The 71901-nt window shown below is 42.3% G+C and overlaps 4 protein-coding genes and 1 non-coding gene across 8 annotated transcripts in view; 3 read left to right on the top strand and 2 right to left on the bottom strand.

Moving 5' to 3' along the window:
• Positions 1-3345, bottom strand: part of snapc2 (small nuclear RNA activating complex, polypeptide 2) — a 5640-nt gene extending 2295 nt beyond the window's left edge. The window contains exons 1-4 of one of the 2 annotated variants that reach the window (XM_062517032.1): positions 3172-3345; positions 2728-2962; positions 2404-2577; positions 1601-2246 (exon numbers count right to left, since the gene is read on the bottom strand). In XM_062517032.1, the coding sequence (XP_062373016.1) occupies positions 1601-2246; positions 2404-2577; positions 2728-2955 (1048 nt within the window). In that variant the 5' untranslated portion in view covers positions 2956-2962; positions 3172-3345. Of the gene's footprint in view, positions 1-1600; positions 2247-2403; positions 2578-2727 lie in introns of both variants that reach the window. The other variant, XM_062517031.1, reaches the window with a different exon arrangement.
• A 182-nt stretch (positions 3346-3527) lies between these two features.
• Positions 3528-3609, bottom strand: trnal-aag (transfer RNA leucine (anticodon AAG)). Its single transcript has one exon. It is a non-coding gene; the product is annotated as a tRNA-Leu (tRNA).
• Positions 3610-17902: 14293 nt separating this feature from the next.
• On the top strand, positions 17903-32223 carry nat16 (N-acetyltransferase 16). The gene is made up of 4 exons (XM_062516832.1): positions 17903-17944; positions 25518-25733; positions 30930-31154; positions 31367-32223. Exons 2-4 carry the CDS (start codon positions 25518-25520, stop codon positions 31937-31939), a joined length of 1014 nt encoding a protein of 337 aa, XP_062372816.1. The 5' UTR covers positions 17903-17944; the 3' UTR covers positions 31940-32223.
• Positions 32224-45642: 13419 nt separating this feature from the next.
• Positions 45643-55014, top strand: si:ch211-196f2.6 (immunoglobulin domain-containing protein). Its single transcript, XM_062516432.1, has 5 exons — positions 45643-45872; positions 51116-51469; positions 53249-53381; positions 53722-53770; positions 54283-55014. The coding sequence occupies exons 1-5, from the start codon at positions 45803-45805 to the stop codon at positions 54412-54414; spliced, it is 738 nt and encodes a 245-aa protein (XP_062372416.1). The 5' UTR covers positions 45643-45802; the 3' UTR covers positions 54415-55014.
• A 321-nt stretch (positions 55015-55335) lies between these two features.
• Positions 55336-59748, top strand: nat16l (N-acetyltransferase 16, like). Of its 3 annotated transcripts, none has more exons than XM_062516889.1 (4): positions 55336-55647; positions 55899-56105; positions 56586-56810; positions 58351-59748. In XM_062516889.1, exons 2-4 carry the CDS (start codon positions 55917-55919, stop codon positions 58915-58917), a joined length of 981 nt encoding a protein of 326 aa, XP_062372873.1. In that variant the 5' UTR covers positions 55336-55647; positions 55899-55916; the 3' UTR covers positions 58918-59748. The 3 variants fall into 3 exon arrangements, with proteins under 3 accessions (XP_062372873.1, XP_062372874.1, XP_062372872.1); XM_062516890.1 differs by having other exon boundaries at positions 55337-55647; positions 55910-56105; XM_062516888.1 differs by lacking the exon at positions 55336-55647 and having other exon boundaries at positions 55659-56105.
• Positions 59749-71901: the final 12153 nt, after the last annotated feature.

Raw genomic sequence — 71901 nt, 5'->3', positions numbered from 1 at the left:
TGCTCACCAATCAGAAGTGAAATCTGAAATATTGGATTGAAGCTTGATTTTCAAAACACAACCAGCAACATCGCAATTACATATTTTATGTATCCCTACCCTACGTCCACACAGCATTCCTGATTGTTTTGGTGTTGTTTTAATGCTAACAAAAGTATTTTCCTTAAAAAACAAGGACATTTGAGCGACCCCAAACTTTTGAGCAGTAGTTTAGATACATTTTAGATCCTATTAAAGTTAAGGAGGTGCCATTATTTCCTCGCTGCACACTCTTAGATGGTCTGCTGCATGTTTTTTTTGGAAGGGCCCCTAAAGTTGAGAAATCATGCCCATTTAGGGCCGCACAGGTTGACATGACAACAATGTGAACTGTGTGTTCACACCAGGACCAGCAGGGGTGTCTAAATTCGTCCTGACAATTGAAGGTCTATGTTTATAGTTATAATTCTTAACAGATGCTTTTGTCCAAAGCGACTTACAATACTTATAACCTAAAGAAAGAAAGTTATTTATTAATAAACTAATAAAATAACTCATTTTGATAACAATAACTCAATAATTTTCCATAAGAGCCAATGATGTTTTGGGCAGCAAGAGCATCAAAATGAAATTGTAGTCTGGTCAACTTTATGGTAATGAGCTACCGGTATACACGACCAACCTGCAGCAACCAATTAAAAATTAGATAAATGTGCTGTTGAGAGGACAAAACCTAGATCAACTTCAGTTCCCACAAAACATTTGTGTTCGGTTTTGCGTTTGAAATAATGAGGGTCGGAGGTTTAGTAAGTGTTTACAGTTATTTAGTATTTTTCTGTAGATACCAAACTAACAGAGACCGGTTGGTTCTTCCCTACAACTACACCATTGCAATGCCAGCATCATAGGCTAGACCTGATCTGCCAACGACTGGAATTTGCCCTGCAGCTTTCTCTCCTGCTTCCATTACAAATATGCCGGGACCAATCACAAACTGGCTAATCCACCTGGTGAACCCAGATGTGGTTGGTCTGATTGGTTGAAGGACTGTCCAAATGCGTACAGTGATTGGAACTATGCCCGTTGATCACGCCTCTTGCACAGTAGAACATACAGAGCAGACTCCCCAGACTAATGTTCAATCTTAAAAGATTGAGCTTGGTCTGGTGATAGCCAGGCTACAATATGGCAGCCTCCACAATAAGAAAGAAATGATATTTCCCGGATCTCTTATCTACATACACTATATTGCCAAAACTCTGGACTCCAGACACCAAACTGTCATCCATGTCTGTATAGACCTTGCTTGGTGCTCTGGTACAATAGTCATGTTGCGTCAGTATACACTCTTAAAATAACATAACAAACCATTTAGACTACATCAATGTGCACCTACACTATATAAAATACAGGCCAGTGAAATGTTCAAATCCTGCCCATGAAATCCATTCATACTGGCCTATTTTGATACCGGGACTTTCACTACATGATGGGTGTGGGAACTACAAAGCAACAGATGTGTCACACTGTAACAATTTTCTTAGAACTTTCACTTAACAAAGACCGACAACAAAGTATGGATATAAAAATTCTGCAACAGATGAGGACAGGCCCAACTTACCCATTGCTGTGAGGGAGCACTCACTGTCCTTAGTGACCGTGCTGAGGAACGTGTGAATCTTTTCAAAGTCTACTGTGTTCTCCACTCCGTCAGACTGAGAAGGGTTGCCTTGGCTGGAATTACCCCCCTGCTTGTTCACTGACTGTTGGCAGAGTCCAGATGATGATGATGATGTTGCGGAGGAGGCAGTCAGATCTAAAGGGACCGAGTTGTCTTGTGTTCTTACTGCCTGGGCACGTTCAATCACTGCAGGAGTCTGGGTATGCTGTGCTGTAGAGGGGGACGGTTTTGCACCAGTGATTGTTGATGAACCACCTGAGACTACTGGCTTGGTGGGCATGCTAGAACTCAAAGGTGACTTGGAGAGCAGGTGGTTGTCCTTGTCCTTGTCCTTGTCCTTGTCCTTGTCCTTGTCCTTGTCCTTGTCCTGACAAGAAACACTGGGATTTGAAACATCAGCAGAACGTGCATCAGTATTGGAACTAATCTTGGAACCAGTTCTCAAGCGGCTACAGATGGTGAAAAACTTTGAAATCGGCTTTGAAATCGGCTGTGCCTTGGTTGTGGCTGGTGATGGGTTTCCAAGATCGCGGGGTGGGTCTGAGTGCTTGAGATTGCAGGGTTCTGTGCCCGCTATTACCAGCATCTGCAATGCAATAAATTTCATTGCATGTCAAGTGTTACCCAGAACAAAACATTAAGCCTATGACACATACACACACACACACACACACACACACACACACACACACACCAAACAGCTGTGATAATCAAATAATGTAGGCTAGGCTATAAATTCATACCCGAGAGAATGCTGAAGAAATTTTGTCTTCGTGATTTCCAGCAATTCTCCCCATCAACTCAGTCCACACTTGGATAGGAGTCCTTAGCTCCTGTTCGTTCTTTCTCTGTTTGGTCACTTGATGGAACACTTTTCTTGCAACAGTCAGCTTCAGAGACGTCAGCAATGATTCCACCTAGATAACAACCCACGTCAGTGAGTGAACGAAGTAAGGTAAACAATGCCTACTAGCAGGTACACATAAGCAAGCTAGACAGCTGAGCTGAAATATCTCTTAGCCGCTATTTAGTCAATCTAATAATTCACTCTCCAGAGTTCTACTTACCTCCTGTACTGAACGTTTAGGCACGCGCTGTTGGAGAGCACACGTGTCGATGTCATCTAGACCAGATTTGTATTGTTGTCGGAGTCCTCTTAAAATGTTGCGAAGTTCTCCGGATTGCCACTTTGCATTTGAATTGGATTTCGTCTTGATCTTTGGTTTCTTTTTTGGTTTCTTCAACCATTGAGCAGCAGACTTCGTGGACCTAGTGGTACGAGTGGGGGGCTTCATCGCTTAACTTATGGGGATAAAGCAAGTTAACACCATAACCACTCCATTCCTTAATGTTCGCTCTGAGGGTTTATAATTATTATCATTTATAGCGAATAATACATAAGTACTCTTCCGGATTTTGCTAACGTTGACTAATGTTTTGAAATACAAGTTTAGAGGATGACTGCGTTCAAACAGCACAATTATACATTACACCGACGGATCTTCACTTACTTAGGTGGGGTTAAGGAGCAAGCATTTGATGCGTTGTTTGAGACTTATCTGAGCCGATAAGACAACTTAATATCGATACAGGAATTATGGTTATACAGATAACATTTTATTCAACTACTTCACTGCTGCTTTCCGTAGTAGCACCAGAGCCCAAGCTAGCACATCTTACGTCACTTTCTCTGACGGATAGTATGTAGGTCCAAACCGTACGGATAGGGCCAAAAGCAAAATGCGTTTCGATTTGTCGACTGTGGCTGGCTAATAGTCAGCGGTTCGCCCATTTCGATTTTCCGAAATGTTGTTTTTCAAGGCATTTTGATATCAATAGTCAATTCTGTATGTTTACTGAAAAGTAATGGCAGCGGTGGGATTCGAACCCACGCCCCCGGAGAGACTGGAGCCTTAATCCAGCGCCTTAGACCGCTCGGCCACGCTACCGTATTACATAGTGTAAAACACGTATTTTTTTTTATCCTCAATCATAGCTGTTGTTCTCTACATAAAATGAATACACTGACTATGACATCGTCACAAATGTGAGTAACGTATTATGCTTGCAACCTCATTGTTGTCCCCATACATTGACAACAATTAGCAACTTTTCTGGAATAAAATTATGGATGGAATGGGAAACCTTTGTGCCCACCTGTCTGTTGGTTTGTTATCTTTTTTTTTCCATCACGATACCATACTACATTTTTGGAAGTTAAACCATAGGCCTGTTTTCTTTATCTGTGGCGCGGAAGTTTGAGATACGGTAATAAGTCGTTTGGTAATCGGGTTTGCTGTAAACTAGCGTCCTTTTTTCATTCCTTCATTTCCCAGTTGCGTTTCCTTGCTCAAAGAGCGCCCTCTAGAGTTTACAGTCACGTATGGCTGTGCGCGCCTTTATGTTATTACATTATTACGACGCAAGAGGGCACTATTAAAACATTAAAGAACTGATTGCAATTGAGCTTTACACCATTGGCCTTTACACAGTAATGGCACAGTGTTTTTCTTATTTTTTTTCTCTTTTCTTTTTTAAACCAAGGCCTATTTCTTGTCGGAATTATTTGAACCATCTGATTTATTTAATTAAAGAGATGCTTCTCGTTAAATAGAGTATGGCTCCCCTTAAATAGTGTCACAGATGTAGGCCTATTTGATCTTATATTCAGTCATTCAGCCTATGTAAATCACCTATGTAACTAGCCTATTCATTGTACAATGTGGTATTGTGTGAACCACACTGAACTTGGACAAGAGACAATAAAGGAGAGTGTTGTCCGATGAGTGTTGTCAGAAAGGAAATTATAAACAAGCATGGTAAACGTAATGGCTCCATCCAAGCATAATGTTCCTGTGGCTAAAACTGCAAATATCATTTAGAGGTTTAATATTCAAGGGACTGTAAACCAACGTCCTTGAGGAAGAGGAAGATTAGAACGAGACAGAACAGAAGGAGTGCAAATTGAAAGACAAAGAGCTTGTTTTTGGAGAACAGTGCACACCATGGAGGACTCCACTGTTAAAAGAAAAACACCAAAAAGCCAAACTAAAACTGGCTAAAATGCATGTTGAGAAGTCACAATCGTCCTGGGAGAAATGTCTGTTGGACTGATGAGATACAGTAGATTAAACTGGAGCTTTTTGCCAAGTCTCATCAGCTCTGTGTTTACAGACGAAAAGATGAAGCTATCAAATAAAAGAACACCATATATTTTGAAATATGGAAGAGGCTTAGATGTTTCTCTGCATCTGGCAAGGGGTACCTTGAATCTGTACAGGGAACAATGAAATATCAACACTAATAGGGCATCATGGAATGATGTAACACAACAGTAACAAAACACAGGAACCAGTTAGTTAGTTAGCAGTTAGCAAAATATTTCCGCGTCCTGTCCTATCCTGTAGGCCCAGCATGACCAGACGTCCCCGGTGTCAGGGGACGGTTCCCAGTTTTTGGTTGCCTGTCCCCGGGAAAATACAGAAAAACTACCTACAGTATGTCTCAGTTTTCTCAGATAGAACTTGCAGTATTTCAATCTGGTTGATAGTCAAACCGAAATATCCCCGTTTTTCCCCACATTTTTTGGATTATGACCCTGGTTTAGGTCTTGGACATCTGGTCACCTTATAGCCCAGCAGCCTTCTTGTGAAAACAAAGGAAGCAAGGTGTAGGCCTGGGGCAGGATGGATAAGCTGAGAGTGACGGGTCAAGATGCTACACACCCTTCTCCCTGAGGAGGATCTCTCTGTCCTCTCAAAGTCCGTCAGCATGTTTCTACGTGCCTCTGAGAACCTTTGAAGGTTCTGAGAACAGGTTCCATTTGAAGGTTCTGAGAATGTTCCAACTGAATGTTCTTTACATCTGCTGCTGACGGAAAAGGAAGCAAGGTGCAAAGCTGGGGCAGAATGAACAAGCTAAGTGTGATGGGTCCAGATGCTACACACCATATGTGAACGCACAACTGTATTAACTCAAGGATACATGGACAGTCAAGTGAACTTTATCTGTTTATTGACGCGTTATAGGCTACATCATCATAGGGACATAATACAAACATGCGCACACTCTGCACTGCTCTTAAATGAGAAGTTTGGTATTTGTCAACCTAGGGTCTGTTATGATTGATTAGTCTAGTTTCTTAATTTGGGATCAAATCAATGTCAATGGTACAGTTTTGAGTTAGGGTACGTTCAAACAAACTTGACTTCTTTTTCTGACAAGAGAAGTTGTGCAGGCCGCTTTTTCAGTTTTTAAACAAATCTGCCATTGTTTTTGTTCCAAAAAGCAACCGGAACCACCTTTTTGTGATAAGCAAAGTATCCGCTTGTGATTGGTCAGCTATCATAAAACATTTACATTTCTCAACTGAATACTCTAAATCCTCTAAATGCCACCTCTGTCAAAAATGAGATAATGATGGTGAGTGAAAGCTTCAAAGACTGCTGAAATACCACTATCTCTTTAAAAGAACAAATGCTCAATTAAAAGAAAAGTGATCAGATGGAATTAAAGGGGTTCTCTGAACTATTCATATTTTTGTTTCTGGGTATGTGTTTTATTGGTAATTGATTCAAACCAGTGCTAATACAGCCTAGGGCACAAGTCCTGGCCTATTTCTAGGGTCAGAATGAAACTAGTGTCTGAAAGTGTTCCATGCCATGACAGTGAACTTCTCTGGGCTGTGATTGGGCCAGTGAGTTTTGGTGTGGCCAATTACCTGAAAATATTCTCTTAATTTAATGCATCTATGAGGTTTATTTTATATATATATATATATATATATACATATATATTGAAAATGTTATTGATATTTTTGCACTGCTGGCATTGTGGAATAGAAACATCACTTTTGGGGCACTCCTATCCCTGTTCTGTCACCATTCTTGCTACCTCCACTGCCATCCATCTTATATTACTGATCTGCTGACACCTTACTCCATGTCTAGGTCACTCAGGTCATCATCTCAACACCTCCTCTGCATTCCCCACACACCTTAAGTTAAAAGGTGACAGCACATTCTCTGTCATAGCCAGGCTCTGGAACAACCTTCCCCTTCAAATCAGGTCCAGCCCCACTATTGTCAGTTTTAAATCCAAGTTAAAGACCCATCTGTTTACTCTTGCTTTTACCCCAAGTTAAGACTACGCCCCCTCTTGCCCTCCTAAGCCCACTCCTTCCTACACTTACTTTTTATTTTATGTATATCTATCTATCTATCTATCTATCTATATCTATCTATCTATCTATCTATCTATCTATATAGGCCTATATATACTGTATATAGATAGATAGATAGAAGTGAGACAATAAAAACACATAACAATAAATAAATTAAAACTAAATAAATGAATGTTGTATATATATACAACATTCATTTATTTAGTTATTCATTTATTTATATTTATGTGCTTTTATTGTCTCACTTCACTTTACTGCTATGTGTTTTACCTCTTTAGCCTTACGGTTTTATTTTATTTTGCTTTTGTTTGTTCGCAAGATTTTGGGAAATTTGGTAGTGATCCGTATCACCATCTGGATCCAGGAGAGGGTTATGTTTTTGCTTGGCGGAGGTCTGCGCCGTAAGAGTGCTTTTCTAGTTTTAACTGTGAGCCTCAATATCTTTGTACTCTGTCCTAATCATTTTCCTGGGAAGCACCTTGGGTCAACTGCTGTTGTTTGTTAAGTGTTCTGTAGAAATAAAAGTGCACTTGACTTGACTTGATCCATCCTATCAGCCTGATTGACTCCAATCAGTAAAGATAGACAGGGATTGGCTCTAACGGTAGAGAAGAGAGAATTACCTCTGAAGTTCGTCTACAACGGCGGTTCCCAAACTTTTTTTCCCCGCGGACCACCACCTACAGGACATCTTCACGTACCCTCACCATCCGATGTATACGAACGTAAGGCATTCTATTGATGCATTCCAGGCATCATGTTTAAGTAGTCCTACATAAATTATAAAAATGTATACCAAAATAAAAATGTGCAACTGGTCTATGAGCTCTCACAATAAAAACAGTGTGGAGAACAACATTATGAATCACTGAGAATAAAGAGCTGGGCTGCCTGCTGGAATGAATGCCATCTACAGACATTGTGTGCTGAGTGATAAACAGCACATATACTGTAGATAGCCGAGTAAAAGTAAACAACAAGTAGCCTAATTGTGTGCCTGCGTGCATATTCTCTCTCCTACTCAAACAGAGGGTGTGTGTGTGGGTGTGGTTGATAACGTGTTCACTAACTTTATAGAAAATTGTAAATAGCCGTCATCATGAAGTTAATGGGATACAGAGCGGGGAAGTTATATATGCCAATTTGGTGTGAATACACACACAAGGGAAATTCTCTCCTGTTACGGCCGTACACTTCCAGGCGAGACTGAAGAGAACATAGGCTTAAGATTTAAAAACAAAACAAAAAAAATACCTTTCCAACATTGGCCCTTTCATCTTGTGTGTCCCCTCTAACTAGACTCAGCTCTTTGATGACATTAATGGCATATCATTGTCAAGATGACAAGGACAGTGACATTAACTCTGGCACTTGCCTCTATCTCTATCTGAGAACATAGCCTTGCACATATGTTATATCTTACAGAGAAAAGCATTCTAATTCAGTGTATTCTGAGTGACCTACAGTACTTACACTATATTGTCAAAAGTATTTGCTCATCTGCCTTGACTCACATTTGAACTTCAGTCACATCCCATTCTTAATCCACAGGGTTTAATATGACGCCTGCCCAGCTATAACAACTCTTCTGGGAAGGCTTTCCACAAGGTTTAGGAGTGTGTTTATGGGAATTTTTGACCATTCTTTCAGAAGCGCATTTGTGAGGCCACTGATGAGTCACTGAGTCACACTGATGTTGGATGAGGCGACTGGCTCTCAGTCCCCGCTTTGATTCATCCCAAAGGTGTTCTATTGGGTTGAGGTCAGGACTCTGAAGGCCAGTCAAGTTCATCCACACCAAACTCTGTCATCCATGTCTTTATGGACCTTGCCTTGTGCACTGGTGCACACTCATGTTGGAACTGGAAGGGGCCAACATGGGGTCAACAAGGGGTCTCCTCGTCCAACGTCAGTGTGTGACCTCACAAATACGCTACAGTACATCGGCCACGGCCTGTTGCCACTCTGGCATGAGTTTCCACAGGATTCTCAGGACTTGGGGGCAATTCTTGAAGAGCTTAAAGGGTATCCCATTTGGCCCTGAAGATGATGCCTTTTTGACAACTGCTCTGACTTCAGCCGAGGGGGAGAGCTGTAAAATGGCTTGGTCAGTGGAGATGGGGGAGGGATGTACCCTCTCAGGTCTCAGGGGAGATTCTCTTCTGGGATCGCTGGACTGGCCCTTGATGTGCTGCTCAATCTCCTCTTTCCTGACCTCCAGCTTTTCCGCTTTTCTTTTCTTCCAGGAGCTCTCTGGCATATCTGAAAGGGTTCCTAACGGCTGGCACCCACCGGACACGTACGCGACGTGATGCGACAAGAAAACAATTTGAACTCCATTGTTTTTAACAGAGCAAAGCCCACTAGAAACGCCTGCCGTGCGGCAGCCACACAAGGATAGAAAACTGTTCTAAAATCCTGCGCGTCAAGCCCACACCGCTGAACACCGTGTCCGCTTCCTAGATCATTCTTTTCCTGCCGCTTGCTAATGCGCTCAGCCCTCCTCAAGCAGGCCAGCCTCATCATTCCACAGCACTTTCAGGCCCTCTCTCTCCCCTCATCTGAAGATTTCCTCCACGCCCTGCGGAGCTGGCGACGTCTCTTCACCGGAGCCTCGGTTTCAGACTCCCTCCTCCCCTTGCCTCTGCCGGGTCTCGGCTGCTCGCTCGTGAATACACCGAACCCGAGGTGCGTTCAAGTTCACCGAACTTAGGCGAACATAGGCGAACGTTTCAAACAGTATTCTGTTAGCCTTGAGTTTTTGGCGAACGTTTGCTAACAATCGCAAACAGTCTGAGGAGGTGGTGCGCCGCGAACATACAGTGAAACTGGACGCGAGTTTGACAAACGCAATAATGCAATTACTGTTAGAATGGAATGTTAACACCAAATCGTTCAAATTTAACTGTTCAAAGAAAACATGTTCTCCACGAACGTTCGCTACTGTTTGCCAAATTTGAACGCACCTCTGGCTTTGCATTCCTCATAGAGGATGTCCCCAAGCATGCTGAGCTTCCTGTCAGCTGGCCTCGCAGGCAGCGAGCGTTGCCCTCATTTGCTCTGGGCCACTTGATGTTTTCTCCTCTGCCTGGCTCCCTCTTCTGTATTTGCTTTGGCTGTGTGGCAGGGGTGCTGCGAGTGCAACCTGCGTTGTGCGGAACCACCACAGTCCAGCCCTGCACACGCCCGGACTCGAACCCACGAAACAGCAGCACCTCGGGATAGGGAGTCGAGTGCGCTAACAATCCAGCTAAAAGCCCAGGCTACTAGCTTTCATGCCAGCAGCACTCTGGAGGCGTCGGGGAGTGAGGTTTCCTAACGTTCGACACGCACAGCTAACTAGTTGGCATCCGTTGCACCATGCTCTCCGTGTGCTCACACTCGAGAGGGACTGTGTTTCCTCCAGTGGCTTCTATCGTTTCCTCCTGCCGCCAATGGTTCCTTTGGCTCTGTGGTTCCCTCCCTGGCGGAGGTTTCCGCTTGTCTGACCTGCTCTTGCAGTGCAAGGTTGCTGACTTCGCTGCACTTCTTCTTCCCCTGATGGATTCGCAGCCCCCTGAATGTGGTCACTTTTCCCCATCCACATTCGCACACTCGGAAGGTCTTTGTCTCGTTGTCTTTTGCCGTTCCAGTCATTTCTGTGTATTCCATCCAGTTGAGCCCATCTTTCACCCCACCTCTTGGAGGGCCCCTGGGTTGTTTATTCATTCTTGTGATCATAGTTTGTGATGGGTGCCTCCTTGCTTGGAGGCTAGTGGGTTAGGTAACTATCCATCCACCTGATGCGGCTAGTTACCTAACCCATTACTATCCTGAGTTAACTTGGTTTCTCACTAAACCATGTACTTGGAATACCCCCAGGTGAGTGGGGTTGAGCAGTGGTAACATGATTGCTGCGGTCTCCATTTGTGAACCTGGCATTGGAATTCCCTGTTACTTTGGACAAGAGCATCTGCTTATAGACCTCTGAAGTTCGCCTACAAAAAAGCTACCATCTTTGCCCAAATAAGGAGATCCGCGGCGATGATGACATTGGAAATGCAGACGTTTTTCGCTACACAGTTTTGTCCACTGCCGTCTAGTGGATACTGTGATCTTCAGTAGGTGAAGACGGCACACTTCGATCTTTGCTACCCCAGAGCTAACTTACAATGCAACTTGCCATAGGCAGTTAGCCTCAATTAACTCCCGGATCTCCTTATATGGGCAAAGATGGCAGCTTTGGATCCTTTTAGTAGGCGAACTTCAGAGGTCTATTCCTCACTCACTATAAGCTATACTCCTATGCACTCAAAGCCATGCACCTTTGTTAACAAAATTCGACAACAACTGGAAAAGCACTCAGAGAGAGCGCAGACCTCCGCCAAGCTAAAAACATACCGCTTCCTGGATCCAGACGGTGATGCGGATCACTCCCAAAATGTAATAATTTCTTCAGACCTCTCCTGAAAATGTCATTGAAAAATCCATTCACTACTTTTGGAGTTATCTTGCGAACAGACAGACAAACAAACAAACAGACAGACAGACAAACAAACAAACAAACAAACAAGCAAACAAACCCCGATGAAAACATAGGCAGATGGCAGAGGCCGATCATGTTTACCAACAAAGCCATGTGCTCACTGCATGTGCTGTAAATCAATCCATCACTCCATGCGTCCTCAATACACATTGTGTAGGTACAGTTACTTGTGTGGGATGTGTAGAGGTTTGGGTGTCAATTCTGCCCGCAGCATGCGTGTCGAATGGCAGGATGCGGTTTTCTTATTCATAATGCATGTGCATACTGAGAAAGCTGATGGGAGTAGTGGGAGATTTGCAAAAATATAGGAGGTAGTGCACTGATGAGTGACTGATAACAATTATATTACAATACAATGACTTCAGACTATCAAATCCCCACAGGAATGAAACAATGTACATAAGACATATCTTGATGTTTTTACTCATTACACGCATATAATATATTTCTCTTCTGTACTGTCTTTGGATGAATGTTCAAACAGGAATTCTTCTCGTCCTGTTCCTCTTTCTATGTGTTGAGTGCGTGCTCCATGTATCACGTGGATCACACACTCAACACAAGGGCAAAGCTACTTCTGTTCCATTTACTCATGAGCATGAGTATAATCAAGAGCCCAACTTTTTTTGTCAGCCTTAAATTATGGATTTAGTTTCCCGTGTGATCTTACATCTGCTACCTGCATGGAGACCTTTACGTTTGGTGCTCTGCTTTTTTTCTTACATTTTTTTTTTGCATTTCACTTCAGTTGCTGCACATTTATTTGTTTTGAGTTCAGTCTGAGGTTTTGAGGTCTACTTTTTATTGTTATGGTTTTATGGTCCTTTGCATATTTACATAATTTTATTTTCTTATCTATTTTATTTTACTTTCTTTCATTCTGGTCTAAATGTATTATCAACATATAACCTTGACTGAAAAGCAAAAAACTAAAAAAAAAAAAAAACCTAAAAGCTCTGCTTTTAGATGTGCTACAAACAAAGTTGACACCTTGACTAGAATATGTTGGTCACTCTTTATTTTACAGACAAAAAGCACAGGCTATTGAAAAGAGCCATTTGGTCCCACACAGGTGTTGGCCTTTACAGACATAAAGGGCCATATGTCCATTCAGTGCTGGTAGGTAACAGAACAGCCTGGAGGTAACAAAAGCAATCGATGCAGATGCATAAATCTGCAGATATTAAAGAGCAGGATGCTGTGAAGAGAGATTCAGTCAGGGCTGAAATAACAGATGCAAGCTCTTAAATGCAAATGACCCCAACTCTCAGTAATTCTTGCACATCAGACCACCCTCCCCTCTACCCGGATATGAGCTATTGTTAACATTGTCTTTCACTTGTCTTGTAACAATATCTTATAATTTGTTGGTATTTCTTGGTACCCGCATACACTGTAGATGTATAATTTAACACCTTGTTCATCTGGAAAGAGACAAAATAGCATGAGATTTTGAGAATAAGTCTGGTGCCCAATGCTACTTAGTGCCAATTGTTTCTGTGTCTCTCTGTGTAATGTTGATATAATAATGACACTGACAATGAACGTTATGTGATCACAACTTTTCAACAACAATTTCTTAAATGCCTTAATTGCAGGATGTTGAGAAGAAAGGATTGTGCAGTGAGAGGCTAGCCTAGAAATCTAGACGCACCCTAGCGGCAAAAATTTTTTTTTTCTAGGGTCGCACTGTTAAGGCCAAGCCTGCATTCGGCACCAAGTCAGCCTGTCCAATCAGAACGCTCTATCTGTGTACAGAGTCCTTGAGCCCGCCTTAGCTCACCTTTGGCTTCCGATATTGATGCCAGGGGGCTTGCCCATGCGTCCTCGTTCGACGTGTTGCAACAACCGTAGAGAACAACGAAAGATGGATGTGGCTAACGAAGCGCACTCGTTTGAATCGGCTTTGGAAGAGTTAGACTTAGACGTGAGCAGAAAGAAGCACTCAAGTCATTCGTTTTAAAGAAGGATGTATTTGCCATTTTGCCGACCGGCTACGATTGGTCACAAGTGCTAGCCTATTACGTGCAGAGTAGTTTGAAAGACACCGGTTCATCCCACCCACAGGCTTCAGCTCTGTGAGTGGTCCGACTCCAGACTATACATTTCTGTATAGTTTGGCTTGCCAGGCTAGTGAGAGGCTAGCCTGGGTGTTCCCATCCTGCCTTGCGCTGTGATTTCATTCACGCTGCTAAGGCAGTCTGGACACTAACACCCACATTTTCGCCAGATGTTGGTGACCAATCACAGAACATCCGAGAAGTTTCCTTTGCCTTCTTGCGTCTACATTCGACGCCAAAGGATTTACACTGATGTCAATGGCAGCCCTTTGCATTGCATATGAACACGCGGGGGCACATTCCGTTTCCGATATTGACGCCAGGGGGCTTGGCATGCGTCCTCGTTCGACGAGTTGGGTGTGAGACCGTGTTGGATGAGCTATGCGCATTTGATAGACATTCGTGGCGCCCAATGAACGGATCATCATAATCTAGGTGCTTGATTTCATACACCTGTGGAAAGGGACCTGATGAAATCCATGAACTGGTTCTACCCAGAGCCATAGAGAGAGAGTTGCGACACTCTTTGATGTTGCCGCCACACGATCAAAAGTTCCAAAAAACCTGCGTTGAATGGCTGAATCGCAGGAGGGTGGGATGTACTTCTGGATGCTGGAAGGTGTAATCAATTAACTCATTGACTACTGACCAAGAGATTGGCAGTATAGTTCCAAAAGTCCCATAACGAGGAAATAGCCTGGAAAAAGCGCTGCCATTTTTTCCTATGGAGGTCTATGGGAGTGTCGCCACTCTGTTTTATCTACCGCTCTGGTTCTACCTATACACTTAGCACAGGTGATCTCATCAATTAGCTGCTCTACCTAGCCGAAGAGTTGTGCTAATTAGAATCAGCTGGTTTAAATTAATGGTTGGCACAAATATGTGGTAGGACTTTTACTCACTGAAACTGGATTTTTCCACCTCCAGTAATTGATCTGTGGAGCACTGCCATAGCAGGTTGAGTCATTTTCTCATGTATATCTGACAAGAAGCAGCCCTGGCTGGACTGGTACACTTGTGGACAACAGAGTGATTTAATAAGACACAATGTTCCCGTCACTGCTTTATTGAAAACATGTGTTTAGGTCTGTCTTGTGCAATATAGCAGGCGAAATAAGTGAACCTGTCAAGAACTGAGGACTGAGGACCACTCGGAGAAAGCCTGGAGGCAATAGGTACAGGCTTGTTGAAAGTTTGTTACACAACTTTTGGACAAGACTGTGAAATACTGAGAGAATGTGGTCTGATCAGATGAGGATAACCAAACCATATCTCTCAATGCCACCTCGTGTTCCAACATGACTGTACACCAGTGCACAAAGAAGGGTCCATAAAGGCAAGGGTGACAGAGTTTGGTGTGGATAAACTTGACTTGCCTGCACAGAGTCCTGACCTCAACCCATAGAACATCTTTGAGGTAAATTAGAATGGATTCTGAGAGACAGTTGCCTCGTCCAACATCAGTGTGTGACCTCACAAATGCGCTTCTGAAAGAATGGTCAAAAGATCATAAACACACTCTTAAACCTTGTGGAAAGTCTTCTCAGAAGATCTGAAGGTGTTATAGCTGCAAAGAGTGGACCAACATCATAATAAACCCTATGGATTAAGGATGGGATGTGACTGAAGTTCATATGTGAGTCAAGAAAGGTGAGCGAATACTTTTGGCAATATAGTGTGTGTGTGTGTGTGTGTGTGTGTGTGTGTGTGTGTGTGTGTGTGTGTGTGTGTGTGTGTGTGTGTGTGCGTGTGTGTATAGTATTTATTGATTTATTTATTTAAAGCAGTTAGGACTTTCTAGTGAGCTACTGCCTGCCTGAATGCATGAATTGGCACCACCCTTTTGGATGTCAAGGAGTGTCTTTTAGAAAATTTGCATTGTGGTGATGGAGGTTTTCCTATCAGGTTACAGGCTGTTACTGAACAGAGCTACATGTATGCCACAGGCATGAGCAGCTGTCCTTCACATGAACTCACACAATCAATGACTAAAGATTACAATATCAATAGCCTACTTATTAATTGCAAAAGCATAGGCTAACTCAAAAAGAGGTAGGCTATTGCAACACCTACTTTAACCCTATGAGCCCTAAGCTGTTTTAAGGGCATTTTCACTACCTCTAGTTAGAAGCATTTATCCTGGTCATTGTAAGTGCCATTCACACATGCTACATATTGTTTTTTTCAGCACAGTCTAGGCTATCCAGATCTGCCACAATATCATGTATAAATACTTGCATTGATTTGATTTAGATTTTTAAATAATAAAAAGTTGAAAAGCGTACTATACAAATTCTTACATTTTGATGTGTATCTCACCACAGCAAGCTCACATCTCGACCAAACTTACATGGTTATGTAGGCCTGGCTGTCCTGAACACGGCAATATAAGAACCATGGTGGAGGTATACTTTGGGGCTGAGCAATTTACAGAAATATGTGGTGTGTGCCTTCCAGAAATAAATGGCAATTTTTATTTAGTGATGAAAAAATGACTTTTTGGCACTTTTTGCACTCCATATTGTGACACTAGCTGATTTTACATGACTTGTTTGCGGTAGCACACATGACGTGCACAGATGATGATTCTCTATAATATTTGTTTTACTGCATTGCAATGAACAAAGTAAAGGCAAAACGTGTTTATTTGTCAAACAAATTTGGATGCAATATGAGTCTTGAATTGGATACCATATAGGAGTGTGCTAGGATCTCAAAACCGTGTTATGAACGTGACTTGTCATAGAGAAACACATGATAACATTGGATTATGAACATAGGCTATTCCACACAAAAACACGAGGTAAGTGGAGCTAAATGAAGTTATTATTTTGCTGTCACTTCGTCTGTTTTATGGCCTAGAAGGTTGTATTTGGTATCTGTGGATAGCTCTAGCTCTCGTCTTTCATCTGACATGCGTGCCAAATCTTTTTGATCGCGATTTCACGAGGAAATCAAACGAGAGTAAAGGTAGCCAAAGATATATGACATTATTATTTGTTTGTAACTTCGTCTGATTTTATCAAACGAAATGATCGATGTATTTGGTATCAATGCAAAGCTCTGCTTCTCCTCTTTCGTTTGATATGCGTGTCATGTCTGTGCGATGCGTGGTCCGCGAGTAATTTAAGCGAGAGTTCTGGATGCGCCAGTGAACGCAGAGCAATATAGACTGTAAATATGATATACTTTGATTTAACTTCCTCATTTTATTTTATTTTCATACTTGATCGTACAGACAAGTGTCTAGTATCGTTGGAAAGCCCCGGTTCTGCTCTTTCCTGCAATATAAGTTTCATCTCGCTGTGACTAATAATAGCGGAGCAATGTAACAAAGAAAATGTGTGCGTTTTTTGACGCACTTTGCGTCCGTCGGGCTCATAGGGTTAAGAAGCATAGTGTGAAGTATTTTACAATGGTGTTAAAATGTAGCCTATAGTCAACAGACTGATATTTGCCTATATTTGCCTGTATATTATTTGCCTTTATACCGATGTTCGTTCTTGTGTCTGAAGAGTCATGTTGAGTCATGACTAAACGCATATCAATCGATTTCCGGTGTTCTGGAACCCGGCAGAGATTGCGTATGGCAGAGAGTTGACCAATCGCACAAATTTGAATGCGGCTCTAAAACGTCTTTTCCGTGCCACCAGGCAAACGTCCAGTACGGGGGCCGTTTTGCGTAGTCATGTATGAACATTAGCCTAATGTGTTCATGACTACGTGTATGTGGATTTGGAATGTTTATAAATATGAACGTTTTATGAATCGCACTTCAGTGGAGCTGTCTACAATGGCAGTGCTGAAACTGGCTAAAAATACGTCGCCTGTTCAAATGACATTTTTGACATCGTATTTTCTAGAAATGATTCGCTTTTTACGTAGGCCTATGCCAGTTTTCTAGCCTAAATGTGTATCCTATACTATAGCTGAGACCTAAAGGAACGGTTAGGATAGACCCTATAAAGTCTGAATCTCCTTAGATAGTCATAGGTCCACATGAATTGACACAAACCAGTTAATGCGTTAAATATTAACCTCTATCATGGAATATTTCATCCCTTGCCTGATATTAGAAGTGAACTAGGCCTACATAGCCTATTCACAGCAAATGCGTCTGACGCTGGTCATTTCATTTTTAACATTCCAATCAGACATATGGACACATATTTTAATAATGTTTCTTTCCTGCACAGAAGGCCTAAAGCCTTCATTAATTTGTTCACTGAGGATGGAGGTCAATTAATCATTTTCAGGTCGCAAAAGGTTGTGTAATGATTATGGGCGGGGATAACAGAGGGAGCGAAGGAGAGAGACAGAAGAGCTTATATTCCACGGGCTCACATAGGCCTACTATTAAGGGGAGGGGTTTCAGGGAGGGGCCAAATGGTAATGTCTTATATTGAGATGCGGAGTCCAAACCGGTACCTGCAATAGCTGAGAGTCATCCTAGACATTTGTGTTTGTGTGAGGCACCTGTCCAAAAATCCCAGCACAAGAGACATCTGTCCTGAAAGGTACGTGCATGAGTTTTCTTACACAAATTCACTATGGTGATAGTATACATAGAATGTATTCTTATGTTTTTGGATATGCAGGAAATTCAGCAATGCCCTGCGGTGGCAAACAATAGAGTAGCCTAAAACGATATGTGCTTGTGTCCCGCTAACATCTTAATGTGAAACGTTAATATTCCCGTATAACGTTGTGCTACTGTAAGTGACGGAATTTTTTTTAATTGTCATTACGTGGGTGAGACTAGATAAGCATTTATTTGATATTCTCAGCCCCCACCCCCACCCATCTTATACGGCCATTTTGTCAAGATTTGGTGCTTCTACATAAATGAATGGACATACAAGCGACTTAAATCATATTTTACATGGTCAATAGCCTATCCGAGGGATCCTGAAGTTGTTCAGAAACACGCATCTGTGTCTTAAATTAAACGTGGTTTGTAGCCTATCTTGGCATTATAGTATTCCATCAAATTGAAATAAGTCTCCTCACCACGATTTATCATTTTGCAAACGATGCTCTGTCATAAAGAAAGTCTATGTTGCTCCACACCTAGGGTTCGTACCTAATTGACGTGACGCTACTACTACGAGTCAGACTTGTGGATGAATGTTGTGTTAAATGCTTTTTAAGAAACTGTAGGTCTGAGAATGGCGAGAACGTTATTTTAGCACAAGGATAATGCGCAGTGGGGGAGGGGGGTGAGAGGGGCGACCGGTCCGGATCTGTTCCGGAGTCAGTTGCTGTCATCTCCAGGTTCCCATAGGCTACAGACCACTACGACGTTGACAACACATTTATTTTGTGCAGTTGTTTTCTATTTATTCATATAGACACAGTTTCAGAAAGATGTAATACAACAGTGGTCAAATTGAAAAGCAATAAAGGCAAGTGCCTGGAAAAACGAAGGCAGCGCTCATTGTTTAAGTTGCTATGGCCAGCTGCACATCCGAAGACATGTGATAGGCTACTGTCTGCGCACGCTCCTGGCGCTTTTGCGGTATGGTACAGCGTGTGCGCTCAAGCTGACGTACATTGCTTAAAAAGTAGGGTATCCTTCAGAAGAAGGACATTCCGCATGGTGACGCAAAAGATGGAGAGCATTGCCCTCTATACGACTTTGACACAAGCTAAATTGCATTTATTTTGCATCGCTTCAGTAAGGCTTTGGATTTTAGGCTGTGGGTGATCGATAGGGATGGGGCTGATAGTGGCTGGTTCTTGGTTAATAGACGAAAGCCCCTCTCAAAGATCATAGGATATAGTCACGCGCTCCATCTGAAAATGCTTTGTCACGTGACTTGAAATGGGACCGTAAACCATAAAAAAACAATCTACCTAAGCTTTAGAAAACAAGGGGCCCGTGATTCAGAGAGGTCACGAAAAACCCGTTGTGCTATCGAAACAGACTCGTCTACTGTGGGTTCCCTGATTGGATTGGTCGCAGCCATGGAGTCGTGTGACAACCAGATACAAAAATAATGTTTGAAGTTGTTGGACCGTAACACTCACGTGTACTGTGTGCATTCAAACCATACACCACACACATCTACAAACTACTGAATTATGTGTGCGTGCGCATGCGTACATACTGACGCACGTTCCAGCGAATAGATACATGTCTGTAGCCCCTGTATAGTGTCGTGACGATGTGACCCATGCATTCTGATTAGGGAAAAGCACGACATTCGGAGCTGACAGTGAAGTTGACCGTTGGTATTCCCTAATGAGCAATGTGCCCCTTTCATTTCTTCTCATAAGCTCATATTTTAACACGCAAATCCATGCTCCCTAACCCCCTTCAAACCTTAACCTATATGAGTAGTATTGTGTGGATCTTATCTGTCAGTGAATGAAATATCACATACAGTAATTAATGGTTGTGTAATTGCTGCATTTATATTTTGTTATTTGAGTAATGTAAAGTCATAGGGTGAGACACTGTGGACTCATCTCATGTCAAAACAGAATCACCTTGCAATGGTCCTTATCATCAATCATGCATGCTGAGGGAATCTACACACATTAAAAAATATATAATTAATAAGGACAATGGATTTACTAAACAACCCGCATCACCAGCACCTCCTATCATATACAGCGAAAGCATGCATTGGTCAAAACTTTGGGACCTTTATTATGCGATTAGCAATACACCGTTCAGCACAGTGTGGCTACAGACATTGTGAGCTTTACTAAACGTGACAGAGATATCACAACAAACAAATGCAAAAGGTGACCCAGGCTAGTGAATGGGACATAAATAACAGGGTGCAGACATAAAGGATCATGAAGGTGAATATAGCCTGGTGTTGATTTCAATAACCTGAGCATTGACCACTGCAGAGGACAAGGTTATGGGCCAATGGGAAAACTGCAAGTAAGCAAAGGAGAAGAACATCAGAGAATAGGCTAGATAAACCAAGTGTGCTTGGGCTTGGGAGTATAATATTCCTTCATTTTAATATCCATTTGAATTAACAATTTTTCAACAAGGATAAGCTTTCGTATGTCATCACTGTATGTAAATACAGTGTAAATACCTTATATTTGGGGAAGCATTATATTTATTTTCAGCCTTCCTCTAAAATTGTATTCAGCCTTCCTCTGAGAGATGCATTCAAGCGGAGCATCAGTAAGGGCCTGTAGGCAATCACTTGTCTAGCCAATCACAATGTCCTTGACTGCCATACTCATCATGTTTATCGTGCTTTCTGGCAAATTAGCTGTGCCTTTCAAGGTAAAGAAATAAGAAACACGTTTATCTGTAAAGCTATCACTGGCAAAGTACCCCTGCTATCTTTCTAGCCTGCTGATCTGGAATCACAATAAGTGCAATGTGCATGCCAATAGCACCCTATACTCGTGTACTGCACACAGCTACAGAATTAGGAAAGATGGCACTCAGCTACTCTGCCCCCTGGTGCTGGGACCTCCTACAAAAAAAAGAATCCAAGCTCTCCATTTGTATTCCACTTGAACATTTTAAACATCAAGAAGATAATGTAGCTCTTTTATTATTTATCCTATTGTTTGTTGTGTCTGGACTTGTCATTCCTGTATTCCATTTTGTTTGTCCTGTTTTGTCATTACTACATACTGTTTCTGCAGTTGTTGTACATGTGCTCTCCTTGAAAAAATAGATTACAATTTCAGTGGGACTCTCTTGGTAAAATAAAGGATACATACATAAATCAAATAAAAATACTATCAAGACATATTTCCTATTTTCAGACAGTTTCAATAAATCGGATTAAAAAACAGTTACTGGAGGCTTTACTGTCATCCCTCCTGAATTCAGTTTAATTTACCTGATAAGCTTGCATTAGCCTGGTATAACCAGAACAGAATTCACTTTGGGTCTGGCCTTGCTCCATCTTGACTGTTTCCATCCAGTGCATCCTAATGGACCTATGCATTAATGCATTAGTTTAATTAAACCATTGGACTAGCATTTAACCAACTGGCATTGACCATTACTGTATCTCCCACGTCAGCACAAATGGTGCAAGCTGATCTGTCAGGCTTTTGCCCCAAACCTCATCAACAGCCAGGCAACAAGGTCCTTGACCTGGGGGGAGGGGCACCACATTTGGGGTTAATTGCCCATGCAGGTTCGATTCTGACTCCCGGCCATTTCCCAATCCACTCCCACCCCATATTTCTGTCACACTCGCCTCTTGCCATTCTTAACGGCCATGCACATAAATGAAAAAGCTTAAGAAACATTATTGAAAAAGGCAGTGTCTTTGGTTTTGGAATAATTAAGCAAATTTGTATTGCATTGTTACTATTGTTTGTCTCAATTTGTCTGTATTTAACACTGTTGCCATTGTTGTAACAAAATTTCAACTGACCCCGACTTCTTTCATTTAATTTTGCAAACATCAGCCCCAGAATAACCCTAGCAAAAATTAAGCATGAGTCACCCCATCTGTTGACATCGCTACAGTTTACAATTTGCATTGGGTCATGTTTATAGGCATTCAGCATCCTGGCAATCTGTGAAATGTTCAAAAACAACAATAAAAATGTCATATTAGCAGTCTTTTCATGCATGCACTTTATCCTGTTAATGGTGTTTTCATTAGGATTAAGAAAGCAGAGTGGTTTTAAGGTTGTGTATGTGATAAACAAAATGCATCAAAGCAATGATAGTAGCTAGTAGGTTTGTCCCCTTTGCTCTTATGCACATCGCATTTCTAAAACAGTTTTGGACTTCTAAACAGTCCTGCGTATATCCACGCCATCCATTACACACATCTGTCATAAAGTCTCCTGAATTATATAAAACGGATCAAAGACTCCATAATCCCTACTTTGACAGAGAGGGATATCCTGTGTTTGGAATTCAGTTCGCTTGCACCCCCCGCACATGGTGTTGATGTATTCTTCTTCTCTGTTTACAAGCATGACTATTGGCCTGCATGAATGTTTGCATTGAAGCACATTACAGCAATGACAACTCTTTAGGGGCCAAATGAGTCCCATTCCATAGTGTTTTGGACACCTTTGTGCGTGTACTGTATGCCATCTGAGCAGCAACATATAGGCTTCATTTAAACATTTATGCACATGTTATAGCAAACATGAATTTTCTTGTTTAGCTGGCTCAGGTTTTTTTTTTAAAAAAACAGAATAAAGGTTCTGAGCCTTAATGGATTATGATCACAAAGCTATATTTCAAATGGATGATAATGCAGTATAATTCAGAAGCGACTATGTATCACACTGTCGACAGTGAATTAATTTAATGTAGATTTTAATATTCCTCTCAATCTAAGCTCATAATGTTCAGATGGGTCTTCTTTGTGCTCTTGCAGGCTGCTGCAGGGAAGCGTGTTGTCATGTTGTATTAAGCATGTTGACCTTTCATGTTATGACGTGATGACACCTACCTTTTCCACATAGAGGATAATACTGGTTACATTTTCTAATAAAACATACAGACATAGCCTTCTATGTAAATGCTGTCTGTCTATTAGGATTCAGTAGAGATACAATCACTTTTCAGTGTATTTCCTCTGAAGTTCTTGATAAAATATGCCATGTCGATAGATTCCTTTGAATGTGTATTTCAATTAAACAGATTCATGTTTCTAAACAAAATACTTTTTATGCTTTTCAACATGGACTAATGCGGTGAAACAACATTTGGGAATTTTGAACCCTTCTTTCTATGGAAGCCATTTTAAATGACAGTAATCACTCATTGTCAGATATCTATTTTCTTTCTCATCAAGATAATCCAGGTAAAGATAGCAACTCAGTGTAGTTTAGCACAACCACAAAAACCATGGACCTACTGTATTAATTTCCATGTATTTCAAAGCTTTCACGCTAATTTAAACATGCAAGTTCACATCGTCGCTACAGCTCTGATGGGAATAATAACTGCAAGATGAAATTTTATATAGCATTTATTTCACTCTGTCTTCCAAGGTACAGTATATATGTATGTGCAGTATGTGTGTTTGTGTGTGTGTACACACACACACACACACACACACACACACACAGTATACAGTATATATATAAACATGTATGTTCTGAATAAGTTCTAATTACAGCTTGACACCTGCTATTCTAAAAAGTCACACGAACACTGCAAGCACTCCAGTTAGCACTGTCATAACAGTAATTTCAAAGTACTTGGGGGAAATGACTCACTGAATGACTTCACACGTGAGCTGTTTCTCTATGACGTGATGGTATTGTAAATCTGCTTTTTAAATTTTCCTTACCTCATATGTCTCTGCTTAAGCACATCTTCCGGGATGTAATTCAGCTTACCCTGACAGTAGAAACAAACTTACATAAGTTACAGTTAATGACCTCAATTTTTGATTTAGTCCTTCTGTCTTTTCAGTCAAGAAGCTTTATTCTTTGTTTAGCACCGTGAATGCACAGAGCCTTTATACCATGTCATTCCAGCTTAGTTTAAGTCTACATGTCACAGATTTGACATCTTGCATTAATATTCAATTATGTAAAACATCTTTCTATATTCGGAATCCCTTTGAGCATGTTTCTGTTCAGTTCAACATGACATTTCAAACATCTTTTTAAATGTTCTGCTCTGAAACATAACTAAATGATTATACTTGATGCTTCAACATTGCTGTTCATCATGCAGTTGGGTGTTTTCTGTAAGAAACGTACAACTACGTGATTTTGAGGAATTTGAGGAATAAACCTGGCGTTCATGTTTAAAAGTAGTAAAAGGTTACCACAGGTCAGACAGAAGTCACAGAGAGCTGGAAAGACAACAGCATCAATTAGCATGGGAAACAGACAGCCATCGATCCCCCCCTCAGTGGAAAGATCATGATTCAGACCTGTTTGGAAGTCTATGCACTAATGGAATCACATCAGAGTAATGAAGAGACCGTCTACATCAGCATCAGTTTCGGTGTCCTAGTTTGAATGAAAACTCAGCTATGGGCTTAAATCTATTTTTGGAGTCGATATAGATCAAAAGTGGAAGTGGGTGCTATTTTGAGAGGGTGATAGATAGTCACGCTGATAGTCAAAAGTGGTGCATTCGGCTTTATTTTATTCCCGGGCCTGCACATGTGTTGTTCTTAGTAAGTTTCCTCATTTCGTAAAAGCTACCCCCTTGCAGATGAGCTGAAAAAGCTTCACAATTTTATTACCCTTCTTACAATACGAAAAACAGGAACAAAACAAAACCTGAACACCTCACTTGCTTTAAAGGAAGTTAATCCACATGAAATGAAAAAAAAAAACAATGTGAATAACAGTATTTGTCAGCTGGTTATATGGTTATGTGCACATGAATGTTATTTGTATTTCCATTGTTATTACGTAAGATATTTCACAAAGCAAAAAAAAAAATGGAGTGTTGTCATACTGAAATGTCTGAGGGGACCCAGTGATGGAAAAGTACCCGGGGACCAGCTATATTTCATGCTCAGAGAGCAGACAGTGTTTTCTCTGTTAAGGCTGGTGGTGTTTCACATAGGACAGATTACGGCATGCGTGCCTGCTCCCATCAGTGATTCACCACCTTTCCAGATCCAGCCCAATACCCCTCGCCCCAACTCACTCATTCTTTTCCCACCAAGGAAAAAATGTGTTTGTTTTCCGAAGGGAAGCCTGTGCGGAGCGGAGCCGAGATGAGGTCGAGTGAGGGGGGTAATTTTCTATAGGGATTAAGGGGTGGCAACAGAAAATTACCCCCCTCAAGCCCACCTCAGCCTGCTCCAACGTTCTGTAGGGATTAGGGGCTGGCACCAGAGCTGGGGGTGGGGGGCGTGGGGGTGCGTTTGGGTGGGTGGGTGGGGTTGGGGGGGGAACACTCCTGCAAGTCACGTCAGGCTGTGCCACATTGTGCCAATCTGCTAGAAGCTTGTAAATAAGCAACTACCATTTCCCATCGCTGGTATTACTAATATCCTGAGTGTCTTGATGACACAGTTGTCTACGCTTCATCTTTGTGTAGATTGAAGGTTATTCTCTTGCTGTAAGATGCTTTTGATAAAAAAAAAAAGTGTTTGCGAAATGAATAAATTCAAATGTACGTGTCCTTATTTCTTTTTCTCTGTAAAGATGAAGATCGAGAACAGCCTTCCACGCACCCAGCTCCCTGAGGCACCACCTCAGACGGAACTCCAGTTCACCGTGGCGACAGAGGATGATTTTGACGATATCATGGCCATGAGTCAGGATATCTATGGTGGGTTGGACTACCTGCCCACCCGCTACCAATCCTGGCTGGCTGACACTAACCGCACTGTCATTCTGGCACGCAAGCAGGGCAAAGTGGTAAGACATCTATCCTCATGGTGAATGCCGTAAATCCTCAAAACAATTTTGAAATCCTTGGGAAATATTTCAAATTACTCTAAACTCTGAATTTGTGAATTTGTAATGGCTGTATCACTTAAAGATATAACGGGCAACATAACATTAGGGTAGCATAAAATAATGGACATACATTCTACTTCGCTTCATCATGAATGCATTACTTTGAATGTGCATAACTTTTTGCTACCTGAATGCTATGTTGCCCGTTATTCCCTTACCTAGAAGGCTATGCTGTGGAAAATCCCTTTCAATAGCAAAGGTGCAGGCAGGCAGGGCTTTCAATTTAGTTCCTTATTCACAAACGGTGGGAAAATCCGTTAATCTGAGAGAAGACCACAGAAAACACCTCGATACAAGCTAGCATTATTGAGAGACTTCCCCAAAACACCCATGACCAAAATGCCTGTTCCATCGGGCTCTGCAGCTATACTTAGGCACATTTTCTGCTGGCTCTACATATGCTGTCTTTAGCCATACTAATGCCCTGTAGGTTTAGAAACGTCTAAGTATGGCCTCCTCAGCAATCCCGTTGATGCAGGCTTTAGGGAAATCAAATCCAAAAGGTCTTGCAATGTATGTCAAAGTGTGCCATGCAGCGTGCCAACCTCCAGACCAGAACATCTTGTGACAACAGACTTCTTCATGTAGCACACGTTCTTGTCACAGGTAGGGGGCGCTAGTGTCACCACCTCTTTCATCATCCACCACTAGGGAGAACATTGCACCCTTCAGTGGTGCCAAGAGTCAGAGGTTCTGCTTTCAAATGAGTTTTTACTTAAATAGGCGTTTAAAATAAGTTTTTGTCCAAAGGGAAGAAGAAAAGGTCCAAAAAGAAGCCCGTTTGTGTGGCTGCCAAGGGCCTTCTTCGGCCTCTCAGGGTTTCACCCTAGCCAGTCTGCCACCAGCCTTGGCGAGGTTCCTCCAGGTTCCCCTGCTGGCCAGAGAGGGAAGCAGCAGTCTAAGCCCCAGTCCACACCCTCTTACTGTGTGTTCACACCGCCGGCGACTTGAGCTTCCAAAGATTCCAGAAGTCATTCATTTTCAATGGAAGCCGGCTTCTCTCAGCTGCCAGCAGCGACCAATCCGTCGGCGTCGCGTTTTGGGCGTCTTGAGCGACTAGAGAAAGTTGAAAATGGTTTAACTTTATGGTAATGAGCTATGACGCGGTTCAGCGACCAAACGACCAGCAACGAACATAGAATGCTACTACGTCAGAGCGGCCAAAGAATCCAAGCTGATCCCAGCTTCCCACAGCGTCCTTTACAGGGCGTCCTGAGCGATTTTGGAAGCTCAAGTCGCCGGCGGTGTGAACACACAGTTACTCTGCCTAGTTGCTGCTGCACCAAACAGGGTGTGACAGAGGTCGTGGAGAAGGTTAAAATGTGGTAGCTTTCGATAGTTCGGCGTATCCAGCCCTCTTACTGTAAGCCCAAATCAACAACCCTAGCCTATTTAACATTATGCATCACGACGGGATAAAACGACAATGCACAGTTTAAAGCATGCTGCATGTTATACCCAGGATACAAAATGGCCCTCCTTCACGGTAGCATATACGCTGCTGGTAGACTGAATGTTAAATTAAACAACTAAAGCAACAACAGCAACAAAAACAAAATCACCAACCAAGCAACCTTTGTGCACACAGAGCAGCAGCACCAACAGAATAGCCTACGTGAGCATTTCATCGGGCTTATCAAGCAAACATTTTCCTTCATCTGTGTTTCATTGAATTAGGCCCCCAACACCTCTGGAAGGTTCAACAGTAGTAACTGCCGTTTCAGACACACACATCTCCACATGCAGCCATGATGGGTTCTCTAACAACAAATTCTTTATGTATACTTTGATCAGCAACATAACCAGACAAATCCTGGGCGTCAAACAACAAATACTGACAATACCAACAAATTCTTCAATCAATCCTCTCTGTTGTTGTGGTCATTAAAGGTGTCTTTTTGCAAGCTTTTTACCTTAATATAACATCTTCAAAGTTATTTTGATGGTTAATGAACTTGTAGCAGAGAGAATTGCACACCTACAGTAGCATAGCTTGCAGTGCCCTGCAATTTGACTATCGCCACCCCGGGGTCATCTCGTGAGACATCTTGTGAGAACTCTTTGGAGATTGTCTTCGTCTGTTACTAGTCCTTTGGCTCCAAAACAAATGCACATGTACCAAAAAGCTCAAGCTGTGAGAAGTATTTTTAACAGCAAGGTAAAATATAAATACTCAACTGCTCTAGAGGAGCCCTGAAACCCAAAGCTGCATTGGATGCCTTTAATGATCCGATCAGTAACATAACCAAACAAAATGTAAGCCCCTTGATGTGGGCACCAACAATTGGCAACAAATACCAACAAATTCTTTAGTCAATCCTCTTAGCTGCTGTGGCTGTTTCTGAGCCGATCAGCAACATAACCGTCAGTAGCTTTATTTAACCGTCTCTGCGCTTCAGTCTGCATCCTTTTTTCAGTGCCGTTAGTTACTCAGCAGGGACTTCCCCTGTAATTCCTAGCTCTGTTGCACATTTTGCTTGTGTCGTGGCTGTTCTCTACAGCTTTGGGGAAACATGGCCACTGCCAGGCTCTCACTTGCTCAGTTGTCCAGATATGAGCAAGTGTGCTTCCGCAGCTGCTGCAAGCTGCACAGAGCGTGGTGCCCCAACCCTCTTCAGCTCCTGCTCCATCAACTTCTACATCAGCTATTTTGGACTCAACTGCTTCACTTTTTTTTTTCCCTCACCGGTCTTCAAGTGTTGAGTCATGGCTTCCATATATGGTTTTTCCTGTCTCAGTGCAGTTTTGTCTCTTGAGCTGGAACAAGACTTAACTGCCTGTTACTCCTTCTCAACCAGGTGTTAAAATCCCACAACTTTGAGGTTACTGAGCCTTTGTGAGTTAATTCTTTGCTTCACTCTTCACTGATAAAGTGGCAGCTATCAGTTTTCAGTTCTTGGACTGCCTAGATCTCCTGGATAAGGGTGCTACCAAGTCTTCAACATGTAGTCCTTCTCTGTCTCTCCTAGCTAAAGACACAACAAGAAACCCAACATGCAGTGGACTTCTCAGCCGAAAACACAATACCTCACAACATCAACATTGCTAGCCGCTAGCCTGCATTGAATTCAAGTTAGTAATGCTTGACCACAAAGGGATTGCTGAGTTTGCTTCAACTCACTTAAATGTTCTCATCAACGCTTGCCACTGCTTTCCGCCAAAGAACATCGTCTGGCACTGCCACCCCTTTTATGACATTTCAGACTATTCTCACTTGTTGTTCCCCATTGGTGGAACGACCTACCTAGTGCTACCAGAGAAGGGGCATCCCTCTCTTTCTTCAAGAAGGTATTGAAGACCCACCTTCTCCGAGAGCACCTCCTCTTTAAACACATCTAACAACCCAATACACCTGACATACACTTAACATGCACTATTATGAACTTACCACGCACTTCCTTTCTTTCCTCCCTCTTCTTCCTTCCTCTCCTTCTACCACTGTCTCCCTCGACTTTACGTTGACTAGTACTTAACCTCCTGCATTCTCATCCTCTGGTAGTAGTATTTATTTTAGTATTATTAATTGTTACCCAAGGTGCAGTGCAGTGTAGCTTGAATTGTATTCCTTCCTCATTTTGTAAGTCACCTTGGATAAAACTGTCCGCTAAATTATGAAATATAGGCTAAATGTAAAAGTTGGAGTGACCCACTTACCTCAATCCAAGTGGAACTACAACATAAAGGAAAGATGTTTACTGTGGTAAGAAAGACCATTTATGTTCTTCTTGTCCTGAGCCAATGGGAGAAGGCCAGCCCAGTTATGCCAATGGAAGGCTGTGATGGGGGCAACCTCTCCTGATCCCCTTTCGTCCTGTCACTCTGAGGCTGGGAGAGCAGCGATGCACTTTCCAGGCTTGGTAGATTCTGGTGCAGTGGATCATTTTATGGACCTTAACTTTGCCCATAGACTACAGTTGTCTCAAACAGCACTTGAGCCACCTCTTTCTGTCACAACTCTCAATGGCTACTCACCGGCCAAAGGTGATTCTAGCCACCTTTCCTCTGCACCAGCAGACAGGGATTCATCAAGAAGAATCTCTTAACTTAGTTCAGCTACCCTCTTCACTTTGACTTGAACAAGAGTGCCACTGTTTCGACCTGCATGAATGCGTACTGCCCCATCTGCATCTGAGAAGGTGATAAGTGGAATACAGTAATCCCATTACCTAAATTACCCTCACATTTTGAAACTGCCAAGCTCCTGTGTTTGAACATGTTATTTGAGTCTTTAGTCTTCTCCTGTCTTCCTCTCGATAGGGCTCCGCAGTTCTCCCATATGAGGCAAGCCTGCAGCCTCATGGGAGCCCCAATCAGTCCCGTGTACAAAGAGGCCAGGAGGTCTGGAGGCCTTGAACGTTTATTTTGGATTCTACTTTCATTGTTTGCGGCTTTTGCCTGGTATAAACTTATTTTCTATAACTGCACAATGCACCATCTCAGCGCTTGAGTCTGCATCCTTCACAGGAAATGCATCACAGGAAACTAGCTTGTCAATCCTGAGACCTGGGTTTGATCCCTGTCCCTGTAATAGGCATATATTATTTCATATAAAACAGTACACAGGAAAAGAGGGTAGATTCAATTCTTGTGCTATTGGTTTGGGGACTTCCCACAGCAGCTGACAACCAGGCCTAATGAATAATGCAACAACAGGAAACAGCAGCCATGCACAATTGGCTGGTGACAATTGCAACACATACCTCATGCTGTACCTGGGGTCTGTGGAGGCTCTCCTTCACAGGAAAACATACGCTGACAGTAGCTAGCTGCTGAAAACATTATATATTACATATTAAAAAGTATATATAACGAAAATTACAGACTTGGAGAATAGTAAAATGACTGCTACTGCACAGAAAATACACACTCTTCACCAAAAAGTATTAGAAGAAAATACAGCTCTAGAAAAAAATGAAGAGACGTTTTTCTAATGTCACCCTACGGTTGCTAAATGACATTCAAATGAGTTGACAGCCACATTCAAAATTAAGAGACCACGCCAAATTTGAATATGACTGTCAACACATTCGAGTACACACACAGCCTGCCACAAATAGTTGTGCACTTCTTTTGACATATCTCATTTTTCGTCAGATCGCTCTGGAGTCAGTGTTTGTTATTGATGATGGGGATACGATGCTAGTGGAAGGTCTCCGAGTGGCCCCTCAGGAGCGAGGGAAGGGTGTGGCAGGGGTGCTGCTTCGATTCTGCTCCCAGATGGTGAAGTCCAAGTACCCTGATATCAAAGTCAGCCGTCTGACCCGTGATGACCAACTGGGCCCAAAAGAATTTCAGAAGTACCGTTTAATCACCAAACAGGTATGGATCGATGATGGCTGAATAAATGCTCACACTCTGTCCGACAACTCGGTCTTATTGCAGTTTCATTGATCGTTTTTTTTTTTTTCCTTTTATTCCTCAGTGATGACTCTAATTACTTTTCAGAGGATGTGTTTGAATGAATTTTATATTTTAGGTTCACTACTAACGTTATTATATTGTTCAAACTGTCCCCTCCTCCACTCCAAAAGGGAATCCTTCTGGTTCGCTTTCGAGCTGAAGACCTCAAGTTGCGCTTGGCTGAAATGGGCCCCGGCGTGGGCATCGCAGCAGATGGCCTCACCCCTCCCCATGCCCCGGTTCGTCTGGACCCATCCGAGGTATGCCAGCTCTTCCTGAGCTCAAGCCTGATGCGTAACGTCCTTCCCAATGCGACCATTGTCCAGGATTGGCAGCCTTTCAAACCATTGCCAAGCAACATGGCCATCCTGCTGAAGAAAGACATCGATTGGATGGTGGATGATGCCAACAGTCCCTCTGTTGCCAGCCTCTGCACCTTCCCCTTCCGGGTGCCCGGACTGACGGCCGACGAATGGTACTACCTTAACATCGACATGTTTGGGAAGGATCTGTCACTGGTTGTGCAGCAATTCGTGAGCCACCTGAGGCGACACACAAGCACCCTGAAAGGCCAGGTCATGTGCCAGGTGTTCCTGGATCCCCCACTGTGGAAGCCAGTGTGTGATTTCTGTCGTGACACGCTTGGTGTTGAGCTGGTGAAAGAGTACACAGAGCAGTGCGTGGTTGAGTCTGATATTATATAAACATAGCAGTATCAGCACCGATAGACACCCCTTATCCCGTGAACCTTAAAGAAACCCCTGCTAACATTGATGACTCCCTTATACCTGAGGCCAAACTGAAGTGTAACCTTTTAAAAAACAACAGCCACAACAGCAATATATAACAAGAACGCGGCCATGAGAAACTTGAACATTGTTTGGGAACTTAATAGTGTTCTTGTCAATCTAGCTTGAAATGCAACAAAGCTCTTGGGAAAGCTAATGTAGGGTACTTAATTTACCTAACCCGTTGTGTACATACCTATAAATATATGTAGTGATATGGTATATGTTTAAATACATATACTGAGTTGCAAACAAATCTGCACAACTCTTACAGCACTTTATGAAAATCATCATGGAATTCTGTGCTCGGTTCTAAAAAAATTTGAGTTGGTTGGCAGAGAGCGACCACTCTAAGATCTATTGCATCGCAGCTGCTACCTTTAAAAGAGGGGAAACATAGTCAAGATATAGACGGCACTCAGACTTGATGAAGAACAGCTGAATCCATGTGCAAATTGTCCCTTTATGGAAAAAGCAAAGATTTAAGCCTAATCTTTATGGGGGGAAAAGTTTGACCAAATTCCTGAAATCTGTGTTGCTTCTAACAAATTCCCATTTGAATTAAGTCATCACCACAGGGGACTATACTGCGAGTGCTTATAATTGATTAACCAATGTATTAATGTCGAATATGCAAAAATGTAATTGGGAATTCTTTTACCTTAAAATGACATTTGCATATATAGACATGAATACTCAGCAGTATCACAATTATGTTATTTGTAATTATTTGAGTTTTAATGCAAGATATATAAATAAGAGATAATATATTTATTGTAGGTATGCACTCATGAAGCTGTATGATGTTTAGTATTAGTGTCCACTCAAAGATTGCTAGCAAGCATTTGAATGAATCCCAAGTGTGTTTAAATATCATTTAGACCTACAGATATTATGTTCTTCATGTTCTTACATAAAATCCATTATTATCATATAATTCTTTTAGAATTGCTGCAAATGAGAAATCCAAATAGCAAACAAACAAACAAAACACACTGATGATGTACATTTAGTGACCAGCAACTCGACATATAAATAGACCACTCAAGTATGCAAGCTTTCCCTTTGAACTGGTCAGTTTATTCCCATTTCAAAATTAGAGCCACACACCTTCTCGAGAATAGTACAGCATTTTCAGTTGCAATGACCAGAGCAACACCAGTGTCTCAACAACACACAAATGACTGGAAAACTGGCTGTTCTTTCTTTCTTTTTCTTTCTTACTCTGCGAAGAGTACATCACGAAGGCAGAAGGAACACTGAAGAATTGTCTTTTTTGTTTGACAAGAACTCAAACTCATCATAGCTCTACATGAGAGACTGAACTGTCCATTCATTCCCACCTACTTAAACTTGAACATGACCAAATCACGTGGGGAATCAAGGGGGATTTTGAATATGCCGGAAATGGAAAATGAGCTTAAACGGCAAAACAAGAAGGATGTAATGACAGAACAAACGATAACACACACACACACAATTTTAATCCCTGGTTTATGTCAAGCCTTGAAGATCCTTGAAAAAAAAGGAAACCCCAGATGAACATTAAATCTTCTTGAGAGGAGTGTCATCAAATTACAAAGTGCCCTCTAGCCCTGACACTCTACTGGATAGACTCACTCAGTCATATATTCCCCCCAAAAAAACGAAGACGCCACAGTCAGTGTGGCTGGATTTTCTTTCTTCCCCAAGAGCAAATGGATTGCACTAGACGAAGAGATGAAGCAACCCACCGAGAAGGCACCTCCTGGCCATCGTCCATCCCTTTATCCCAAGAGTATCCCGAAAGATACCCTCTCTTGTTCTCCTCTTCCTCTTTCCCGACAGACCCACGGCCCCATTCTGCCTTACCCTTCACCTTCTCCAACCTTTGCCATAGAACCTATGCTTCTGAATTCCTAACAAACACAAAAAAAAACACCTCCAAAGTCATGAATCTCCTAAATTGGTCCAAAAATTAAAATAGAAAATCATTACTCTCCTTAAAAAGCACTGTTCTTGGCATCCATTCAGGCCATTTTGCTTTTGTGGTAGCAAGTCATTTGAAATTCATCTGTGTAATGACTTGTTGGGGACCTATGCTACTGTCCGTATTGTCTGGTTTAAAACAGCACCGTTGATCTATTATTAAAGGTGGAAAGATGGGTGTTGCACTGCAGAATGGCCATAATGGATTGCCGTCCTCAAATTGTACTCAAATTGTGCAAATTGTGTGCAGTGGAAGGTCATGTTTGACTTCAAATTGTTTTTAAAAATTTGTGTTCTGTCAGAGATGGTTTATACGTTTCTGTCCAAATCTGTGAATGGATTCTTGTGCTTTTAAAGGTCCCCAATCCCTAGAGCCATACTCCCAAAGCCTACGGATCTACAGTAGAACTGGTTTGTTTCTGTTTTGTTTTCTTTGTCTTTTCAAGTGGTATGCCGTCTCTTACTGTTACTGTTAAAGTCTAACAACCCTGCGGTCCGAACCAAACACTGCTATGGAGATGTGGGAATGACTGAATATTGAATATTAGGTAACCCCCAGCACCTTTCAGATGTTTTATTGTTTGTAGGTGTGGAAAAGAGGCAAACCATTACAGTTGTATTGCATTGCATTGCATGAAATTCCAGTTGGACAATGTCTTCTCTGCCAATTTTCCCATCATGGAATATCTGGTCAGCCGCAGTTGGAACTAGTTTTCTGGTCAGCCACCAGATACATGCATGGAAAAGTTTTTTTTGAAATCTCAATCAGTGTTTGGTCAGAGTCATCTAAATAGTTGAGTTATGTCTGTAAGCCATGTTATAATAATATTAATACGATTAGGGGCTATGATGTGTTGTAAGCATACTACAGCTAACGTTAACAGCTTTAGCCTGGTATATTTGCAATATACCATGTCCCTGGTAATGTAGCTACGACAAAGAGAGTAACGAATATTTGCTTGATGAAGAGGGAAGTTTTGCGGTTAGATTGTTGAAATGAGTGTGTGTGCATGTCCTGAAGGCACTGATGATGCCCTTGTAACAAAATTTAGTGGTGTAAACCATGTTTTGGTTGAATCCTTTAGAATTGTTTTAAAACATCTTGTCTAGGTAGTTTTGTCATGTGTTAGCTAGCTACATTTCCCTGCTTATATACATTCACTTTTTTTTCCTTTTGTATATTGTATGATGCTCACATTGTTCGCATGCCTCCTGCTGTCATCAGCTGACTTGCTAAACAAATAGCAATAGCTCTGAATAGCCTCTCTCATTCCGTGGGTGTTCTCCCACTTATTGGTGACCAGATCAGCTGCAGACATGCGCTGCAAGCCACAGCTAAATCTGACTGATTGAGAGGATGTGTCGAGAGGATATTAATAGTCTTGCTGTGTCGCTCCACAGGCAGGAGGCATCTGTCATTTATGTCACTGCTTTCTTTAGAGAGCTCCTAGAGAGAGAGAGAGAGAGAGAGAGAGAAGGGCCATGGAGGAGGAGGAGAAGGAGGGGGGGGGGGTTTTGAGCTGCTGGTAACTGGAGAGAACTGCCCCCTGATCATGTTTCCACTTTGCTAATGAGAGCACAGTTTGGAGTTACTGTAAATGATTGAGGTCATGCTAAATTAATTGGGCAGTTCAGGCTCTTTTATTGGGAGAGGTGTCTTTAGCACCACCGAGACACTGCAGTAGGCTTCCAGAGAGAGAGTCAGCAAGGACATATTGCGCACACGTGCACACATACTGTATACACACACAGACGCACACACACACACACACACACACACACACACATTACACACACGCACACACACACACACACACACACACACACACACACACACACACACAGATACACACTGGTGTTCACCTCATATGCCAAGGGTTAGTTTCAGTTTCAGATGTTGCAGCTTACAGTAACTATACAGGATCTATTTTATTCAGGACCTATTATCTCCCCCGGACTCAGGTTTCCCAGTCAGTCACCTGTTTGACTGAAACTGTCTCCTCTGGCATGACGATCTAATGCACACTTTACCATACAGAGGATATGGAAACTATAGGCATGTATAGGGGAGGAGCAGGAGGGGGAAAAGGGACCATTGTTCTGTTTTTTTGTTTTTATTGAGTTAAAATGGTTGTATTGTATTGTAAATGTCACACAAAACGAAGTGACAGAGGAAGGAATTGCACATTTGAGAGGTATTCACGTAGCTGTTCCATGCAATCTGACCCATGCCTTTTTTTTGTTATGAGATGACCGACTTAAAACTTAATTTTAATTTCTTTGAAGTTTATTGTCAATGTGTGTTTTGACTAAAATAGTGATGTCAAAGACATATGCTGTTAGCGGAATGCTGACAAAAAAGCACTAATTTGATAACTTTAGTTTACATTATCAAAAAATACGAATGATGATCCTGAACCTAATTCAGTCTACAAATACTGCATTGCAGTGCTGCAACTTTACAATGCTTCCTCTTCAGCATATCTCTGTTTCTTTGAAGAATGGCCTAAATGAGTTATTGTTTTGTTTGTCTCATTAACTCTTTTTGTTAATGCTGGAAAACTTTACATGCTATAGGTTTCTGTGACATGGACCAAAACACAACTGGTAGATAGTAAAAAAAAAATGACATTGCAAACATTATACATGGAGCAGACCCACCTTTTCAAAATAGGTTATGGCCTTATTGGACTGCGAATATGTTTGACTTAATACCTCACTTTGCCCTATTCCAAAATTGTCTCCCAATGTGCTTTCTCAGAGATTTCCATTGTGAGGGCAGTTTTGATAATACAATTCTCCAGTTGTGTTACCCAAAGCACAGATGGTCCCATGAGAAATGCATCATCCTCAAAATGTTGCACAGGACAGTGGTCATCATACCGTGGTTCTTCTACGTACCATACAGTCAGAAGAAAACTCAGGTGATTGTAGAGGTACTCGTTCACTGAGTACTCTCTATATACACAATTTCAACTCTCTAGATAAAATCATGAATAAGTGAAAAAAAGAGTGAAATTTGTTATCTAGATAGCATCGACTGTAACACAGGTATGTTATGGGGTCAATCCTCTCAAGTCATACCAAAGTCTCAGATGCTTTCAAGCCTATTGTCATTTATTTTTTTAACAAAACGCCCTTTTTTATTACTATAAAAAATGGGTTTTTGTTAAGAACTGAACGGTTTGATAAAACGTGCCTGAAACCAATTTTCTTTCTTTAAACTGACTGAAACAGGTGGTGTTAACTCCTGTAGAGAAGCCATTAAGCTTATTCATAGACATGGTCATTACTATACATTTTAGGGTGTAAAAAATCCATTCTCAAGGGTCCAACATAATGACCAAGGTCTGAATGAGCGTTATCTATTGACTGTCCCAGACATGGGTTTTGTGGAAAAAAATAACTTGGATCAGCACATGGGGAGGCCCTTAGTGGCAAGGCCTGGTGTGCCTGAGAAAGGTTAGTGTTTTTCATGGTGCCCATTCCCTTGATGGGGCTGCAGCTGTCAGGTTCTAGTCCTTCTCCTACCACTCAAACATGAACACAGAATATGAGACATAGCTGGTTTTATGTCTCGGCTTTTGTAGATTAATGCATTAAGTAGTCAAATTGTCAGGAGTTAAAACAGTAATTATGTCCACATATGTTCAGACATTCTCTCTGTTAAGGACTTTGAGTAGAACTCACAGCCAAATGCCAATCAAGGGGATGAATACAGTTGCAATGCCATTCAAAGGCATTTTGGTTATTTCAAAATATTGTTTCATTTATTTTTAGATATTTTTATAACCCCATCTGGCCGCTTATTCTCAAGTGGTGATTTGAAGACTGAGTAAAATGTTGTTTTTTATTTATTAATTTTACAGAAATGGTTGTGAAACATAAAAAACTATTTTAAATACACGAATTTTAAAAAAAACTTTCAATCCATGAATGTTGTATGAGATGTGTTCTTTTCTTCACTTTGATGCAATATGCTTTGTGGGTTCGGGATTTGAAGGGGTAAAAATCACACATGTGGTTAGGTTTACATCAAGCAAAATGAACTGTAATTAGTACCTAAATAGGCTCCAACATGCAGGCAGTTCCATCTGTGTGAGTGTGTGTGTGTGCGTGTGTGTGCATGTGTATGTGTGTGTGTGTGTGTGTGAGTGTGTGTGTGTGTGTGAGTGTGTGCCTGTGTGTGTGTGTGTGTGTGTGAGTGTGTGTGTGTGTGTGTGTGTGTGTGTGCGCGAGTGCTTGCGTGCGTGCGTGCATGTGTGCCTGTGTGTGCGTGCGTGCGTGCGTGCGTGCATGCTTGTGTGTGCGTGTGCCTTCCTCAGCAAATGCTGGGGAAGGTACATGTTAGAGATCTTAGAGGGAAAATATTCCAAATGAAGGGATAAGTATTTACTTACTTAGGATAAGTATTTACTTACAAATATACGCATAAATAAAAGAATCATACATTCAACATGAGACCTGATGTAAACCTAGCCACATAGCATTCATGAAACACATTTTGTCTAAAAGCTGTAGGACCTTAGAACCATGGCTGTTTAAAACGTAGATTTAGTGATAATTTCTTTCTTCATTGTTTGTATTGCTTGCATAGTCACGTTGTTATAGTGATGCAATTGTAAAAATCTTAACAAACCTTTGTCTTCAGGCTGACGTTAAACCTCCATACATTTATCTATAAATGTGTGCAAAAATAGACATTGTAAAAAAGCACCAACGTATTAGGCAGACACTGATTTATATGTGTGAAAATTAGTCTAGTATGTGTAAAGATTAGTTTTAGTAGTGTTAGCACAGATCAACAAACTTCAATTTTGCTAATGTGTGTGAACAAAGAGATATTTTTGAACTAGTAAACAGGCTAACAAGACAGCATGAAAATATGCATAAATTGATTTTTAGAGCTTCAGCAGAGTGGACTTTGACAATTTAGGCTTCTTCCTGTGTGAATTGTTTCTTTATTATTCTCTTTTCGTTTCATTTTGTGCTATTTTCCAATGTCCTTATTTTCGCTTTAGCTGATACAAACAGGTGCATGCTTGGGATGTTAGACTATTACTTTAAACCAGGAACTGGCTTTATGCAAGTGGAAGAGAGCTTTCCATGCGTAGAAAGGGAACATTTATTTGAGGTTGCTATGCTTTCCTAAGAAAAACTCAAAATGCAACAAAACATGACGGCATTTTATGTTTTTGGAACTATGGAAATTGTCTTGAAACTTAGCACTTATGTATGTTAAATTTGCTGTGAATGCAACTTCCACATATGTTTAATATGTATACAGAATATATAATGCACAACCTCATTGTATGGTTAACACAGACTCAGAGGCAATCACACATAGTTGCTTTCTGACTGACACACACACACACACACACACAGATACACATGCACACACACAGACACACATACTCATATTACAGCAGAGCAAATCGGTAAGGTCAAAACTCTATGGCACTATAAGAACAAATTGTTAGAGCCGGTTGGGTTGTAGGGTGGATGATTGCTATAGTCAAAGGTCATAAATGCAGATGTGTCGATATTAGCCATCATTGAGGCTTGATATTAATAACAGTAATTTGGAAAGATACTTATGTAAGCCATTGCAAACTGCGAGACGTACCATTTTAAGGACAATTATACTTAAATAACAAAACAAAAAAACAATTGGATACACATGAATCAGAATCTAAACTATTAATTCAAAAACGTACGTAAACCTACACATTTATTTTGATAGTTTTCAGATAGTCACTTCTCAATTTCTATGATGATTATGACATTTTTTGGGGAGTATTTTTTCCCCTTTTCCCCTCGGGGGAACACCTCTGTTAATGGTCTCATTCACTAACATTTGGCAAGGCATTATGATTGTCATGAGACTTATCCACGGTACTATCTTTTTAGAGTCAAAATGTTACAGTCCAACTTTTTTAAATCAATGTATGAAATGCTCACAGCTGTGTTAGTAAATGAGACCGTACATTTGTAGTACTGACATAAGATATAAAGCGACATCTGAAAAGCAGCTCTCCTACAGACACCATTGAAACTGACATATTATGGACAGATATTGTTATTGATAGAGGCCTCAAGATTGAACAAAATGTCATTTAAATGGAGAGAAACATATAAGGACATCTAATGCCTCTGGCTATACATTGATTGCTATGTTCAGCGCTCAAACATGAAAACATAATGCACATAAGTTATCAGTATACTGTAGTTGAAAGTATCCAGCTATCAGCTATATTTTACACTGTTTCGTGTGCCATAATTGAATTTAAAGCAAGTAAATATCTGAATTGGATCTCGACAGTCTGCCACTGTTTTCTCTGACAATTCTGTATAAACAGATAGTTGTTAGCTGGATAGTTGACTGTTTATTGTTGATATTGGCACTAAATCACTTTTCCATTAAAAAAACAAACACACCAAAAAACAAAACAAAAAAGTATGATACATCCACCTCTTACAACCCAGATCTTTAGCAAAGAGGGAGGTTTGTAACTGCAAATATATTTTTCACTATTCATCTGCCTTCACTGGTTGTACTCTGAGGCAAAAGCATGGTTTCTGTATTCATTTTGTATGTTGTGATAAAAGAATGGCTTGGAAGTGTTTGCTAAAAACCCTTGTGGCAGATAAAGAGTTTTCCTGGTAGTTTTAAATGTGTATAGCTAACTAGATCCTTCCATGTATAAATAACTGAATAGAGGTTCTTAAAATGGTGGGAAAAAACACTTAACAAACTAACAAGCTAGTTTCGTAGTAATACAAAAACTTTGTGTGTGTAACCAAATTGTGTATTGTGCTGCGCCACCCAATAATAAATGAGATCAACCCCATTCCATCCCCCCACCCCCAAAAGACAAGAAACTATCTCGAAGAACAAAGGAGGCTGTTTTTTTTATTTTGGAGGTTATAATTCCTTTGGCCATGATAGGGAGTCTTCTGTTTTATTTCCTAGGTGTGATTATGAATCTTTTTTTCACATCTGCGCTGGTGTGTCCACAATATGGTCAATGGACTGCATTGATATTGCACTCTTCTACTCCTCGGAGCACTCAAAAGGACTAGCTAGCTAGCTCGCTATAGGCTATCCTCTGCTAAGCTCAACATACCTTACACCAAACACAACACAAGCAGCTCCATGATGCTGCAAATGCTGTGTGCAAGTCAGTCCAAACCTCAGTGTGAGGAAGGGTATGGTGGTTGAAGAGATCACATGGCAAAACGAGGTAAATGTGCTTCCTGCACTCCGTGATCAATGCATTCTAAATAGATTTCCTGCAAACAGCAGCAGCACGGCATTCCACTTGGATGCCAGTCCCACGTAAGGGCTTTTAATGGATCCCTTCTAATCCATAGAACAGAGATACTAAAAGCCTGTTGTCACAGCAGCACATGGGTTTAAATGTGGGCTGCACAGGAAACCAAATAGCTTTGATGGTTAGCATCAGGCCTGTATTGTGTGGTGTACACCGCACTGGCAGAAGCTGCTACGCTGATGGGAATTTGGGGCCGGAAAGGCCCATCCGACAGCTGCCAATTACAGGAAGTGCTTTTAATCTCACGGACAGCACTGGGGAATTCTTTCGTTAGGTAGGAGGTAAAGGGGTGCACAAAGTACGTACGGCAGGTGGGTGAGGGAGCTTTATTTAGGGATTCATTCACAGTTGACAAGCAGATCCGGTGTCAGAGAGACAGTCACACGCCTCACGTATGGCACCGTCCTTGATTGAGGCTTTCGCTAAAGCAAAATTGGAATTTAAGAAGTCTCTGTGATGTGGGATGGGTAAAGCTTTGGAGCTATTCTCAGTGAATACGGGCCTTCTATGTGTTTTGATTGGGATTAAGGAGGCAACAGTTGTTCATATCCTGGCAAGCAGTCACACTCATTAAGACTGAATATACTAATTGGTCCCTAAAAGACACAGTGAGACGAGACATTGTTCTCAGAAACAGACACTGGACGCATTTAGAGACACACACAGCAGAGGTCTTATGCTGGGGAATGAATGACCGGGCTACCCAGAATTCGTTACGAATATGAGAGACTTCAGAAGTGTCCCCCACAGCTGTGCAGCACTGTGCTGTCTCTGCTTCATTTCAATGGGGTTTTTTCTCAATCTTTTGTGTGGGCTTTTTGCCTAAAGTCTGTTTTGGAAAGAAGAAGAGAGGGTGAGGGTGACTTCACGGTTCAAAAGTAAAGTAGACACATGATGCCAGTCGTGGTCGCACCATTCAGGGCTACCGTTACAAGTCACTCCTAGAATCATTTTACAACCCAGAGTCAAGTTACTGCCTCTTGGATTTCACTGTTGTTGGTATTTTTTTTAACTTTTTTTTGTCTCTCTAAAAATCCTTGAGATGGAACTAAACTTGTGCTCAGCCTTTGCTCAGTTTTTTTCTTTTTTTACACCAATATTTAATGGCCCTTCAGGAGTGTGCTAGAACCCCAACGGAATTTTTCTGTCAATGAATGAAACAGGAGTCTGTTCTCCTTAGCGTACCTAGTGCATCTGCCCTTGCACATAATCAACTGATGCCATTCACTATTCAAGGTTGTGTAATGGCAATGGACTAGACAATGTCCTAGTGGAATTTTCCCAACCTCCTCCCCTCTGACTTGAGAGCAGGGGGGGGGATGGGTGACCAAGTGATGGGTAGAGCGGTAATTGGGAGGTCGAGACCGCAGGGGGAGGGGCGTGGGATGGATTTAGGGAAGAGGGCGCACGGCTAAAGCTGGCATAGAATCGCCAGCTGGCTCGGTACTAGCCCCAGGCTTTCATGCCAAGCACATGCCAATGCATCGGACAGAAAGAGCAGTGAAATGATGGTGGCGGGAGGGGGGGGGGGGGGACGTAGGGGGTGGGGTGTTACATAACTCTCAACCTTTCCCGGGGTTTTTTTTCCCACTTCAGAGAATGAACATAGGTCTTGCATGCACATGCACATGCACATGAACACACGCACACAACACACACACACACACACACACACACACACACACACACACACACACACAAAGACACACACACACGCACACACACAGACCAAGTCACCCAAGATAGCATCACCACAGATTTGTGATTCATGTTGTGTGCCACGGCATCCATAGCGCAAGTGCATCAGCATATAAAAAATCTTTTAAGAGGTCACGAACGAGAGCGCATTTGCTGCATCACCGTGTTCTAAATGCGATTAGAATTTAATGAATCTCCTAGTGCACAAGGATTCTCACTTTAGGGTGTTTGATCTGGGTGCGGTGAAGAGGGTGAGGTGTTCTTGCAATAATTTATGTCACAATTCAACGCTATGGTTTACTGTGTATCTCCATTGTTCTACAAGATGGAAACAACAAAAAGAGGTTTATGAGGTGATGATGGTGGTGAATTTGATTTAAAAATAAAAAAAAATGTATTGTGAAGTCTTACAATACAATGGTCAAAAGTATCACAACAGTCTTACAAAAACACGTTGTTAAAATGTGGCATACCAAAGGGAGTCACGCGATCCAGCCATGGACAAGCACAATCAAGATGCAGAGTTTAATTGGGCTGTATACAGGAGAGAGGCACACACACAAAGCCCAGAATATGTGTCTCTGGCTTGATACAAAATTATCAAGAGTTTAAGTATGCAACAGCAAAGGATAAATAATCATACAGTAACTGTGTCAGGAGACATCTAGGCTACCCTAATCAATGACGCCAGTGGCATTTGACGCAAAACAAACAACAATAAGTGATATCAATCCTGGCGCCTTACATTATCCATGGTTGGGACAGATATCATACAGGGTCATGAAGTAGGAGCATACTTTAGGTGTCAAAGTGACCTAATGAGAAATGCGGAACATTAAACATCTATTCCACTTTGCCCTTTTTCAGCCTTTATGGCTGGAATATTCATCAACTAATGGCACTGGGAAATGTGCTCTTAAACAACAACATTAGACAAGGGAGATTTAAGATGACTTGGAGTAGAAGAAAATAAATGTTCAGTGTGTGTGTAGGTTTGTGTGTGTGTGGGTGTATACACGTGTGTGTGTGTGTGTGTGTGTGTGTATGTGCGTGCATGCATGTGCACATATATAAACACAAGCTGACATGTCCAGTGAGTCAGTACATTTCTGTTCCTCTTTAAGGAAGACATGAATTGAAGGGGAAGGATGAGTTTAGTCATGAACAGAAGGGGCATCATTAACAGTACACGTCTTCAAAAAACCCTTCAAGCAAACAAAACCAGAGAAAATGTTTATATATATATATATGGATATTGGTGAAAATACAGCAACTGACAACAGAAAAGAAATACAAAGAAATTGTATATCCACAATGAGTCAGTATATCTGTGTGTGTGGGGGTGGGAGAGAGAGAGAGAGAGAGAGAGAGAGCGAGAGAGAGAGAATGTGTGCATTCATCTTTAAGGATTTGAAGGGGGGAGGATGAGTTAGATCATCAACTGAAAGGACACGCACAGAGGCAGGGGGCAGGAAGGACAAACTGGGGGGGGGGGGGGGTTAAAGGGGGGAGGGGGTGGGTAATAAAGGGGGAGGGGGGGCAAGGGGTGAAAGGCTTATGACTAGGCAGTAGGTATAAGCCCATGTCATTAGCCAGAGCAAAAGTGAGAAGGTTTTTCAAATGTCCTTGATATTCTGCCCTGGAACCCTCGACAAGGATGTGTGGTATGTGAAAGTGGCAGGGGGCATACAAAAGACATCAGGCACAGGACTTCCCTTGTGAATGGGTCCATATAGTGATTTGCCGTTGGTTGCTGTCAACTTGTGGAAGCTATTTACTGATCTATACTTACAACCACACTGGCAGGCCTTGTGGAAACCCACAACCGCTGGGCTAAGTGGAGCAGTTTATAACAATTCTAAAATGGCTTTCCAGAAGAATTAAAGGGAAAGATTTTAAACTGGGCTGAGACCTAATATTACTCTCTTCCTGTGAAGTTAGATTTTTTTTTTACGTAACCGGATTCGAGTGTGTCACAAATACCAAGAGCCAAAGCAGCCTACATTTAGGAGTCAAACGAGGACAGTATATGAGCACATAGTTGTGCATGTGCACAAGTCCTTTTTTTAAATGACTCGGGGTTTGGCTGTCGGACATCTGCAGGTGTTGCCCTGTCAGTTAGAGATCAAGCACGGTGGGACAATCCTGACAGCCGCAAGCTTCTCTGAAGCAGTGAACATATCTATAAATATCCAATGTTTATTCAACCTGCTCTGACACATCTTGAGATTCAAAATGTCTCAGTGCTGCCCTCTGCTGTGCAAACGATGAACCTCATCCTGTTTTAAAAGCCATAGCCTTCGCTTTTGACTCAGCAAGTCACTTTCTTTATGTAAATGGATAAATGAGCTTTATGCTCAAAGTATCTTTAAGGTTTTTTTGTTTTAAAAATAGACTTATATAACCCATAAGCATGTGCAAGAGAAAGAGAGAGAGAAAGTGTGCGTATGTTTGTGTATGTGTGTATGTGTGTGTATGTGTGTCTGAGAGAGCGAGAGAGTGCATGAGTGTCTGTTTGTGTGGTTAACACGTACAAAGAAAGAGAGGAGGTGGTAGAATGGAAAAAAAGTAGTCTACTTAGCACATCTGTCAGTATGGTTCACTTCCTTTCGGCAGAGACAGCGATCAGAGTAGAACAGGCCTCAAGCACTGAAACTAAGGCAAAGTGAAAGAAAGCTGAATTGATGGAGTAGGCCACCTAAATTCAACACGTCCATTAAAGAAGAACAGGTGGACAGGAAAACAGACCAGTAGACGAGAGGAAGACAAACCAATCAAAATGGCTCACAGATGGACACCCAGACACTCGCTCTTCTGTGTCCTGGTGTTTCTCGTCTTCCCACACACAGGTATGATATGCTCTTGACTCCAGTCCTTAGACAGCAAAACCCGGCTCAAACCTCAGAATGTGGACAGTAGTGAGGAATTGACGGCATGTCATAGAACGGCACGGAGAAGAGTTTGACATGTTTGCTATTGTTTTGATTTTGCAATAACTAATGACATAATCCTAAATAAACACACATCAGGAGAATGGCCTGTTTGCATAAAGATCTGATATTTATACAACTGTATAACAAACGGACAATACTAGGTCATATGGGATATTTTATCACTGTTCTAAATCATGGTCCCTAACCATTCATCAATCAATAAATCAAATAAGAGGGGTCTTTACTGTAGAACATGTTCTTGTAGTAGTACAATCATTCCGGAGTGCGTCGAGGTGCAAAAATGCAAGCTACACAATTTATTTTTTCGATGTGCAGTCTTAACCCTTTGACAACAAACTTTAGATGCACAAAAATAACTTATATTGGTTTCTAAAGTTTAATATCATTTAAATGTTATTTTAGTATTTCACTTAATAGTTCTGATGTAAACAGTTCAACACTCCTTGAGCACATTGGGAAATGTGCCTGTAGTTGATTCTGGCCCCACAATTCTGCAATGTAAGCACTACTCCCTAGTGGACCTTTATAAATCAAAAATATGAACTGTGCTAACTGTCATTATCTTTGATGATGACATCTGTTGCACAATCTATGGTAGCTGGCCAATATTTATGGGATTTATATGTTACATAACGCCATATTTTTACAGAGAATTAATGGAATATGTTGATGAGTCACTCTGCCAGTGTTCCAAAACGGTTATGCGCCTCTCAAGCAAGCACAGGCCTAGAAAAACGAGATGCCGTTTCCTCTTCAATTGAGCTGATTGTAGCGTAAATAACATACTCGCAACCGAATACAAATAAACACTGTCAACGAGCTTCGCACAGAGGCATGCCGGAAAAACAGAATGAGATTTGTATTAGTTAAGGAATGGTATGTGTGAAGTGGCCACCAGACTGCAGATCTTCTGTTCATATTATAGTATAAGAGAAACGGCAGCATAATAATGTGCATCATATATACTAATGAAATATGGTCCGTAATCTAGGGGTGATGTCAATAGCAGCCGTGGCCTACTGGTTAAGGCTTCGAGCTTGTAACCGGAGGGTTGCTGGTTTGATCCCAACCAGTCCATGGCTGAAGTGCCCTTGAGCAAGGCACCTAACCCCTCACTGCTCCCCGAGCGCTGCTGTTGGGCAGGCAGCTCACTGCTCTGGGTTAGTGTGTGCTTCACCCCACTGTGTATTCACTGCATGCCGTGGGTGTTTAATTCACGAATTGGGATAAATGCAAAGCCCGAATTTACCTCACGGGATCAAAAAAGTATATATACTTATACTCAGTAGGACACCTGTCCAGGAAATATGGAATCTTTAATAATGCTCCCTGCACACTTCCTGGATCTTGAGGAGTACTAGTCCTGCAGGGTGAGCTTAGGAGGTCCCAGTGTTTTTCTTTTTCCTGCTGACATTACTACTTGCTGTTGCTGTTGCTGTTGCTCCTCTCTTGTTTCATGACAGTTTACTGTCATAAATATGTGCACAGGACAGAATTAGTGGCAGCAGTGTAGAACTGGATCAGCAGATCAACAGCAAATAGGCAGGGAGGGATCGCCGCATTTTCTCTTTTCACTGACACAAAGCAGGGTGCAATCAAACATGAATAGGTTGCATAATGAGTGGATGTGGCAGTGAAATCATTCTTCATCAGGCAATCACACTGATTTGATCACCTTCACACGTTCCTGCAGAGCTCATTTATATGTGCGGTGAAGTACATTGTGAACAGAGGGGCTTATACCAGACAAAGGTGTGGTAAAAAAAAAATACAGTATTAATCCACACAAAAGACACAAAAAGTGACGCACAAGCAAGCCGACTGTATGGCAGAGTACAAAGCTTTACTCACAACGCCAGGGACAGGTTGCAAACACGCAAGCATCCTAGGCGAACATGAGAGCAACGAGTCTGTCACAAAGTCCTACCATTATTTATAGAGTAAGGAAAGAGCTGTCGTGACAAAGAAAGCTACTTAAAGAAAACTGTTATTCCCTAAGGAGGTTGACCTCAGAGGTCATGGAATAGAGAAATCCAAAATAACCCCTTCCTTGTAATGACCATCCTTGTAATGTCTACATTTTCTTTAAAGTGTAGCCAGTTGAGTTGAACAACAACCACCCGAATAGACACTTGTAACAGCTTGAGTGTTGTCTAGTTACTGGAAATCTCCCCGCAGAGGTTCTTGCAAGACATGCAAAAACATAACCTGACATAAAATATGCCCGCTACGCGTGGGCTTTTTAAATCAGTCCATATAGGACATGTCCTCAATTTAATAAAGACATTTTAACAAAGGAGTGCCTTGGTCTGAGAAAAAACGTTTTTCTCTTTTTTTGACTTCTGGATACTGACCGCATCCGAAGGAAATTGAAAACACTTGGATAAAGAGCACGCCACAAATCAACATACCGACATAAAATAATTTAGAGGTTATATTTGAAAATGTCGCTGCTTTGAAGGAGGTTAATTATACACACATATGACTGTTCTTGGACTTACTTCAGCATGTGTGGACACACATTAGAATTGCTTGTGTCACCAAATTAACAAAATCATTTCGCCAAGTTGTTAAATTAGCTTTTCGCATGTGTTGTTGGCAGTCACATTGCCATTGCCCCAAATAGGCCCAGTATCTAAAGATAGGCCTATTTACAGAATTGCAGCTCAATGACTCTTCAGATATGGGACAAAACATGGCAAATTAAAAATGATGACTTACACACATGCTATGACAAATTAAAGCGCATGTGTGTAAGGGATAATGGAAAAAACAGTGTTCAGGTATCAGAAAGATAACGCACGTTCAAGATGGTAATGCGGCCATGATGCAAAGCAAGGTAAATTATGACTGGAGTGAACAAATTGGACTTTATTTTCACAAAACATTTAGACATTATCTGCAGCCATTTTATTTCATGAGTCATTTTCAAAACCACTATAAAATGACATCGAAATCACTGTGCCAAACTGTGATACTGCAAATCTGTGCTGTTTGGCAACCATTTTTGAACTGAAGAATTATTTCTTGGCGGAAGAACAATTATTTGTCTTCCATTCTTACTTCATTTTTGTTGTTGTGTTTATTTTATGAAACCTTGCTGGGAAGTAAACATTTTTAAACTTACAATTCCCAAGAGGTCATGATTTACAATGATTTTAAAGCAGGCAAGTTGATGCTAAACATGTTGAATTTCATGACTTATGGCTGATTGAACCCTTCTCTGTGTACACATTGTTTTACTGCAAATGCACTTTAGGTGTCACAAATTTGACATAAAATGACCATATTAAATTCAGCAGGATAACTTAAGTACTTTACCGTATTAATCATTTATTAAATATGTGCTAATTGATATTAGCTACTTAATTGTGGATATATTTGAGTCAATTTGTGTAGAATGGCCTTTAAGGCAAAGTCAGTGATTCTAGTACTCTAGTTCTAGTTCTCTTGTAAAATTCACAGTCCTTATAGTATGAAAATGGTATAGTATGATGCAACCATGGCTCTGTAAATAGGGTGCAGATAGAATATTGTGTTAGAAAGAAAGGGTCACATTTTATCTGACTTTAATTTTGTTGTATTTAGTTTCATTTAGTTGCATTAGTCCTTGGGTGGGTAGGCCATCATTTGATCAACAGCAGAAAAACAACCACAAAGCCTTTTGCACAAACTTGGCTCAGAGCGTGGCAAGGTCGACAACATTTTTTGCCCCTCCGTGCAAAATGTAGTGACAATGCAAGCTGGTCAAACCAGCACACACATTCAATACATTTTTAGCTTCCCATTTGACCTTTTTAAACAAAATAGGGTTGTCTCTGGTTTATTTCTTTGAAATGTGTTATTTTAGATAGAACACTTGATCTAAGTCTGTAAAAAAGTAATGACCAAAGGCCATTAGTCTATCTCAATGGGCCAGACACACCCAAAGATAGGCCTACTTATGTAGTTCCCTTGTTCCACTGATCTGTCATAAGTAGATAACAGAACCATTCATTACAATGCAGGCGTAATAAAAGTTAAGAACTACATGCACTCACATGACGTCAACCATCGATGGTACAGAATAACGTGTGTGGTATATATGCAACAAAACTACTGAAAAAATGTCAAAAACAGGGATTCCACTGGAATAAAATGAAAGTGTAGAGGCTCCGAGCACGGCAAGGTTGAAACGGGGGTGGGAGTTGGGGTAACAGGAGGTATTTAGATGCATGACTATTATTGAAAATATTGGCCAATTTTTACCCAATAAAATGTAATTACTTTTAAACCTAATCTGTCAAATAAAATTCTAGTTTGAAAATAATAATGATTTTAATGGCAGTCATTTTACGTACGCCTACTACCAGTGATGGACAGAACTCATAACACAGCAACATCAAAACTAAAAGTCAATAAAGTAACATTCATAATGGTATAAGTCACGGAAAATATTGAAATCAATACAGTCATTTCCTATTAGCCGCATTCTGTAGCCTATAAGCCGTGGGTTTTATGTTTTATGCAAAGAAACAAAACCATATCAATGCCATATTAACAGCCTCAGTAACCATATAGCTGAAGAAATTTTGCTAAATCAATGTATAAGCCGAGGCTAATAGTTGGGAAATTATGGTACAAAGGGTGTGGTCTATGCATCGTATCAAGGCTGATCCCTTTTAGTTTTGTTCAACTCAGCCTGGTCAACAAACACAGATTTGGTCCATATAATTATGTTCATACATTAAATCTGAAAAAAATCATTTAAAAAATCTGTCGATGTCTGATCAAAATATTTGTCTTCCTTTACAAACTATGTGAAAGCCAACCAAAAGAGTGTCAGGAAGTTGTATTCTAAGTGTGACATGCTTGTAAGTAGGTCAGGGCAATGCTTGTGGTCAACACATCAACAACAGCTGACAGGATTGTGTTCTCTGTGCTAAACCACAGAATATGACCTTTACATGTCAAAGAATATCACTTATTATCAACTGATTGATGCCAAGGGTGTTTTCATCATTCCAGTTGTTAATGAGAGTTAATAAGTCATCATTGACTCTCACTAACAGTTAGAGATCCAATCAGTACATGTGCACAAACCGTGTATAAATAAATGCATGTGCATAAACCATTTTTCTAATCCACTTTTTCGACAGGATTATCAAACAAGGGGATATGCATTACTCTTACAAAAGAGGAAGCATCCGTTATCCTGAGCTGTGTCCTATCTAAGAATATTACCGCAGTGGTTCAGACAAGCTGGGAGAAGGGCCTCACCCCAGGCAGAACAAATATTGGGACTTTTCACCCAGAACATGGCCCCCATGTCCCTGAACAGTACATAGACCAGGTGGAGCTCCTAAATGACAAGTCCAACCCCCACGAGACCTCCTTGAGGCTGAAGAACGGAGCGATGAACGACACCAATATCTTCTGCTGTGTGTTCAACACCTTCCCCACGGGGACACTGGACAGCTGCATAGACATCAGCCAAATCAACGACACCCAAGGTACAAAATCGCTCGCTCTTCCCACCTGGTGGTGGCTCTTTTAGTTCATGGGATGGTATTAATTCATTTAAATTGAGGTTTTATTTATTGTTAGCGTCAATAGAGCTTTTCTGGAGGTTTTCTATGCAGAGCCCAGAGCCTGAAATGCCTAAAGCAAAGCACTAAAGCAACAGTGGCAAAGAAAACGCCCCATTAGCAGTGAGAATAGAAAAAAAGAATAGAATATATACTTTTTTGATCCCGTGAGGGAAATTCAGTTCTCTGCATTTAACCCAATTTAACCGAATTAGTGAACACACAGCACACAGTGAACACACAGTGAGGTGAATCACACAACCCAGAGCAGTGAGCTGCCTGCCCAACCAGAGGCGCTCGGTGAGGAAGCTTTAGGAGACTCAAGCCCGTATAAGGGCCAACCCCACTGGCCTGGGACCAGCTATGTGGAGAGTAGAGAGTGGTTAGACTATCAAAGCACTGTGACACTACCGACCCATTGGGGTGTATTTGTTTGTCCAGACATGCTCAACAAACCTGCTATTCCTGGAAGCCTCGCTCAACTCTGGCCCAGTTTTCACTGGTCAACTGTCTCTCATCAGACTGGCATATTTGTTTTCTTGTATCCTGTTGATTGAAGAATAACTTGTTAAAACAATAATATAATTGTGTGGTAGGAGCAGGCTTCACTCAGTTTCTTATGTCTTTTCTAAAGTGCTGGGCCAAACTTATACGTAACATCAAAGAAGAAAAAAAGGCCGCACTTTGCACACAAACATGTTTATAACACGTTTGTATGCAAAGTGCGGCCCTTTTTCTTCTTTGAAAACAATAATCTAAAAATACATCAGCAATCACCGAGGAACAATTTGAGAGTCTTATCTATTTTGAGAAAGCATCCTGTGTGGAAAAAAAGTATTTGAGCTTAGTGGTGCCATACAACGGATGCGGATCAGGACTGCCGTGGGAAAGCAGTGACATGGCCACTTTCAAACCTACACCTTTTTCCCCCAACCTTGGTTATTTAACAGCGTAGCCAAACTAGAGCTAAAAGGGGAAAGGGAAACTGAAAACAAATGGGGAAATTAATCTGACAACTCATCACAGGAGTTTTCCATTTTCAATTTCATTCACTGCCTTACACTATGTCTTAAGAGTAAGATGCATTTTTTAAGATGCAATTTTTTCAAATCAATACTTGATAGTCATTTGCTAGTACCCAAGTTGGTTGTATAACATGTTACATCTTTAATTGTCTGGAACACAGACATGTTATGGGCAGAGCTGTGTCTGGAACACAGACATGTTATGGACAGAGCTGTGTCTGGAACACAGACCTGCTATGGACAGAGCTGTGTCTGGAACACAGACCTGCTATGGACAGAGCTGTGTCTGGAACACAGACATGTTATGGACAATGATAGCTGTAGCTGTAGAATACACTCTTTTTTTAAAAAAAAAAGGGTTCTTGAGGTGCTATATAGAACCATGCAGGCTTTAAAGAACTCTTAGGCCCTACGGCTTAGGGGTTCCTTTGATGGGCCCTTCAAGATGGTTTAAAGAACCATTAAAGGGTGCCATGCCATATATGAAGTATGGTTCTTGGTTCTATATAGCAACTTTTTTTTCTAAGAGTGTAGTGTCTGTGTGCAGCTGTGTTGTTCTGACCTGGAACATGATGACCCTTTTCTTCAGTTCTCAACCAATTGGGCTCCTCTTTAGTGCTTTCATCTCATCTCTCTCTCTCTCTCTCTCTCTCTCCCCCCTCTCTCTCTCTCTCCATAGCGCTGACACAAGAGAAATCTACAGGGGATGACCAAAGGCTTGTGAGGCACGGGGCATTACTGGTTGGAGGCAGCTTTCTCACTCTTCTCATTTTGAGCATGCTCATATTCTTTTGCTGGAGAAAGAACAGAAGGTAGTACTTCATACATACTGTACACACACAGATACACACACGCACATGCACACGCACACGCACACGCACACGCACACGCACACGCACACGCACACGCACACACACACACACGCGCGCGCACACACACACACACACACACACACACACACACACACAAACACACACACATGCATACACACACATACACACACACACACACACACACACACACACACACACACACACACACACACACACACACACACACACACACACAGATGTAATACATATGTATACACAGTGAAAAGCGTTGGGTTGTGTGCAGAAGATGATCAAAGAATGTACTTTTTTTCCCTTCCAGGGCAAACTCGTTTCAGATACAGAGTGCAGAGCCTCGGTCAGAATCCGAGGTAAGAGACCGATGAGGTGCACCTCAAACACTGAGAGAACACGTCTACATTGTATAAAAATATCCTTATCGCGTTTTTTGGTCTGCTGGTTACCTTGGCAGCTGGAAACCACGGCGAGGCTCAAGCTCCTCGTTTCCTGTTTTGTTTCTTTTGTAACGGCAACATGTGGTTAAGTCTAGATTGTCAAGCCCTTTAGATGACGCCTAAATTAAGATGACACCTCAAAAAGTAATCTCATAATTTTCCATTAAGCAAGACATGCGAGTTTGAGTGTGATACCGATCTAAAGCCTACGAGGGAACATTGATTCCGCACCGAAGACACTTTCACAACCTTCACTCACTTGTCATCAGAAAGAATTGCACACTACTAGAAGAGTCAAGTCAAGTCACTCTTATATATAGAGCGCATTTTTGTTTAACAATATAGACCTAGTTTATCCCATTTTGGGTGGCATTGAAATAATACTTCTGTTTTACTGAGTGAATTATATCTTCACACCATTCCTGCAGGCACACACTGAGACTCTTCCTCAGCCAAACCCCCCTCAAGGATTTGATCCATCCAAACTGTACGCCAAAATTAAACAGGATCTGTACTATGGCCGGCTGTGGAAGTCCTACCAGGGGAGACCACAAACCTAGAGCCCAAGACGCCTCCCAACAACCAAGGACGATTTGAAGAACATTCTCCTCCACAGACAAAGGAGGAACCTATAAAGAAACATGACAAAATACACTTCTGTGTGAATGTGGAAACAGACTACAAAGATTTCAATGACTTAGTTGCTTACACACACTTAGAATGCACATGCAAAACAATAATGCACAATGTAAATACATCAATGCAAAATGTAAATGAGACATAGGTCTGTTTACTTTATATTTTTAGATAATTATGCTATGAGCACAAATGAACATCACACATTTGCTTTTACTGTATCCACTTATTGTTGAATAATGAAGACAAAATGAAGATTGCTTTGTATATGACTAAATTGTGTTATCTTTCAACTTTGATAGTGGCAATGACCAGCTACTGATGTGACACATACTTCCACTTGTATATGTAGTTTAGGTGCTATTTAGGCCTATTTCTATTTAATCAAATGTGTCCAGAGGACTCAGTCCAGATATTTTTACATTATGCCACTCTGTTGCTTCTGGATTTCACTTTTACAATATATCACCTATGGCCCGCTACAACTGCATTATGTAGACTAAAGTTTATAAGTGGGCCTCAATAAAAACACTTTTTTTTTCTTACACGGTGTAGTGTACCACATTGTTGGAGGGGGGGGGGGGGGGGGTGCATTTCGTGTTCCTCATCATTTGCCCTCAGTTACATGTACCCTCCGTCAAAAGCATTTTAACTTCTCCACGGGCGAGTTTACGATTTATACGCAAGGTGGCGATACAGTACTGTAGTCCATAACAATGGAGCTACAGCAATGTATGTGGATATGCTTTGAACGCTCAGCATTCCAAAGAAACCGGCGAATGTGCTAAGCTATCAAGTGATGAAACTAAAAAAAAGTGCATAGAGGTTTATTCCAAGTCATCGAGGACTGGAGTGTTCGGCCTACATATGTGGAGGGGTTTTCTGTTATCGTGTGCGTAAATCAATAAGCCCTATAGGTAACGATAATGTCTTCTTTCAATCATTCACACGAGAAACATAGTAGGCCTAACCTGCATTTCGAAAGCCAACCCAAATCCAAGGTTAGTTATGCCAATGCAACTCCCCGTGATCCCCTTGCTGTCGGAACTTCGTCCGGAGCAGCTCAGTCATAAGTTTTCTACCACGTCATGAGGTAGGAACTTACTGTACTGTACCAGTGGACGGACATTCGCGACCATTTGAAATTTGTTTTAGTGGTAAGGAAACTGAAGAACGAAAAACCTTCACCCTTTCAAACCAAATCTTAAAATCTTAATTGGCTAATGATTGCGCTCGACTTTCACTCTCTTTTGCCAAACTTTCTTTCTTATTGTTTGAATGGGCTACATTTTCCAATCACTTCTGTTTTTCCTATTCTTGCAACCAAGTTTCTCTTCTCTAAATGTTTCGGCTAAATGCTCCCCGATTTGTTAACATTTTCCACCACTGCAAAAGCAATTTTCTCAAGTCTCTTCACAGAGAAAACATGAAGCCGGGTTGTGTGGGTGAAAATGACGGTCTGACGTTTTGGCTGGCAAAGCCCGAAGATTATGACGATGTCATGTCCATATCAAAGGACATATACTTGGGGAATGACTACCTACCCCATCGATATCATGAGTGGATGGTGGAACCGGACCGAGTGGTCATACTGGCCAGGAGAGCAGGCAAGCTGGTGAGAGAGGTTGCTCTATGCAACATTACTATGCCTAGGTGATGTGAGGCTGTAGGCTACATTATTGGAAGTATGCTCTTAGAAGTATGAAAGCCTCAAGGAACATTTTAGGGCTCCTCACTATTACTGGCACTTTGTAGGAAACTTCTCAGAGAGGTTCCTCTGAGAAAGTAACGTTCTTCAAGGAACTCCTGAAAGGGGTTCAGGTTTCAATTGCATTATTATTATTTAACTGTATCAGTCATAGTCGTTGTATGTGTAATCTTTTTACAATATCAATAGTAGTAACCATGTGCATAATGTTATGTTGATATGTGATTTGTATTGTTTCTAAACATTTAATTTTTTGTTTTGTTTTGGTTCTGTTTATTCTTTTATGTAAAGCACTTTCTAACTAAGTTTAGATTATATATATTTTATTATTATCATTTTTATTATCATTACACCTACTGTATAACACGTGTATACCCTCATGAACAGGTGGCTCTAGAGTCTGGGATAGTGGTGGATAATGGGCAGACGGTGGTGGTGGAGGGCTTACGTGTCTGTCCCAGTGAGAGAGGTCATGGATTGGCTGGGATCATCCAGGCATTTTGTGATAACTATATGAGGAATCTCTACCCCAGCATCAAGTTGAAGCGTATGACCCGAGGAGACGACCCAGGGCCGGAGAAACTGTCCAAGTTTCGACTGCTGGCCAGGAGGGTGAGTATACCGTCATCATGTACTGTACAGTATGTGTTTCATCTGAGCAAGAAGATGCTAATGTTCAGTGAGGGTGTGTAAAGAATGTGAGTAGTTAAGAGTTGAAAAACTATATAGAGGCGGTGCTAAGATGAGCGGAAATATCCATCACAGACAGTTTGTAATGTTGTTTTGTTTCTAACAGGTATTATTTTCTTATCCTCACTTTTGTAAGTGTTATGCTTTGTGTGAAAAGGTGTTATTTTCATTTCCGTACTTTTGCGGTGCACTGATTTTCACCTCTGTCAGAGGTGTCTCTCCCGTGTGTGAAAGGAGAGGAGAACTTCTCCTTCCGGAGAATGATCACCTGACTGCTACTTTCATTAACATTCATACATGGAACAAAGTGTTCAGTTGTTCATTTACCTAAACATTGGACAGAATGTTCAACTTTTAATTGACTCCATTGGGGCCCCATAGTGCTGTAACTACCTGATGGTTAATAAGTCTCTCTGTGTCTCTTGCTGATGTCCATTGTTTTCATTGATGAAACCTACAAAAGTACAAACAGAGAGGGTTAGTGGAGGATCTTTGGTACAAACAAAATAGTTTTATGCAAACAATATCACACACAAAGGACACATACTCTGTAAAACCACACACAAATCTAGTTGCAAACAACAATGAATACCAGACTATGAATGCAACAGTGCACAATGCAAATAAGATCCATAACAGAATTTCAAATTATTCAGCCAAATTAAAGTTCATTTAGTTCAATACAAAGATACTGTAATATACAGTATAGACCACCATTATCTAAACTTTATGATTGTCACTGACAGTGTTCTTTTAATTATATGTGTACCATTGTAATGTTTATATTTAACAGGCAAACATGCTATTTTTACCATATAGCTATACCTATGTGCCTATGGCATGAATGAATGGAAACTAATTTTATTAGAGACATAATGAAAAGAATAAGAGCTGATCAGACATTCACTGTATATAACGTTTGCATACATTACAGCAGGAAAGCCTTTATTTTAATTAACTTTCTATTTGGGAAAACTAGAAAGCCAACAAAGGCCATTATATACAGTACCATCACTTATTCACATTGTGACAAACACTACAAAGACTCGTAATTATGTTGTCCCCCTCCCCTCTCTTCTCCTTCTTTATATTCCTACTGTGTGTACTCGTTCACACTTTTCCCCCCTCACTCCTGACACTTTCCTACCCTCCATTCAGTGAAATTTGCTCTCACATCACATTCTCCATCCTTTCCTCCCTCCATCCCTCTATCCTCGGCCTCCATGTTCTTCTCCCAGTATTATTACCTTGTTCTTTGTGCCTGACTGATATTCTGTCATCTCTCTCCACCCCCCACCCCACCACACACACACACACACACACATACACACACACACATACACACACACACACACACACACACACACACACACACACACACACACACACACACACACACACACACACACACACACACACACACACACACACACAATTCCTATTCCCCATGTGTTCCCCCCAGAGTGTTCTGTCTTTATCCGGAGAGACGGAGAGTTTTGATGGCTTCATCTCTGCGCTGAAGGCGAAGCCGACGTCAGGTGAAGGAGCGGGCGCCGCACACCTGGCCCTGGAGACGGAGCAGCAGCTCCGCGCCGTCCTGCTGGACCCCGACGTGGCCTCCAGGCTACAGCTGCCCGGCGGCGCCGTCATCCAGGACTGGCAGCCGCTGCAGCCAATGGAGAGCAACCTGGCGGTGCTGAGGAGGCGGAACCTGACGTGGTTCGTGGGCGGCGGGCCGCCCGAGAAGCCGGCGTTCGCGAGCTTCTACACGCCGCCGTACCCCGTGCCGTACAAAGGGGGGGCGCAGCGGCTCAACGTCGACATGTACGGAACGGACGAGGGCCTGGCGCGCGGGGCGCTGCTGGCCAACCTGGAGAAGGTCAGGGCGGAGCTGAGGGGCACGGTGCAGATGCACGTGTACATGCACGGCTCGGTGTACGAGAGCCTCAGGACGTTCTGCCAGAGCGACACAGGGGTGCAGGAGAGCAGGGCCAAGTGGGAGCAGCTGTTTCTGGAAAAGGATCTGTGATGAGAGAGAGGGGGGTGGAGGTAGAAATAGACGAGAATTTTGTGGGGGTGTGTGTCTGTGTGTGTGTGTGTGTACATGCATGTGCGCATGTGCGTGTGTGTACGTGCAAGTCACTGAGTGAGTGTGTGTGTGTGTGTGTGTGTGTGTGTGTGTGTGTATGTGCGTGCATGTGACTGAGCGTGTGTGCATGTGTGTGCGTGTGTGTGTGTGTGTGTGTGTGTGTGTGTGTGTGTGTGTGTGCATGTCTGTGCATGTGTGTGTGTGTGTCTGTGTGTGCCTGTGTGTGTCTGTGTGTATTTGGATTTGCATGTGCATATGCCTTCAAGTGTGATGAAAGGGGAGATCAAAAAAGAGCGTATGACTGTTGATGAAAAGAAAGTAAATACAATCCTAGAATAAACACTAAACCATAAACCATTTTTCCAAATTAGTGGGGTGGAAGGATTTGCAAACAACTGATGTCGATGTGATAGTCTGGAATGAGGACAAAATAATGTTAACATACTATAGTGGCCTTTACTAATTAGGTTTCTGGTGAACCTAATATATGATAAAAATCAGATCATATGCATTATTCTTTATCAGCCAAAGAGTTGTATATTCATTTTTACATTGAATGACAGATCCACAAAGCCAGTCTGTTGAAGATTTTAACGTCACAGTTGGCGGAAATGTCTTTAAATGAGGACCTGGAGTGTATGTGATGTTAAAATGTAATTGGTACCTCATGCATAGCAATGACTCGAGAGCAGAAGGACCATCACTATAGGGCAGAGCTGCTGTGTACTCCTAAATCAAAATGATTGCAATCGAAATAAAGATTCGACGCGTATCCAATGCCGTCTTGTGTTGTGTGTGTGTGTTGTGATTGTTCAGGTAGGAGCAAAGATGGGATAGGTTATGGAAGGTTAATGTCGTGAAATAGAGACGGCGAGACCGCTACCTGTTTTCCGAAGCGCTGTGCTTTAATTGGCTTTCTGAATGGAAACATTGCAGAGGGGCTACCGCCTGAATGGAAAAGGGACGACGAGATCAGTCACTGCAGAATCTGGCCGTCGGCACAAACCAAAAATGGTCCTCAGTGCATATTTCCTCTCCTAGGCCACTCATCTTGTTCAAATGAACCTGTTTTTTATGTTCTTACAGCCATCATCCTATCTGTTCTGTTTATTTCAGCATCTATCTTATCCTTCTTAACCGCCACACACACACACACACACACACACACACACGCACACACACACACACACACTTCATTAGTTTCACATCATTTCTGCTTAGCTCAGTCTCTCTGCTCACCATTACTTCCACTTAGGGAGATGTAGTCTCAGAATGTCAGATGTCTGCTCCCGTCTGATGTCCTTAACAAAAACAGAACTCTGGAAAGGCATACAGCGTACACACACACACACACACACACACGTATATACAGCTCTGGAAAAAATGAAGAGACCTCTGCACATTCTTATGTCATCTTACAGTTGCTGAGTGACATTCAAATAAGTTGATGGTCATATTCAATTTTGCAGTGGTCTCTTAATTTCCATGTCCATCAACTCTGGTTTTTCAATCACAAAGACACAGCAGCATGGACCAAGCACGAAATAAGTCTTCATTTGCACCATATACTCATTGTCTGTGTAATGTCTTTGGGTGATTAGAGTGTATGAGAAGTCAGCAAAACGGAATAATAATGGTCATATGGACAGTATGATGACATATTTAGGCCACATCCTGTCTTCAAAGGCACCAGGGTGCATAGTTTTACACAGCCATGAACATTAGTCTTGGATCTTCAAGAGCTCCATCGAAGTCTACGTTAAAAAACAAACAAACAAACAAACAAAAAACATGTTCACTTGGCCATTAGTCTATGAGTTCTCAGTCTCAAATGTCTCCAGTCTAGTGCTGAGGAAAAGTTGTGGCTGCCTGAAGGGGGATCTTCACACGCACAACATGTTCTAGTGGGCAGTTCCACTGTAGTTCCACTAATAGTTCCACTGTAGTTCCACTATGGTTCCACTGTAGTTCCACAGTTCCACTGTACAGTATTAGTGTTCCTCTTCACTGGTGATTCTAGGGCTGCTGCTCACCTAAGGAGAGTGGGATGCTGAGTTCTCTCTCTCCCTCTCCTTCTCCGCAGCACAACACAGGAGGCCCTCTGACCGCAGACGCCTGCTGTGGTCTTGGCACTGTGTTTTACTGTGGAGTTGGACCCGTTGAACTTGCCTATTGGAACCATCCCAACTTCTCCAGCGTACCGTTGCCTAGTCTGTCTGTTAAGGATTGTAGTCAAGACCCAAATGCAGACCAAATGCAACTCAGCAGGTTTTATTGAAGATTTCCAAAGTCAGTAGCTGAGATCACGAGTGAACAAAAAATCCAAAAAGGAGAAAGCACAAAAGATCCAGTCAAAAGATAAAGTCCAAAAGGTAACTCACAGGAAATCCAGGGAAAAAAGCTCCAAAAAAACAGACGGCAAAGTCACTTGCAAACACAGACCAAACATCAGGCTTCTGGTTACGTTCTGACACGGATCACAAAACAGACTGAACTTAAATAGCAGAAACAGGTCTAATTGAATGAGGAGCAAACAGGGAAAATCAATTACAATAATGAGCAAAGCAGGTGAGACTCAAATGAGGGGCGGAGTTCAAACTCAAAACAAAGGCACATGGAGTCAGAAACAAAGACATGTAATGCCACAAGGTTCCAGCAGGGCAGAGTCCATAGGCATGGGAGCAGAATACTAACAATACCCCCCCTCTAATGGGCGCCTCACGGCGACCCTTTGGGCAGCAGGGGATGTTGGCGATGGAAGTCTTTGAGGAGCGTTGGGTCCAAGATGTGTCGCGCCGGGATCCAGCACCTCTCCTCCGGGCCATAGCCCTCCCAGTCCACGAGGTACTGAAGCCCACGGCCCCGACGCCGAACATCCAATAGTCGCCGCACTGTGTACGCCTCAGAGCCATCAACAAGCCTAGGGGGAGGGGGAGGTGTGGGGGCAGGGTGCATGGGACTGCAAATGAATGGCTTGACCCTAGAGACATGAAAGGTGGGGTGAATGCGGCGCAGGGGGGCAGGGAGCTTGAGACGGACTGCGGTTGGGCTGATGACCTTGTCAATGGGGAAGGGCCCGATAAAACGAGGGGAAAGCTTGTAGGACTCAGTCTTGAGGGGCAGGTCTCGAGTCGAAAGCCACACGCGTTGTCCCTGACGATACGGGGGAGGTCGGGAACGATGTTTGTCAGCCTGGATCTTCATGCTGGCAGAGGAGCGAAGGAGGGTTGAGCGTGTGCGTCTCCATGTCCGGCGACATCGACGGATGAAGGCCTCAGCAGAAGGGACACCAACCTCCCTCTCCTGGTCCGGGAACAGCGGCGGCTGATAGCCCAAGGAGCATTCAAAGGGAGACTGGCCTGTGGAGGAGGAGATATGCGAATTGATCGCATACTCTGCCCATGGGAGTTGTTGGCTCCAAGAGGTGGGATTTTGGGAAGCCACGCAACGTAGCACCGTCTCCAGCTGTTGATTCGCCCTCTCCGTCTGGCCATTGCTCTGCGGATGAAATCCAGATGATAAGCAAACAGAGGCACCAAGCAATTTACAAAAGGCTTTCCAAAAGGCAGAAGTGAATTGGGGGCCTCTATCTGATACCACCTCCACTGGTAGCCCATGTATCCGAAATACATGTTGCACCATTAAACCGGCAGTGTCCTTGGCAGAAGGAAGGCTAGGAAGGGGAATGAAATGGACAGACTTGGAGAAACGGTCAACAACAGTAAGAATAGTGGTGTTACCGTCTGATGGTGGCAAGCCAGTTACAAAGTCCACAGATATATGGGACCATGGTCTTCGTGGCACCGACAGAGGTTGCAGCAGACCAGCAGGGCGTCGGGTTGAGGTCTTGTTCCTTGCACAGACCGAGCAGGATTGAACAAACTTGACAATGTCCTCTTTCATAGAAGGCCACCAGAATCGCCTTCCTATGAAGGCCTGAGTTCTTCTGGATCCAGGGTGGCCGGACAACTGGGTGGAGTGACCCCACTGTAAAACCTGTGGACGGACAGAGTTAGGGACAAACAGACGGTTACTAGGACATTGACTGGGCCCTGCCTCTCCAGATTGAGCTGCGACAACAGCAGATTCAATCTCAAACTGAACTGCCCCCACAACACAATGAGAAGGAAGGATGGTTTCTGATGCTGGAGGTCGGTCTCGAGAAGCAAACCTTCGGGACAGCGCATCGGGCTTCACATTCTTGTGGCCAGGGCGGTAGGATAAGGTGAAGTTAAACCTGGAGAAGAACAAGGACCAGCGTGCTTGGCGTGGGTTTAACCTCTTTGCCGTACGGATGTACTCAAGGTTCTTATGGTCAGTCCACACCAAGAACGGTAGTGAGGCACCCTCCAGCCAATGCCTCCATTCCTCTAGGGCCAACTTCACTGCCAGCAACTCCCTGTTCCCCACATCATAATTCTGTTCAGCAGGAGTGAGACGGTGAGAAAAGAAGGCACAGGGGTGAACCCTGTTGTCCTTGGCAGAACGTTGGGAGAGCACAGCACCAACACCAACCTCAGAAGCGTCGACTTCAACAATGAACTGCCGGTTGGGATCGGGCTGGATCAAGATCGGAGCAGAGGTAAAGCGTCGCTTCAGGTCCTGAAATGCCTCCTCCGCCGCTGAGGACCAGATGAATCTCACCACAGGGGAGGTCAGGGCGGTGAGCGGAGCTGCCACAGTGCTGAAATTTCGGACAAAACGTCTGTAAAAGTTAGCAAAACCAAGAAAACTTTGCAGTTCCCGACGCTTAGAGGGTGCTGGCCAGTCCAGAACTGCCTTGACCTTCTGCTGGTCCATGTGGATGGCTCCAGGTGAAATCACATAGCCCAGGAATGCAACAGTGTGTTGGTGGAACTCACACTTCTCAGCTTTCACAAAAAGCTTATTCTCCAGGAGACGCTGCAGGACTCTACGGACATGGATGACATGATCAGACAATGACTTGGAAAAAATTAAAATATCATCCAAAAAGACAAAAACAAATTGATTGAGCATATCCCTAAGGACATCATTCACCAGGGCTTGAAAAAATCCTGGCGCATTAGTAAGTCCAAATGGCATGACAAGGTACTCATAATGACCAGAGCTGGTGTTGAAGGCAGTCTTCCACTCATCTCCCTCACGGATACGGACAAGGTGATAGGCATTCCTGAGGTCGAGCTTAGTGAACACCGTGGCCCCCTGAAGGAGTTCAAATGCTGAAGACATAAGTGGGAGAGGGTATCGGTTCTTAACAGTAACATCATTAAGACCCCGATAGTCAATGCATGGACGCAACGAGCCATCCTTCTTTCCCACAAAGAAGAATCCTGCCCCTGCCGGGGACGAGGACGGACGGATGATGCCCGCAGCTAGAGACTCTTGGACGTACTTGTTCATAGACTCGGTTTCAGGTCGGGACAGGGAATACAAACGGCCTCTAGGGGGAGACATGCCAGGCAGGAGATCAATAGCGCAATCATAGGGACGATGAGGAGGGAGAGAAGAGGCTTTGGACTTACTGAAGACAGGCTTGAGGTCCATGTAGTCTGGAGGAACTCCTGTCAGATCTGGGAACTCCCCTGGGGACACAGGAACTGGAGACAGCAAAGTCTGGGCATGGAGGAGACAGTTAGAGTGGCAGAACGGGCTCCAGCCCACAATACACCGCCCTGCCCAGTCAATATGAGGATTGTGCTTAACCAGCCAGGGGTACCCAAGGACCACGGAAGCTTGTGGAGAATCAATAACATGAAAAATTAATTGTTCATGATGATTACCAGAGACAGAAAGACTCACCGGAGTGGTGGCTTGAGTGACGTTAGCCAATTTCATCCCATTTAATGCATTGGCCACCAGGGGGGTCTTGAGCCTTACAGTGGGTAATTCCCACTGAGCCACAAAGCCAGCGTCGATGAAATTCTCCTCGGCACCTGAGTCCACTAGCACCCCCACCTCCTGTTGTCGATCGCTCCACCTCAACGTGGCCGGGAGAAGAGTGTGTTGTGCAGAGGGGGGTTGTATGGGTGTCACGCTCACCAGTACCCCTCTTACTGGCGAGCGTTGGCTTTTACCGGGCAGGAGGCAATGAAGTGTCCTGGCTGGCCACAGTACAGACAGGAACGCGAGTCAATCCTTCGCTGTCGTTCCTCTCGGGTCAGGCGGGTGCGGTCTACTTGCATAGGTTCTGGCTCAGATGCATCTGGAGGTGGAGGAGGTGGTTGCACGGCTGGACTAAACAAGAAAGTTCCTGGAGAACCTCTAAATGCTCTCCCCCGGCGGCGTTCTTGTAGCCTCTTGTCAATGCGGATAGCCAGGTTAACCAGGCCTTCACAGGTTTGGGGCAGTTCATGGGAAACCAGCTGATCCTTGATCTCATCAGAGAGGCCATTCAGAAAGGTGTCGAACAGAGCCGCAGCATCCCAGCGAGTACAGGTTGCGAGAGTCTGAAAGTCGATGGCGTAGTCTGACACTGATCGGTTCCCCTGGCGCATATGGAGCAGTTCACGTGCAGCCTCATGCCCGTGCTTGGAACGATCAAAGACCCTTCTCATCTCAGACGAAAATTCCTGGAAATCACCACAAGAAGGCATGTCTGCATCCCACATAGCTGTCCCCCATTCTCTAGCACGTCCAGAAAGCTGAGTAATTACATAGGCCACTTTAGCTCTATCAGAGGGGAAGGTAGATGGTTGGAGTTCAAAAATAAGGGAGCACTGAGACAAAAAAGAACGACATGTACCGGGCTCTCCAGAATACTTCTCAGGCGGAGGCAGCCTTGGCTCACGGACTGGTGGTGGACATGACGTGGCTGCAGTAGACGACTGAGCAAGTTGAAGTGGCTGGATCTGGGCCGTCAGGTCTCTGATGCTAGCAGAAACCGAATCCAGCTGAGTTTGCTGACGCCCTAGGAGTGCGCCTTGTTTCTCAAGACAGGTCATCATCTGAGTCGGGTCCGCTGGGTCCATGGTGGTCAGAACGTACTGTTAAGGATTGTAGTCAAGACCCAAATGCAGACCAAATGCAACTCAGCAGGTTTTATTGAAGATTTCCAAAGTCAGTAGCTGAGATCACGAGTGAACAAAAAATCCAAAAAGGAGAAAGCACAAAAGATCCAGTCAAAAGATAAAGTCCAAAAGGTAACTCACAGGAAATCCAGGGAAAAAAGCTCCAAAAAAACAGACGGCAAAGTCACTTGCAAACACAGACCAAACATCAGGCTTCTGGTTACGTTCTGACACGGATCACAAAACAGACTGAACTTAAATAGCAGAAACAGGTCTAATTGAATGAGGAGCAAACAGGGAAAATCAATTACAATAATGAGCAAAGCAGGTGAGACTCAAATGAGGGGCGGAGTTCAAACTCAAAACAAAGGCACATGGAGTCAGAAACAAAGACATGTAATGCCACAAGGTTCCAGCAGGGCAGAGTCCATAGGCATGGGAGCAGAATACTAACACTGTCAGCCTTCAGGAATTCATGGGGATATTACTCTGTCTGATATTCTGGATTAGGCATCCGATATAAGGCAATAACAAATATACAATATTTAATATATCAGTTTTTGATTTACCTCATATAAAACTTCACAGGATCCTTGAGGGATATCAAAACCTGCCTCTACTGACAGTTTATATATCTCACCCTAAATGAGAGGCTAATGAGTGAGCAAATCACCCTCTGCCTCGGCTCGTTCTCACAAATTAATCTTTTGTCAGATTGATTGATGGCTTAATTATCGATTAGACCATTTCTTGCGTTGTCGTGCATCGTGCTGCGAAGAAGTGAAATTCTCATCCATCACCTTGTATGGCTCCCCCATTTGGTGGCGAAACAGAATTGCTCTGAACGTGTCCACTCTACAGGCCCACCATGTCTAACATTCTCCTGTGACCAAATATACTGTAGTTACATGACACTGTGTTGTTATTTAACCACAAAACTCATTTTCTACATGACAGTCATTTTCATGAATGATTAACTCATGCTGGCTTAAGACTAGATACTTAGAGGTGTCTGACCTCAGAGCAGAAGCTATAAAACACCTCGGGTTGGGTTAATATATAATTTATATGTCCTGTAATTGTACGTCTCGGTCTCTGCTCATGTTAGGACCGACAAAATATTTCACAAGGTACTGGGTAGACCCCTGGTGTCCAAATCCACTGAACAGTGTTGTGCAAATATAGTACACTCTTTTAAAAAGGGCTCTTTGGATACTATATAGAACCATGCAAGTTTTAAAGAATCCTTAGCAGTTCCTTTGATGGACCCTACAAAATGGCTTAAAGACCCATTTAGGGGTGCAATATATGAAGCATGCAATAGAACCATTTTTGGTTCTATATAGCACCCTTTTTTCTAAGAGTAAAGTATCGTAGTGATCGTATTTCAGTGTTTTGGCAACTGCTTTTCAGAAGGATTTTATGAATGCTTCTATCACACAACATATACATTACGACATCAACATTGATGATGTTGACTATTATGACAATAACGATAATAATGTTGAGAGCAGTATTTCATATTATGGAGCACTTTGCATTGCAAAAGAAAGAGTCTCACTTCAATTATTTTCTGAATGCTTTTTTGTGTAAATGTATTAATGCTATTTTTGTTGGTAATGGCTTCCGCTTAAATTAATTACCACGCTGCACCAGTTCTGAGCTTGCACTGAGCTTATTAAACCTGCAGAGGAGAGCGCTCCAAAGATTGTAGTGATTACAGTGCATCAAAGGAAAAAAAAAAACATTGAAGTGATCAGTTTGCTTCATGAAATACATTTCCTCATGTTCTTATCATCGTAATTCAGCACACGCTTGCATTTCCAATTACATGACTGATAAAACATTTAGAAAATGCAGCATTTTCAAAAGGACTAAGACATGACAGCTACAGAATACCAGCAGAAAATACAGAGAGAGAGAATAATCGTCTCTGCACTAAAATACAAAACACGTTTCAAATCCACAATCTGTCCGTTGAATGAGGAAAATACTCTCAGCCAAGAAACCATTCATGCCGTGGTGGAATGTCTCAGTTTTATGAATGAATCCTTATGATGTGTGTGTGTGTGTGTGTGCGTGTGTGTGTGTGTGTGTGTGTGTGTGTGTGTGTGTGTGTGTGTGTGCGTGTGTGTGTGTGTGTGCGTGTGTGTGTGTGTGTGTGTGTGTGTATGTGTATGTGTGCTGGGGGAACAATGAAGGATCCTTTCATCAAGCACCCACTAGTTGGCAGTATAGAGCCATTTCTATTGGTCAAGACAGTAATGAAATGCAGTGCTATGACTCATAGACATAATAGCTTCTAAGAGGTATATACACAGCAGGGGAAAAGGGGGGGGGGGCACAGAAAAGTACAATGCCAAGTAATAGGGGAGAGGGTGTTGTGTTTGTCATTGGAAATCTGCCGGAGGCACTAGCAAAGAGAGCTTGCAGGCTGCTGCTTTCTCTGAGAGATCGATTCTCGGAGCTCGGTGGGGTTTTTTGTCACTTCTGGGGAGCAGGTTTAGTGCTGTTCTGTTGTGTTCGAGAGCTGAAAGAAGGACAGTGTGATTCAATACTTTTATTTCCTGTTTTTCCTGCCCCCCCCCCAAATTCACCCACTTCCTGTCATTTCAGTGGCTTTGACCGAGCCATGTGACGCACCGCGGGAAATGACAGCGCGCCCCTGCCTCTGTAATGATTATACTTCTGATGATGATGATGATGACAATAATGATAACTCATCCACTGTGCAAATTTGTTCTCTGTTCCAGTCCTGTCGTTGGAACTATCTGCCATTTTGCATCGAAGATGAGCAGTGTTTTGCCCTCATTGTTTTTTTTTTTTTCTTGTTTCCGTAGGAACATCTCCATCATGACAAGTACTTAAAGCCAAGAGTAAAAAAAAGCCAGCTTACTTATGGCCGTTAGAGGAAAGTCCCCTCTAAAATGAACATTCATGAATACAATACATTTTTGATCAAGGCCTAATTGCAGAAATAAAACTTAGACCACAACAATGGTATCACTTGAATTTAGTTTCACTTGAGTTTATTCTCATGTTGGTGACAAATAGTCAGGTCAAAGGCAAAATTGATAATACTTTGTCAGATCAATCTCTGAAAAATATTTAAAATATCTAATGTGTAATATATGGAAGCATTAAAAATGAATGCAAAGAGTTTTCATTGTATGTTTAGACTCCTCTACACAGATAAGCTATTGTTCTTCTTTCTTTCTTTCTTTCTTTCTTTCTTCCTTCTTTCTTTCTCTCTTATGACAAAATGTCTACAAAAAAAAGCAATACATGGCCAAACATCACTGAAACAGGTGACTAATGGACACACCAAAAACACGGACCAAACCGAGGACGTTAGAGCATGAGCATCACACCCTGCTGTTATGAGGACACTTCAGTATGGCCTCAAACCCATCAGGTCCGCTCTCATTCACTCAACCACATCCTGTCAAGCTAGTTCCGCGAGTTACGTACAGTACATTTTTGTGTGCCTGGTATAATGTTAGTCCTTTGTATTTACCTCTGTTTACTTTCATTTTAGCCAGCTTCCTTGTATTCTACTTGAACAGATTCTCAGGCCTTGGTCATTGTTCTAAAGGTGCTTTAAATCCTCCGGCAGGGGAGTTTTGAACATTCGAACAGAGAATTCTGTTCAATGTAAGGTCCTAAAACTCCATGTTGAATTCAATGAACCAAGATATTCTTTAGAATGTTCAATTTCCAACATTCCCATAAGGGTTAATTTAGACTCCAACCTCCCGTGTATGTCATTTCCCTCCCTAATTACACAATATGACGCGGCAGGACAACTTAAGTAACATCACCTCCATGCATGTGGCAATTAGCCCACTCCACAATGCCAAGCCCTTACTCTACCATTTCCTCTCTGCTAAGCAATGGCACAATTAGTTCAGCATGGGGAGGGTGTATGTGCGTGTGTGTATGTGTGTGTGTGTGTGTGTGTGTGTGTGTGTGTGTGTGTGTGTGTGTGTGTGTGTGTGTGTGTGTGTGTGTGTGTGTCTAACAAACATGATGAGTGCGCTGATGGCAGCAGTTACAGTGTTACAGTGCAGGATCACAGGAAGAGGCTCAGGGACAGGAACAAGTGTCATTAGTCCCAGGGGATGCTGGGTAGAGTGTGGCACATTAAAGAACATTGAATTAGGCTACTTTTCACCCAGTGAGGGAGGCTGTGTAAAAAGCAGATTGGGTGAGGCAGGCCGTCACTATCAAAGAACAAAACATTTGTACTATTCATGAGATTTTTTTTGGGATATTCAAGATATTCAATTTCAAAATAGCTCCTGATAATCAAATGTGCTGTGCAGGTTGTGTTTTTGGTCCAGAACTTTTACCAAGCAGAAAAGACCGCATTTACCGAAGTATGTAAACTAAAAATTGATGATGTAATAAAAAAAAAATCTGTTTAGTTTAATAAAAGAAGGTATCAGAGGGAACTAGGGTTCCTGTTGATGGACACATGGCTTTATAGTTGTACTGAGACGACACAAACTGTGGTTTCAAGTACTCTGACCAAGTTGGCAATTAATAATAGCTGCACTTCCTGAAAGCATGCATTCGTAATTACTGGCAGTAATTGGCCCTAATTGCTGCTTGAATGTTTTAATGACGCAGCTGCCTCAGTTTGGATCTCACCTGGGATCTAAATAGACTTGTTTTGCTTTCACAGGGGAAACGAAGGCAGAGAGAAGATTTTGGAATGAAAAGGAAAAAAAAATAAGAGGAGGATTCTGTGAATGAAAAATGTATCAGCAGGATGTATGTAGAGCAATACTTCTGCACAAATGAACATTAATGACTGGCAGACATGTTGGGCAGACACGGAAAGAAGAAAGATTTTGGTATTTATAAGAGAAGATGGTAAAATCTCTCTCTCTTTCTCATGCTCTTTCTCTTTCTCTCACTCTCTCTGCATTTGTGTGTGTGTGTGTGTGTGTGTGTGTGTGTGTGTGTGTGTGTGTGTGTGTGTGTGTGTGTGAGAGAGAGAGAGAGAGAGAGAGAGAGAGAGTGAGTGAGTGAGTGAGTGTGTGTGTTTTCTTTTCCAGCCTTCATTTCAACTATTTGTGTGTAACTTGTTAATGTCAACCCTTTTCCTTAATCAGAGGTGTCTGTATCTGACATTTGAGGCTGACATTCACTTGCAGTTCCATATCACACATTTATTGTGGCCCCATGATACAGCAAATATTCTTTCATTCTGAACTGATGACCAACCGGCTGTAATCGGGGCCTATGCTCACAATTCAACCCGATATTTGTGTCAACTGTTAACTGTTTAAAGTCCAAACTACAGTGCATATCCTAAAGGGACGAAAACATTAACTCTCTGATTTGTATTTACAATAAATAAAATAAAAAACATTGTATGGCTACAAATGGTAGTTACAGTGTCACATGTGTATTCTCAGTCTATGGAGCTATTATCAGAATTATTTAGGTAATTAGTCAATATTTTAACCTTCCTCCAACCCCCCCTCCTCTCCCCCTCTCCTCTCTCCCACCCCCTCTCGTTCTGTCTGGGCAGGCTTATGGTCTAGTGAACACAGACTTGGACTGTGGGCATTCAACTTGATTACAGCAAGAAAGAGGGAGATGGGGAGGACGCAGGGCTCATGTGACAAACAGTGATGGACAGGACCACAGACAAAAAGCCATGAATGGGAGATTTGGAGGAGAAAAAGGGACAGAAAGAGGTTAAGACAAAGAGAGAAGGAGAAGAAGAAAGAAGAAGAAGAAGAAGAAGAAGAGAAGAGAAGAGAAGAGAAGAGAAAAACACCTCTCTGTGTGTCTCTCTCTCTCTCTTTCTCTCTGTCTCTCTCCAATCCCCCCCTCCCCCACACACACACACACACACACACAAATACACACACACACCCCTCCTCATTTGTCTGTCTAGTTTTCCTTCATCTGGAGACAT

This window comes from Sardina pilchardus, chromosome 16 (genome assembly GCF_963854185.1).
Source record: "Sardina pilchardus chromosome 16, fSarPil1.1, whole genome shotgun sequence".
NCBI classification, from domain to species: domain Eukaryota; kingdom Metazoa; phylum Chordata; class Actinopteri; order Clupeiformes; family Clupeidae; genus Sardina; species Sardina pilchardus.
This window is presented reverse-complemented; position numbering and strand designations above follow the sequence as displayed.

Excerpts from the sequence above, each read along its gene's own strand:
- nat16l (XM_062516888.1), top strand. The coding sequence starts at position 55,833 with ATGTTTCGGCTAAATGCTCCCCGATTTGTTAACATTTTCCACCACTGC. Across the intron at positions 56,106-56,585 it reads CCAGGAGAGCAGGCAAGCTG|GTGGCTCTAGAGTCTGGGAT; the intron begins GTGAGAGAGGTT and ends CCTCATGAACAG. Across the intron at positions 56,811-58,350 it reads TTCGACTGCTGGCCAGGAGG|AGTGTTCTGTCTTTATCCGG; the intron begins GTGAGTATACCG and ends TGTTCCCCCCAG.
- nat16 (XM_062516832.1), top strand. The coding sequence starts at position 25,518 with ATGAAGATCGAGAACAGCCTTCCACGCACCCAGCTCCCTGAGGCACCA. Across the intron at positions 25,734-30,929 it reads CACGCAAGCAGGGCAAAGTG|ATCGCTCTGGAGTCAGTGTT; the intron begins GTAAGACATCTA and ends ATTTTTCGTCAG. Across the intron at positions 31,155-31,366 it reads ACCGTTTAATCACCAAACAG|GGAATCCTTCTGGTTCGCTT; the intron begins GTATGGATCGAT and ends CCACTCCAAAAG.
- si:ch211-196f2.6 (XM_062516432.1), top strand. The coding sequence starts at position 45,803 with ATGGCTCACAGATGGACACCCAGACACTCGCTCTTCTGTGTCCTGGTG. Across the intron at positions 51,470-53,248 it reads CCAAATCAACGACACCCAAG|CGCTGACACAAGAGAAATCT; the intron begins GTACAAAATCGC and ends CTCTCTCCATAG. Across the intron at positions 53,771-54,282 it reads AGCCTCGGTCAGAATCCGAG|GCACACACTGAGACTCTTCC; the intron begins GTAAGAGACCGA and ends CCATTCCTGCAG.